Raw genomic sequence first — 72,089 nt, 5'->3', positions numbered from 1 at the left:
AGGATTATTGTATGAACAGGCATATGGCTTGTGGAGTGTTTTCCTTCCTTAAGGAGTGAATGTATGGTGTTTCCCTACCTTAAGGGTTTGATCAATAAAGAGTCATTTCATATTATTTCTGGGTTCATTTGTATTCTCTAACTTGTTGTAAATCTAACCCAGAATATAAGAGAATAACAAATATACCCAATAATAACAAGATCGAAATAGATAGAAATGCTTCTTTATTGATCAAACCCTTAAGGTAGGGCAACACCATACATTCACTCCTTAAGGAAGGAGAACACTCCACAAGCCATATGCTTGTTCATACATCCTTCACTTCATATCCCTCCATGTGGAGTCTCTAGCCTCTATATAGGCCTCATACATACAATACCATGCATCATTACCATGGTTTCCTACTTGTGGTCCCTTACATGACATGGGTTAACCACCTTATTTATTACTATGGCCCATCCCATTATTACATTATTACCTTGGGTACCTCCATTGGTACCCCATATTATCCCCCCTAGGTATATAACACTGTCCTTTCCACCAACGTCTTCTTCATTCTTTCTGCAACTCCATTTTGCTAAGGTGTATATGGAGTAGTCTTCAGTCATGCTTTACCATACTTCTTAGAGAATCCTTAAAATTCCTTACTCTAAAACTCTCCACCATTATCAGTCGTTGGAACCTTTATCTTATTCCATGTCTGGTTTTCTACCAGAGCCTTAAATTATTTAAACATGTCAAAGACTTCAAATTTCTTCTTAAGAAAATATATCCATGTATTCTTCGAGAAGTCATATATAAATGATACATAGTATACAGACTTACCCAGTGATGGAACCTTCACAGGTCCAAACACATCACTGTGCACAAGCTCTAATATATGTTTCACCCTCTTACCACTAGAGGGAAAACTCACCTGATTTTGCTTCCCATATACACAATTTTCACAGAAATCAAAATCCAGAGAGCTATTACTCATACCTTCGACCATACCTTTACCATGATGTATTCGAAGGCCCTTCTCTCCAATATGTCCAAGCCTTTGATGTCGTAGCATGGTCTTCTCTCCAGAGACCACCATATTTTCTGCTCCACTATTAGGAACCACAGAACTGTTGCACCCATCAACCGAAGTGCTACCTTGCAGCTTGTACAGAGTTCCAATTCAAACTCCCCACATCAATAATAATGCCCCCTGAACCATCTTGCAGGTATCCTTCTCGAACACTATTTTCACACCTGCATCATCTAGCTTGCTTATAGAAATCAGATTTCTAGCTAATGTAGTAATATGAAAAACACCGAGAAGTGTTCTAACCCTTCCACCTTGCAACTTCAACTTTACTTTTCCATGACCAACGATTCTAACCTTCCCGTCATCCCCCAAGAAGACATCACCACAATCATATTTCTCATACTCACAAAACCACTTTCTATGGGGAGTGAAGTGAAAGGATGCACTTGAGTCAATCGACCATGCTTCATGATTTAGAAGTGTACTTAAAGAAGCCAGGTACACATCCCCACCTTAACCTGAGGTGGTTTTCACCTCTGCAGAAGGAGCATCACCATATCCCTTTCCTTTATTAGGAGCTTTATATTTACACTCCCTCTTGTAGTGCCCTTCCTTTCAGCATTTATAGCACACTACCTTTACAATTTTTCTTGGAGATTTAGATCTCCCACTCGATGCCTTATTTTTGTTTTTGTTTTGGGACCATCCTCATACAGACAAGGCATCACCATTTTGGCTCTCCATATTTTTCTGTCTCATCTCCTCCGTCACCAAGGATGAGACTATTTCATCAAATTGCAAGGCAATTATATTGCTAGCTATTGCGATAACCAGACTATCCCATGAATCAGGTAGAGAACACAACAAACCGATGCACTTACATTCATCTGAAATTTTAATATCAACAAATAATGATTGACTTACCATAGTATTAAATGCGTTCAAATGTGCTATCACTGAGTCTCCATCTTTCATCCTCAGGTTATATAGCTTTTTCAGTAGGAATAATTTATTCACTAGAGGCTGAGAGTGGTACAAAGTCCCTAACTTGTCCCACAAAGCCTTAGCCATAGCTTTCCCTGATACATTCAGCAATACTGAACTTGAGACACACAATCCTATTGTGCTCTTTGTATTCTGATCTAACTTCTTCCATTCTTCATCAGACATTTTCATTGGTTTAAGAACTAGATCTAACACAATCCACTGATATTTATCCACCAATAGATCCTCCATCTTGAGATTCCACAACTCATAACTCTGACCATTAAATTTCTCGATCTCTATCTTTCCACTGCTCCCCATCTTCTTTCACCACCAGAATTGATCCCTCAAATCTCCCACTGAATAGGGTCTACCATAGGCCCAAGTGAAACCCCTCAACAAAAAAGGCACCCCCTTGAAGCCAAACAACTCTAATACCAAATGTATGTTTTAACCTCGTACAAAAATTAATCTCATACGAATTCTAAAACACAGAAAATAAACAATGTGAGAGCGTAACACATAAAACATATATACACAAAGATTTTTCCCTAGATCTGAAAATCGGGAATACTGACTTGATTTCCCATTATGTTCCTTGCAATGTTACAATACATATTTATGCATGCCAAAGCATCCAATACCATGGACCAAAAACCATCACGTCCAAAACCATGGACCGAAAACAATCGCATCCAAAAGCATGTGCAAAAAATCATGCACAAAACCATAATTAGGTCCACCAAACCTAATATAGGTAGGTCTGGACCCCGTAGAGTGGGGTTACTTGCACCCCTCAAACCCCTATGACCCCCCCCCACTATGCATCGGCACAACGAGGGGGGGCTTCGCCCCCCTTCTAACCCCCCAGTTAACTACATGGGCTAGTCATGGAAAGAATATAACACAACCCAACACGTGCATCTAATAAATATTGTAATACAAACCAATATCGTAATGCAATATAATCATATGCATTAACAAAGATTATATATACAACAATTGCAGAATATTTTTTTCTATGGATACCTCCATTTTAATACAAACTCTATCCACCTTGCGCGCACAGCTACAAGGGTCTGCGCACTAAGCTGTAAACTTCTACCATAGGCCTCTACGCACTCAGCTGCATGGCCTCTACCTATCCTAAGACCTGACAACACCTAGACTTCTCCACTCTACTTCACTACTCCCTACTTAGTGCTTACTTAGCTCATTTTTGTACAATCCCATGGTCCGTGGACCATCGGTAGATCTTTATAGTTGACCTCACACTTTAAAAAATAAGGGCGGACAATCCTTTATGAATCTTGACACCCTTATGCTCCGTGACCATAAAACGCGGAGACTTTACAACTTTATTACAAAATTTTCCCAAAGCATGGGTTTTTATCCGCAAAAATGCTCTTGGGGGAACCCATTGGCAACATAATCCCAATTTATCGCCTATGAAAACATAGAAGATGGTACAATTGTTGAGAAAGTATAAAGAATGTCTTACATGGGACTAGAAGGAAATAAAGGGTATTCCCTCTTGTCTATGCACTCACCATATCTATTTGAAGGAAGTTTCTGAGCAGGTTCAACAACTTCAATGAAGAATGAACCCTGCCTTGAAAGATGTTGTTGAGGAAGAACCTCAGAAAATATTGAATGCCAATTTCATCTACCAAATTTTTGATAGTCAATGGGTATCTCCACTTGTTTTAGTGCCTAAAATAATGGAAAGTGGAAAATCTATGTTGACTATAACATGCTTACTAAATCCACTCAGAGGGATCATTTTCCATTACTTTTCATCGATCAAGTCATTGGTGGAATGTGTTGTAAAAATGAATTATCATTTCTTGATAGGTTTAGTTGCTATAATAAAATTAAAATTACTACTAAAGATAAAGACAAGACTACCTTCACATGTCCATGGGGTACATTTTCCTATGGAGTCCTCCCATCTAAACTCTATAATGCACCAACAATCTTCCAATGTATCATGTTAGGAATGGTTTTTTATTAGGTTAACGATTGTGTAGAGATATCTATAGATGATTTCATGCCTTATGATGATGAGTTTGATGAATATTTAAATAACCTTGAAAATGTATTTATGTTTTTTATACAAACCCATCTCTCTTTGAGCATTGAAAAATCTTATATGATGATCAACAAGGGAATTGTACTAGGACACTCTCTCTCTATTGAAATTATATAGGTCGATCAACTAAGCTTAACATTATCCTTTCAAAAAGAATTATCATGAACATTTTTTGTACATGTAACCATTTATTTGATTGTTAGAGCCATGGGAAAATTAGTAGTCCAACATGATACAAACTAGATTGATTTATTCATGGATTACCCAAGATATTACATGATATTTTAAATTGAAAGATGGCTACTATATTTTAATATGTTGCAAGGTTTTAATAAGGAAAGTTATTTATATTTTGAGAAAAATTGGAATTCACAGGGCTTGGTGCTAAGGGGAGTACAAATATTTACTGTAAAGGATGCTATTGCCAAAGTAACAACCCTACCTCAGACAAGTTTGTGATAGTTTAGTAGGAAAAATTTAGTTCAAGTGACCAAAGCTACATTTTTAGATGAAGGTGAGGAGATAAGTTACAAAGGGAGAGGAGTGGATAAAACTTCCCTTTCACACCCCTAGGAATATTTAGCTTACCCTTATTTAAAAGTTTCTAAATTGTGAAGGATGCTTTGGAATTGTTCTAAATTATCATTTCGAGTTGTTGGAACACCTACATAACAGGAAATCCCTAATATTTTATGAAAATAATTGCAATCCATGGTTGATGTTTTTTAATATGCCAAATATCCAAAAGAAAAGTGTGACAAATTATGTGTTGATTAGTTGATTATTGTTGATTCACTGTATCAACAAGGGAGTGCAATGGAAAGGTTGTCAATAGGATTGAGAGTACTAGTCTAGCTTTGGAGGAGGTATAAGAGAGTGAGCTTGAGGACCAATATGAAGGTAATGAAATATAGAAGGTAGAGATGAGTAGAGTGAGCTTTTCCTCTGTTGAAACTAATACCTCAGGAGGATGTCCCTACAAAAAATTCTTTCATTGATGCACCAACTTATCAATTCTACACTAAAAGAGAAATGCATGATGAAACACTAGTGGATGTTGTTAGTGGTTAGTTTTGAGGTTCTAAATATGGAGCATACCCTACAGAGGAATAAAAACCCCTTAAAAATAAGCTGAATAAAGGCGAATGAAGAAATATGTTGGGAGAAAATTCCCAAGAAAAAGTGTTAAAATTGTTGTTACGTCATCATCTGTTGCATCACTTGGTATCTTCGATATTATAAAATAATTAAAATGGTCAGAGGATTAGGGAAGCCAGGAGAATGATGATGAATTTTGGAAAAGATAAGAGGATAACTCCCCACCTGGTAAGTTTGAATTTGATCAGCTATCTCAACAAACAAATTATTTAAGAAAATATAATGAAAATGTTATGAAACTAGCTCACAAAAATATAGAAAAGATATATGAATGCCTTAGAAATAAGCCTCTTCGAGGGGGAAACCTTCTTTACATTACACATATGAACAATTCGTGGATGATACAAATGACTATAATCTCCTTTCTATATATAGGAGTCTAAGGGGTAATAATATAATGAGAGCCGACATAACAATAATAATATAAGGACGGAATAATAACAATACTGGGCTTCTATGGGGCACAATAATAATAATATGGGGACTACATGGGTACAAAAATATAATAATGGGGTTGTACTAATAACAATAAGTGGTTACACTAGTAGTATAGTGAGCTAACATTCCCCTCTACTTCAAAACTTGTTGTCCTCAACACTTGAGTAGTTCTTGATGCTTCTGTATAAAATTCTTGTCCTCCCAAGTGGAATATTCAACGAGTAAGTTCTTTCACTTCATGAGATACTCTGAAATTGATCCATTTTGTCGCTGTCGATTTTGTTTCTATGACTACTCCAGGTTCCAATATGATTTTTCCTTCCTCTTCAAGTTTTGGAAATATTGTTTGAATTGGGATATTCTACAAATTTTGAATGAGTGGCCACACTTCTTTGTCCTTCTTCCATTCATCCCTTGCTTCGTTTATCCAATCTAGTTGGCTAATAGAAACAATAGAAAATAATGCTTCCACATCCTCATCCTTTCTTGAGAGTGCATTTGCAACAAAAAAATTCTTCCCTTTTCTGTATGTGATATCAAAGTCATAAGCCAACATATTTGTGAACAATTTTTTATGTTCTTATAAAGATAATATTTGTTCCAAAAAGTATTTAAGACTATCATGATCTAGTTTTACCTTGAAGTGTCTTCCCATTGGGTAAGGTCCCCATTTCTTAAGTGCATGTAATATTGCCAACATTTCCTTCTCATAAATAGCTTGCTTGAGATGTAGCCATAAAAATACAAAATCACCTACATAAAAAAACGTTCACTGTGATGTCGATCTACCTGTTGTTTCATTCAATTCTACACCAAAGTGGCATTATCCTTTAAAAGTTAGAGAACGTTTTGTTGTTGCGCGATGTGATATTTCACTGCTTGAAGATTTTTCTTCTTGATATTTCCTTCTATCTTGAGAGTTTGAGGAGTCGTAATTTCTTCCAATGCTTTGCAAGATATGGTCGGATCCATTTCTTGATGCTCAATGTGATATCTCACTTCTTGAACATTTTTCTTCTTGATATGTCCTTCTATCTTGATAGTTTGAGGACTGGTAATTCTAACCAATGCATTACAAGATATGGTTGGATTCATTTCTTCTTTCTCAATGTGATCTTTCACTTCTTGAACCTTCTTCTTCCTGATATGTCCTTCTATCTTGAGAGTTTGAGGAGTGGTAATTCGTGCCAATGCTTTACAAGATATTGTCAGATTCATTTCTTCTCTCTCTAGGATTAGGTCTTGGCATATATCCTCTTCTTTTCATGTTTCTTGATCCTTTTCTTCCTCGTCTTCATAATCTATTTAAAATAATTTCTTCTCAACACACTTATGAAGTTTAGTGCATTTGATATCACAATTGTAACAAAGCCCTTTTTATCTCTTTTCTTCCAATTGTTGTTGTGTAAAACTTGTAGGTTGTGTAAGGGTAGGAGAAGAAACACTTCCATAATTATAGTCATGAGTGGTGGGATTCCTTGTTTCCATAATTTTGCTTTCAATTTTTCTTGCCCACCTGAATGCCTTCTCCAATGGATCAGGTTCCCAAATATGAACCTTATGTTGAATGTTATCCTTTAAAGTACCTATGAAGACATCAATCCTTTGCTTCTCTAGAATATCATTTACCCTTATATTAAATTTTTGAAAGTCCTCAATGTGCTCTGCCATTGAACACTTTTGTTTGAGATGTATCAACTCGCTAAAGGAAGTGTTTGTCTTTGTATTCTCATAATGTGCTATCATTTCCTCCATGAAAATTGACCACGTAACAAGTGGTTTATGAGAACAAAGCCCTTTATACGATAAAAATTGATCTGGTTCTAAATATGAAGATGCATTACGTACCTTTTGTAACAGTTGCACCTCATATAGATCAAAATATTGCTCGATCTGTAGTATCCAACTTACCGGATCCTTGCCATCAAACTTCATCATATCTCCTTTTCTTGATTTTAGGAGCTCGATATTGAAATTACTATAACTCTGTAGTTTTAGCTCTTCCAGTTCTAAAATTGCAACCTGTGGTAGCCCTCTATGTCCTCTTTTCAATGCCACCAGTCTGATCAAAATTGGATTGTCCAACAAATAGTTATGCACAATCTCCCACGATGACTTGATTACATACCTTTTCTAGAAGAGAAAACTTGTATGAAGTGCCACGTCTCACTGTTTTGACCTTTGGATCTGAAAACTATGTAAAAGAAACTACAATCTGTCCTCTTTATGTAACTTCTTACGAAATTTCAATATGATGCATAGAGAAATAGTAATGATGATTTTCCCAAGGTGACATGTTCAAAATGTAATTGAGGGGTCTGCAAAAACCCTAACTTCGTCAGACTATATCTCAAAAAATATAGAAAGAAAGGATCTAAAATTTAGACCCAAGGTTTAGTGCAAGTTCATCTCAAACGGTTTCTCTTTGTCGCTTTTGAAATGTCATAGAAAAAAATTATAGCAAAAATGCCACGATGACCTATTTGGAGCAGTGAAACCCTAGAATCCAAAGCTCTGATACCAAATGTTTTGAAACCAGCTCACAAAAAGATAGAAAAGATAGATGAACACCTTATAAATAAGCCTCTTCGAGGGGGCAACCTCCTTTACATTACACAAATGAACAATTCTTGGATCATACAATTGACAAGATCTCCTTTCTATATATAGGAGTATAAGGGGTCATAATATAATCAGAGCCAACATAACAATAATAATGTGAGGGCACAATAATAACAATATGGGGACTACATGGTTACAACAATATAATAAGGGGGTTGTACTAATAACAATAAGGGGTTACACTAGTAGTATAGGTGCCTAACAGAAAACTTATGAAATAAACATTCTATGTTTAAGGAGATAATTCAACTTAAGAAACAATTAGGCTTGGAAACCCTAGTGGGGGTAGAGGAAATGCTAGATACATTGTATAAGACTAGTTTATTTTGGAAACCATTATGAAAAGTCATGCAAAGGAATAAATTCATAATCTAATGAATGCTTCAGTGGGAGTACAAATAGAAGTTGAAGTGGAGAGTGTGAAAATTTCATGTCACACCAGAAGATTCTGCAAAAGATGTTACATAAACACAAGAACCAATAGCTTAATTAGAGTAGTCTGAGGAGTTTTGATTGCATGACAAGAACTTGCTAAAAATACTACTATGACAGAAGAACTAGTAGTTGAAGGACACTTTCCCAAGGGGAATAAAATTTATGATACACAAGAACCTATCAATTATACTATTGCTAGACAAGAACTTGTAGTTAACGTAGTACATATCAAATAGAAAGGATAAGAATTCAAAGAGAAATAAAATTTGTAGGAATACATTGAATCCATCAATTTAACAGCAGTGGAGAGAGTAATAGTAGTGGAGACAATAACAACATTAGAGTCAGCACAACCTAAGCTTGCAAGGCATAGGAATTCTAATTTTTCACTACCAAAAACTTCTCCATTTCATTTTCCTCGAACATGAAAATGGAAGAATAATGCTGCTGAATACCCATCTCTTCCCCAGTCATGAAATACCATGTGAGGAACTTCGTGTTGTGTGTGGAGCATGATTGTTCAGAGGTCTTTGTTTCAACCGGATGTATACCCCAGGAAGTTTGTACACCCCTCCACGCGGGGGGGTGCAGGGGGGACTTGTCCCCGCCGGGGGGGGGTCTGGGGGGGCCGATCCCCCCCGGCTAGGGGGTCTAAGGGCCAGCGCCCCCGAAGCTAAAAACAAATGCAAAATTTCCTTGTAAAAGTATAGTAATTTCTAGTCAATCTGGGCCGTTCATTAGGTGGATGATCTGACGGTAGAACTTATGTTTAGTTTATGGTTTTTTGCCCTAGAAGGCAACCCCTCTCTTTGTATGAGGGCATTGTATTGGAGGCTAAGATATAGATGTGTTTTCTGTGAGCGAGAAAACAGAGAGGTGAGACTGTGAGAGAAAACAGAGGATATTACAGTGGATTTGTTGTAGGTTGTGTCTATTCATTTTGCTGGATAATAGAATGGAAGGACTAGCTGTTCGGGGTGGACGTAGCCCAAACTGGGTGAACCACGTATATTTGTGTCTCTCTTGTTTTGTGTGTTTATATTTATGCAATATTCTATGTGTTCCATTGCTCCGTAAAATATAATTTCCTAACACTTCACCCAAATTACAACTTCATCCCCGAGAGTTATCGGGGCTCCCAGCAGAGGTATTTGTTCAATTCCAGCCACTGGAGGTTCTACAAAATGTCTGATATTTGTGTATGAAGGAACAAAAGACTTCGTTGGATGGTTTATTATCATGTCCCCATTCTTATTTTTATGTATTGTATAACCATGATGGGTTTCCAAGGTATTCGATGGTGAGCTCATAGGGGCAGGACTATGTCATTAGGGGTCTAAAAGGAGTTTTGAGGGATTTTTATGGGATCCAATGTAATTCACATCGCATTCACCACCATCTACACAATTTTCTTGTCATTCCATTGCGTTCTGACAACTTTAAAAAAAGACTTATTAATGGTTCTGAATTAATTAATTATGCTTGAAGTGGCATTACAATAGGAATATTTGATGGAATATGTGAGTGTAATAGCTCGTTGGAATGAGAATGAGAAGTTCTATAGGATTGGATGCTTACAAGTGATTTTTAGTAGTCGAAGAGAGTATGGTGGGTGGTTGAAAATTTTCTAGATTAAAAGTGACTTTAATTAGTCACTTAATTAAATTAAAATAGGGGAAAATAACTAATTGAAGGAAAAATGGTGAAAAGTGACTTAATGAAATATAATAAAATTAAAGTCACATAGATGGATTCAAAAAGGAGTGTCTAGAATAGTAATAAAATAATCAAAATAAGATTCTTCTAGAGACTTGGAGATCCATCTATGGAGACTTTAAAAGGAGGAGGAGGATATCATTTGGGACATGCTTGAGTTGTGATATTTTCTTATGGAGAGGTTTGGAGAACTGGGAGTTCCCAACTTTAGTAGCAGCCATAGAATAAAAACCCTTTGGCTTCCATTTATTTTGATTTGGACAAAAACACAACCCACCATTGGGAATATTTCACTCGGAAACCTCATGGAGCTTCAAGAATGTTATTGGAGATCACATCTATAGCATATCTGAAGATTCGTGTGAGGATCATGCAAATTCTCAATTCGGGAATTAGTTCAGTTCTAATTCGAGAGGCGAGATCCAGATCACAACAATTGAGGAGTTGCAATAGAGATTAATTTCTCGGTTTTATACTAGTAATATATTTTGGGGGATTCTCATGATATTTTTCGGAAAATTTAACCTCATAATTTTTTGAAGAGTGCAAAAATTGTATTTGGGACAATATACTTGTATCCGAGTTGGTTTTTCTTGTCAGCCTAGAGGATTTCAATTTAAATTATAGATTGTTCAGTGGTTTATTTTGGTGTCCAATTCTATTTTCTAGAGTTCATTATTCTGTAGGTTAATTTTTAATTAACCATTGTTACAACAATTTGTTGGAGAAGGATATTCTTATAAATTTGGAGCCTATTTTTTTCCCAATTGTGGTTTAAAATCAAGGTTGATATATTGCCATATGGTTCTTGGAAAATAAGTTTGTGGATTAAAATTTTCAATATATTTGATAGACATTAATTATTGCAGTCACTGGAGAGAGAGCATTTTGGGAGAGATAAGAAAAAAATAGCAAGTTGATTTGTTGGGCCAAAATCCATTTGTTTACAAGGCCAAACATGAATTTGTCTATTGTGTTGAGATTATCTATTGGGGTCAAGTTTAATCATCAATACTCGAAGGCCAAATTAATTATTCCCAGAAGGAGGCTTAGATTATCATCACAAACGATTAATTAGAGATGATTTATTTATTATTGGGGTTAGAATTTTATGTATTGTTGATCCACTAGTTGCTAGCTAATCTTCAGGAGAATATCAAGGTTCTTGATTTGATATATTGCTTGTATTTCTTTTTATTCGACTAATATTTCCATTGAATTTTATAATCTTCCTCTCAAAGTGTTCAAATATATGTTTCCTCATAAATTTCTTGGAAAAATGCATCAAAGTAAATTTTAAATTAGAACTCGGAAACTCGCACTAAATGGGGGCTTTATGGAGCAATTGGAATCTTCCCAAGATTTTTCTGGGTTTTATGAGGAGAGTTCATGGTTAAAATTTTAGAATTTTTTGGGCATTATTAGGGATGGAAAATAAAATAAAATAAAAATTAAATTAGAACTCAGAAACTCCCACCAAATGGGGGATTTCTGGAGCAGCTGGAATCTTCCCAAGATTTTTCTGGGTTTTATGAGGAGAGTTCATGGTTAAAATTTTAGAATTTTCTGGGCATTATTAGGGATGAAAAAAAATTCCTTCAGCAGTGATTTTATGAGTAAACTAGGTAATTCAGACCTCTTAGTGGGATTTATCTTAGCTTGGAGACAAGTCTAACCATTTATATGTTTTTATGGGTTTGGTGTCAGAATCCTCAAATTAAATTCTCATAATTTTTGGGGTAGTATTGAGGGTAGAAACACCATTTCATATTTAATGAAAACATAGTAGTCTATGGGCAATGTGAATTAATCATTTAGGCTACTTTTCTAGGCTAAAATTCTTTTGTGGGCCAAATTTACTTCTTGTGCTGAATTTCTGTTGCAGGGCCGAAATTATTCTTAGAGCCCAATTTATTTTCTGGAGCAAAATTTATTTACTGGAGCCTAATTTATTTTCTATACTCAGGTTTATCTATTAGGGTAGAGTATTGTTGTGAGCAATGTGAGGTTACATGTGTTGGTTGAATGATTATATTGGTATGTGCATTATATAGTTATAGTCCAGGTATGTCGATTATTGATATCAGGCAAAGTTGAGTAGAGGTTGATTGAGATTATGTACAACATGATCACTCTTGCTGCAAAATGAAGAGGTTTGATGACACTTCTAAAAATCTGAGAAAAAACTTTAATGAGTTCGAAATAAGCCGGTACCAATAAGAATTGGAGAAATCACTTCTAATTTATGTTCGGGGCTAAAATGCTTCCTTGGACTAAAGAGAAAACAAAAGAGCCTTTCCAAAGGAGGTGAATTCTATCATATAATTGGAGCAAATATGGGATTTACACAATGAGAGGGAGGTAGTGAATTGGCTTTTTTCACTTGAATCTGATATAAAGAACCTAAAGATGACCACAAGAACTTTCCTTAATCTCGAGAAGCTAGATTCACACATTTATAAAGCAATCCAATCAGATTTGAGGGTCCTAAATAGGGCATTGTTGGGTGTGGGATCCCCCCAAGGCATGTTTTACGACTTAAACCCCAAATTTTGACTAAGTCCACTGTAAAGACTCCAAGATTTCTGGTTGTGGAGCGTGAAGTCATAATAGAGTCAGGGAGTTATTTGCCCTTATTTTTGTAATGTAATGTCAGTTTGAAAGATCTTCCCATGATCCGCAGATCATGGTATTGTACAAATAGAGCGAGGCTCTAGGTGTAAAGAGAGATCATCGGAGGACGGGTCAATGAATCTAAGGAAACAATGAAGCATTGAGTCCAAGTATATGTCATGTCTTTGGGTTGTAGACAAGGATAAGGCACTGAAGTTGAGTGCGCATAGGCCTAGTAGTCCTCAGCTGAGTGTGCAGACCCCTGCAACTAAGTGCACAGAGTAGGTTGAGTCTATAACCAATTGAAAGCATTAATAAAGAAGGATTTTTACCATATTTCTATGTATCTTTTCCTGTTTTATGCATTGAAGTATATTGGGTATGAATTGCAAGTTTACTGTATATTTACTACACAAACTTATATGAATGTGCTAAACAAGTAAATATAATATAAGGCACTTGTGTACATGAAGATAACCAACTATCATAAGAAGATAGGTAAGATCCACGGTGTGACTTGGGGAAATAGTGCAGATCGCTCCTCCAATGGCGCGAAAGCCCCACAGCCCCTGGTTTGGTCTGTGCGAGGGCGACTATAACAAGGGTGTGAAGGACTCAAAGGATAGGAGAGTGCGTGAAGCACCCAACATGAAGGTGTTGACTGTTGGACTAAATCTACCCCTCAAGCATCTCAAGGGTGTGGAAACCTAGTTCTAGCATCCTGCCATACTACTTCGGGTGAGACTCAGTCCGTGCTCCTCAGACTGTTGCTGAAAGGACCAATAGTACAGGGATTTTTTTGGCTATCTAACTCCAAACATGGGTCAGGCCCCAACAAGATAACAAATGGTTTTGTTGCTGGGACCATAATCTACATAGATATTTCTGATGTCGTATCACTGGAATCCAACTAAATAAAAAATTGAAGATTGGTTGAATAGGAAGATTCACGAGTTCGTGGCGTAGGAGAATATGAATCCATGACTATCAAAGGAAAAGTGGTTAGACTACTACCTGTACACAGAAATCCATAAAATTTTCTTCGTATCTTTCCCTACTGAGTTGTACAAGTGAATCGTGAAGCTAGCAGATAGCCAAGGAAGGTGGAGACTCAATAATCCAATTGTGTGGACTCCAGAATTGGTGCACATATTGCAAGCATCAGAGTATGAGATTGCACATGTTTTTGATCATTGGCTTGATTGGATTATAGGAGGATTCATTACTGAGTACATGGTAGATAGTTAGCTATAGTGAGGTAGAATGATGGTTTCTGAAAGGATCGTGAGGTAAGTATATTAAGTATCTGAACACTTGGATTGAAATGGTACTGTGTGAAAGTAGATTATGCGAATACATTGATGTTCGTGGCTATGCGCAGTGGAACAATTTAGAGAAATGAAGGAAATGCAAAACTAGAAACTACCTCCTCGATTTCACCTCCATGAGGGAGCGAGGAAGAACTCACCAAGGTCTCACCAAGAAGTGTGATAAAATTGATAAGACTGAGGATTTTGCACACACCACCCTCAACCACACCACCGCTAGTGTCGCTGCGTTCACCCCCATCTTCATGCATACCACCTCCGCCACCATCGTGAGTTGATATGGAAAGTGCAATAAAGTTTCCAGTATTCAAGGGAATAGGAAATGAAGATCTAGACTAGTTTTGGTTTATGATAAGGGATATATGGGAAGCACAGGGAGTTAAAGACAATAATATAAAGAAAGCAACGCTAGTTAGTGCTCTGCGGGATCACGCGCTGACCTGGTATATTAAGTCTTGTAATGACAATCTGAATGTGGGGGTCACGGATATCCAAACTGTGGTGAACAAAGAATTTCAGGAGATCACAATACTACCAGCCAAGACTCCTTGGGAGATAGATCAGAGACTGAAATGCATAACTTGCAAAGCCAATATGATCTTGACGGATGGACATCACAAATGGTTTATAACATTGTTAACACCGCATTTGAGGAACACGTTGTCACAACAGAGGTTAATGACTTAGGTAGAGACCTTGGAGATCACGATGACACTACATGAGACCTTGATACAAGATTCGAACCTAGGAGTTTAGCAAATCCACACATAGTTGAAAAACGTATGCCTTGAGATGCAGAGTCTGAAGCAAGATAGGACAACTCACCTGGATCTTTGGTGATGGGGTAATGGAATTTAAGTTGGTTGATTTTTAACATCATATAACGTGCCTATTAAAGAAAATTTTCTCCATTATTTCACATCGTCATTTTTTGAGGTTTGCATTATTTTCCAACGCAACAAAAAAGGGTATTAAAGAAAATTGTTTCCATTATTTCTCATCGCTTTCTGATGTTTGCATTCATTTCTGACTCAATTAAAAATGTGATCAAGAATTTTGCGGTGAGTAACAATTCCATAACCATAGTCGTAATGGTTTTGAAAAATAATATGTTGATTATAATGGTTGAGTTCCACTTCATTTTTATAGAAAACGTTTATCATATTAAGTAGTTTAGAATAGTTTAGATTTATCTTAATTCTAAATATACTAAATTTTTAAAAGGATCAAAATATTTTGTCTTTCATTGGTTGGTAGATACTTAAAATAGGTTTGAGCTAGTATATATGAGAATGCTATTGGAAAAACGATAAGTTGCCAAAACCTAAAGCCTAAAAATTCACAATGATAAATTGACTATTCTATTTCAATTTTACTTTTTTATTTTATTTTCTTCTTTATATAATTTGGCCAATTCAAAATGTTTACCTAAGAAGATAGGATAAGACATTACATACACACACACACACACACACACACACACACATATATATATATATATATATATCTATGTATATGTATATATATATATATATATATATATATATATATATATATATATATATATATATATATATATATATATATATACTTATTTTATCTATTTATAAGCTTCTTCGAATAGTTTTTATTAGTATAAAAAATTATTATATTGAACACAAAGAGTTTTCGATATCACAAAAGACAATCGTGGGAGGCAAGAGCTTCTTCTAGGTGTATCAAAGAACCTATCAATAAAACTAGTTTAATTTTGATACAAACACCACTCATACATGAAACACACAAAAGACAAACTATATGAGCCCAATTAAATCATGGCTATCACGAACACATTTGTAAAATTACTAGGAAAGGTAGCATTAGTTGAGCCATAGTCAAAAAACAAAAAAATATTCGTTCAACATGGAACCAAAATTATATGTGTTGACCATTAAGATGCCTAAGGGAACACTAATCATCACCACAATTTCACATCAACTTCCACCTAAAAAAGAGAGTGCTAAAAAGGTGGTTGTCACTTCAATCCGAGAATATGATAAGAGATAGGGTGAGCAATTCCCCGAAGGAGAAGAAGAAACATGAGGAGACACAACTAGTAAGGGAGAATTGATGACAAAAAGAGTTTCATTGAGTTCCTTTAAGTCAATATCAAGGTGAGAAGCACATATTTCTCAATCCTTGTAAGACAAGATACAATATCATACAAGCTATAGAAGGTATTTCCAGGAATCTACTTGATATCCTCCTACCTTACAAAAAATTTATAGTTTTTGACCCACTTATCTCTGAGGACCATTCGTAGAAAAATTTCCATCTATTGTTGTACTGCAAAAGAATGGACAAAACAAAGCTTGTGCTTTCTAAATTTTCCTCTGTCCAGTAGCCATTTTAGGGAGACACCTTCCACTTATGAATCTAAGAAATATTCTCAATGACCAAAATCCTTTGATTCAAGTGGAAAAATTTCCTTTCTAACCTTAAGAGGGACCGAATCAAAGTAATTAGCTAAAAAATCCCAACCAAACAACTAACATGGGGAGAAGAACCACTTGCACCACGTCTACTATTCGACATTCTCTGCTGAGGAGACATCAAGATCAATGGAAGCAAGTATTACTGACATCACAAATGAACTCTAAACCCTTGTGAACCAAAATTATAGTAAACTATCAAAACTGAAGGAAGCAAATTTATCCAGAGAATATTACCCCAAAAGTTATAAAGTATTAAAGGTTATGTGAATGAATAAAGACAAACTGAAGTCCTATTAACCAAATGGCGTGTGATGAGGAGTAATACCTGGGTAATAAAATTATAGGAATCCCCCTAGAAGAGAAAGGATACCAAAAGTTTGAGAATGAGGAGACTTGCAAAGAGTGAACAAGAAGGGATGTCGCCTATATAATAAGAAATTGTGAATACAAGCCACCGAATAAATCCCCACCGTGAAGACACAAAATAAGGAAAAGGTCGAAGAGATATATCGACAGAGGAAATTGACAACGAAATTAGCAATTTTAAAATGAAATAGAAAATGTTCATGGCTACTCAACTCCACAACAAAGAATGAAGCTACTGAGGCAAAACCATGCTAGAGAGAATTTGAAAATAACTTAACACCTTTAAAACCGTATGGAAAGTGTACATGCATACCAAACCCTAGAAACCATAATCAGAGAACTAAAGAAAATCCATGCTAGAGCAGAGCCCTGAGGTGACAACATCACGAGGACTGTCACCAACTCAAAGGCATGACACTCTTTTATGTAATGAAGGAGTAATAAAAAATACATTGACCCTCTCTTGTTATCACAACACTGCATAGACCAAGCGAATTAAATATTACTGTAGAAACATTATTCAAGGTATCCATAAAATGATGAAGGAAATGAAGGTAGTCATCCTCAAAAAAAAAATTATATCTAATATGCTGACCAAGAGCATGTGAGGAATAAGGAATACTCTACACCAACCTAAGTATATTTGCAAAGTCGACACCTTGATAGAGCACCCACACACATATAATGTAAGAATGACGTCTTAGCACCATATTTTAAATAACATTTGCCACTACATGTGAGGTCGAGACATGGACAAGTGTCATTTCTAGCACATTGTTTGAAACCCACAATCCTCCCACGGTACAAGCGCTAATAAATGAGCTCACAATATTGCTTATTAGGATCCTTCACTATAGTAACCAATCTTCCCACAAAAAACCAATCCATATTAGTTACTAACGTTATCTTATATCTCTCCCATATGGCTACCCCCAATGAGCATTCATCATGAAAGGACTGGGCTAGGTTATCCCTCTCATGGAAAGAAACATAAACACAACATGATGGAAAGAAGTTGACAGATGTATGGTTTGACACATACTCCAACCTCCACCATCCCTACCTCCACTCGTACCCTCTACATGCTAAACACAATTTTAGGTACCATTGCAAACCTCATTAATAACACCCCTATCAGGGAGAGAACAATATAAATATGAATATGAGAAGCAAAGAAATGTGCTCAATTATAATTATTATTTATTTTACTTAGTTAATTTTTCAATATTTAATTAATTATATTTATACTAATTAAACCCTAATAATGTAAAATTAAATGAGTAGTTAGTAATTAGAAAACCTTACAAGTATAAACAATAAATTAACAACTAATAAATGAATAATTCTATTAACAATAATTGTTAATGGTAGAGATTATTTAATATTCATTTATAATGATGATAATTCTACTTCAAATTATATGGTTAATATATTATAATTAATTAGATGTGCTAAAATCATTATTATATTTAATAATAATAATAATAATAATAATAAATAATCTCTACCATTGAATAAGTGAGAATAAGTAATATTAATATATTGTATAGCATAAATTGTGTATTAATAAATTTGACAAAGTTAATATATTATTATAAGTGTATTATAGGATATAATAATAATGATATTCAATTTTTTATAATTTTTATTAATGTTATAACTAGTGTTTTAATAATATTATTTTAATAATCTTATTATATTTTTTATTTTGAATAATGTAGCAAAGGGGAGGGAGGGAATAATGAAGAGAAAAGGAAAGGGATGGTTTATTTAGAGGACAAGGTAAGAGAAGTGTTAAATGAAGTAGAAATTAATATTTGTTAAGAAGGTTAATGAGGGGAATCCAACTGTTTTTAATCTCTATGATGTTGTCTTCGTATAAATTGTTAATGTTTTTTATAATCTTGAAAGCTTCTCTAAAACATCTTTTTAAATAATGGTTTTCTCTAGCAAAAATTTCAATGTTCTCAAATTTTATAAGGTTCTTGGCTCTAACAGAGTGCTCAATAAGGGAAAAAGAGTGAACAAATTCATGTATAATATCAACAGTGTGTTCTTTCATCCTTGTTTTAAAATAGTTTTAGAAGATCTTCCATTTAACCTAACGTAGAATTTGTCACATGATAAAGTTATTTTATAAATACCTTGTTGTTGATGTGGGTCATTGTTATCTTTGATGAACCTTATCTCTTAACTTATAATCTTTATAGTTTTGAAAGCGATGGGTAAATTCATTTTCCTTAGAATTTTGGTGATTTTATTAGTCACAACTTTGATGTATGGAAGAAAAAGTATTTTTCATGGACGTTGGTGTCCTTGTGGGTGGAGCCTTATTTTCTCGATTTTTTAAAAATATTTTATGACTTCTTTCTATTTGTAGTCAATTCTTTTGAAATCCTTAATAATATGGTTGTTCTGTTGGTCCACGTGCTCATTACCGTAAATTCATAGGTATCCTATGGCTAAATTGGTAAGAGCAGTAGTTATTTGAATAGGAATGATGGTGGCAGTTTGCATGAACATAATTGTTGGTGTGAGTCTTCTTTCTGTTAAGCTAGTGTCCTAAACTTAAATCAACTCTTTTTGTGACCAACACATAAAGGAAAGGAATCCTATCTTTCTATTAAATATCCATCATTAACTTGATATCCTTAGATTTGGTGTTAAGGTGGTTGAAAAACCTTTCAAGTTCAGTATCAACATGAGACCACTTGACATAGGTGTCATCAACGTGTCTTTTCCACCAACCTGTTTTTAATGAGTGAGGCTCAATGTATTTATTCTTGAAAATTTTCCATGAAGAGGTTTGCCACAATGGGAGAAAGGGTGCAACCCATTCCTACCCCTATAATTTTTTCATAATACTTTCATTGGAAGATGAAAAAATTTGGTCGTAGGAAAACTTCATCTATTACAGTAGCTTGGGGATCAATGACTTCATTGATTACTTTTATGGATTCAAAATGTTTACATAACAAGATATGAAAGGTCGTTACAACATCTCTTCTATATGACCCTAGAAAGCGCATTGGAGAGTGCAGTCCAGTAAATTATGATAGTCATGGAAGAGGATATCAAAAAATGTTGGATATGGTACTCATATAACGATAATATCTCTTTATACATTAAGAGTATAATAAAAAAATTGGATGAAATTTTAAAGGAAATCGTATTGTTATCATTTTTACCCCTCCTAATACTCTTATGAAAATTATCAATCTAGAGAAATATCTAAGTGATCCAAGAATGTGAAAACGGTATATATTACATTCTATGTTTGTGTCATATGGTGTATATTGGCTAAGAAAATATATGAATGAATGTTATATTTAAAGAACATAACATTGAATTAATATTGAACCTAACCCAAGAATTTACCTTGCGATAACATTCATCACTAATAACCATCAAACCTTCCTAGAAAATGGTAAGGATGTTAACAATAATGAACATGAAAGTGATGGAGTACCTAGAAATAAAATTATACCTAAATGATATTAATAGGGACAAGGGATCTAAAATGAATGGAATCTTGAAACAATTTGTCTATGTGGTTACTAAATATTGAGTGTATGGATATTTATGTATGTAAATTGTGGGTTGATCCATTAATATAATTTTTTTAAATATATATTGACAATGTTTATAGGTCATTTATTGATTCTGTCACTAGAATTATATCGTTGAATCTGTTAATAGGTGATTAGGAATAGACTTGTCTCACAAGTCCACTTGAGGAACATACATGTTTTTAAGATGCAAAGACTCAACTACCCCAAATTTCCAATCAATATCCCAGTTAGGGTAACAAGTAGGAATGCATTGGTAATGAATTAGTGTTCTCAAGAACATGTACATGTTCCTAGTGACTAATTTTTCTAATAAACATACTACCATTTTTTCTTCATTTTGGACAACTTAGAGCGAAACATTGCCTCCCTGGTCTACATCTAGTTCCAAGTCATGGCATTTGATCTTATTTATATTCTATAAGGATTTGAATGGAATCTATATTTTTTAATTGTCTTTATTAATATGTTTGTTTAAATTTAGAAAATAACATAAATAATTTCCTAACCTCAAGGAATTTATTTAAATCCAAGAAACTTTGTTACCTTAGAGCATAATGAGAACTCAAGTCACCATCATCTAATCCCAGCTCAAAAAATTAAAGCCTAACCTACAACAAATAAATATTAATCTTGAAATTGATGTGTGGTTGACTACTTTGAGGGCACTCATACATGATCTTAAAAACAATAAAAATACTAACCTAGAACAAAGGAATCTCAATCTTGAATCTGACACATGCTTGATTACTTATAGTGCACTCATACATGATCTTCAAAACAGTAGAGATCCATAATGATTGTCTCTAATAAGAGACACTAAATTCAATCTTATTATCCATTTCTAGTTCTCAAGGGCTAATAGCTAATATTTTTTATTAGAGGGATGGGCTATATGAAAACTATAAAATTAGTTTAAATAAACAACAAAGTAGACACTCTAGCATTTCCAAACAAGATTTTATATCATTTTTGTTGGCACAAGAAACAACCAACATATGGTAGTCAACAAAAACCACATTTGTGTGGATTAGTTGACCTACCAACTATTTTGAGGCTATCAGATGAATAGGTGGTTCATGTTTCCTGGTAATCGTCCATGTAATTGGATACAGATGCACCCATATATTTATTAAAGAAATTATGGAAAGATTTAATTAATTCATGTCAACTACTTTGACATGGGATAAGTCTAAGTGGTGGAGTGTGGATTCACACATGATAGATAGAATGATAGGTGCAATAAGGAACTATAACCTTGTTCACTTGGAAAAATACCTAACCTCCTACTGAACATCTAATAGTAGTATATAGCATTATTGAAACCAAAACCACAATAGCCACCTTGAGTCACACCATTTTTTAGTATGGCATCTTGGTGACGCCATCCTTAGGGTCATGTTTGACAACAAATGCTGTGCTAGTGATTGGACCATTATATAAAGTAACTTGGTTCAAGGGTGATGTGATGGATGGAGGTTGATATCGATAAAGTTACATAAAAGGTGAATTTTTGATGAGGTATGAAATGATATGTTGTACCACCATTCAATCCAAAGTTTCTATTTTACCCATTGTGCATATTTATTAGGTACAAAGAAATGTAGACATTCTTCTAAAATTTTATTGATAATCTTAATTTTCTCATCGGATTGAGGTTGATAAGATGAGGCATGAGCCAATTGAGTAGCCAATAAAAAAATAATTAAATAAAAAAGTTTCTAAATTAAATTGTATCTCTATCAGTTATAATAAACATTAGTATTCCAAGTAGTTTTTAGATAGTTTCAATGAATGTTTCTACCACGATGAATTTTTTGAAAGGATGATAAAGAGATCAAAAATGGGCATGCATTATTATTCATTATACCACTACCATAATGAAACTCTTTCCTTTGGGAAAACTTGTAATAAATTTTGGACATTAGATAAACTAATACTCCTCGTGTGTTTCCTGACATGGACTAATCGCTTCTCGTGGATCCTTATCTTTGGTGATGTGATGGTTGAATAACACCTGCAAGTTTTGTTCTAACAACAATCATGATTCCCAATAAGTGGTATTAGAGTGTAGGTCACAAGGTCAATACACACCTGACTCACATTGGTGGGGAGATTGTTGGACATTAGATAAAACATCACTCCCAGTGTGTTTCGTGACATGAACTATCTGCCTCTCGTGGATCCTTATCTCTAGTGATGTGATTGTTGACAAACACTTGTTGGCTTTCGTCTAATGAAAATCATGATTCGAAACAACAAAATCCATTCAAACTTCCTCCCAACACTAGATTGTGCAACTAGCTTTGAGAAACTTATGAAACTATTCACATGTGCACCTATCTTAAGAATATCAAATGGAGAGAAGGAATATGTAGTTTAAATCGGTGAATGTAAGGAAAGTCTCAAAGGAGTTATAATGAAAAAAATACATGTTATTTAATATGAATCAAGAAATATAAATGAACATGAGAAAAATTATGTTAACACATGATTTACAACTTGCAACAATAGTGCACACTTTAGAAATTTGGAGGCATTATTTACTGGGGAAAAAAATTGTGTTGATGACAAACCATGAGGGATTGAGATATTTATTTGAGTACCCTATGTTAAATTCCAAAAAATCTAGATGGTTTGCTTTGGTCAATGAATTTCACTTTGGGATAAAACACATCAAGGGAAAATAAAATAAGGTGGAAAATTAGTTTGAATCTATAAGAGGCCCACTATGAAACCTTTAGAACTTCCACAGTTGAAAACACTAAAAGTATAAAACAGAAATTGCTTGATGATGAGCACTAATAACATGTGAATAAATGTTGGAAGAGTGAAATAGAATGATTTTTTAGCAAGAAATAGAACTCACTGATGATGGTACACTACTATTCAAAAATTAAAGGTATGTGCCTAGTGTAGCTGATTGCAAGAGCCTCATCATGGATGAGTTTGATAAAAACACTTACTCGAGTAATCTTGGTTATCAGAAGATGATAGCAATGATAACAAAAATTTATTGTTGGTGAGGATTGAAGAAGGAAGGTGCTAAATATATTTCCAATTGACTAGAGTTCCAAAATGTACAAGTAGAAAGTAGGAATCCATTATGATTATCGTAACCAATCTCAATTTCCTGAGTGAAAGGGGGAATTGATACATTTTGACTTCAATATGGGATTTATAAAGGCATCTAAACAAATTGATGCCATTATGGTGGTAGTGGAAAAGTTGAGTAAGACAAATCACTCTATGGGATTTCCAAAGGTATCTAAACAAAATGATGCCATTATGGTGGTAGTGGAAAATTTGAGTAAGACAAATCAGTTCGTCATTGTTAAGTCCACCCATAAATCTATTGATAATAATAGCCCAAATTTTTGTGAATTAAATATGAAAATTACATGGTTTTCCTAGGAATATTGTAACATATGAGAATGCTCAATTAACTTATAACTTTTGGAAGGTGTTTTTTAAATTTTTTGGAGCCTAGTTAGAGTTTAACACAATCGACCTTACACAAAACATGGCTATGTAGAAATAATGAACATAACTTTAGAGGATATGTTCAGAATGTATGTCATGCATCTACCAAAGTTGGAAGAATTCCTACAATTGTTGGAGTTCGCATACAAAAATGGATATTACGAATCACTAGCGATGAGTGATTTTCAGGAATTATATGGATGGAAATACAACACTCCTATAAAATGGGATGACACAATTTATAGAGTATTTCTTTGACTTGATATACTAAACGAAACAAAGGAGGAAGGGGAAAGATCAAACATAAATTAAAGGTAGCATAGGATAGGAAATATTTATGTAGACCAATAGAGGAATCATAAGGAATTGCAAGTAGGAGATCATGTGTAGCTTTTCATTAGACCAAGGAATAAGTCACTGAAACATGGGTCCTATGACAATTTGGAGCCCAATTTTTGTGGACACTTTAAAATTTCAGAAAGTGTGGGGCTATTGGTATATAGATTGGTTGTGCCACCCATAGTCAATTCACATAATTTTTTCCATGTTTCTTTGCTTAATAATTTTTTAGATGATGATCATCACGTTCTTGGTTGATCTGTGATATAAGTGGAATTTGAGGGAGATTTCCAACTACAATAATTATTTGTCTTGGACCAGAGCATGATACATTCCATAATAGATTAACATAGTAAGTAAATGTGCAATGGAAGCATTTTGGACCTGAATAAATCTCCTAGGAATTGGTCAAACAAATGAAGGTGTTACCACCATTTTTGTTTCATGAATCAATAGATGTATGAGCTTTTATATACAACTCAGCTTTTGTTATTTTATTGCTAGCTACAAAAAAATAGAGGATAGTGTTATTTTAATGGTTGGATTTTGTAACACCCATTGTACTAGTCTTGAATTTTATAACGATAAATGATGACTTTTATTTTAAAATACTTATATATTGGTTGGCATAAGGTGTGAACAAGCATATCCATGATCCATGGGAGAGATGCAAGTGGCATTGGATGGCATAGTTGAGTGCCCGCCATCAAACAATTATCAATTACATGATGGGGTAGAGGATATTCCCACATTCCTCCTTACTTCCATAACATGAAGGGACGTGAAGTGAAAATTTCCATGGGGGAATGGAAAATATACCAGAGGAAAGGAAAAGAATGATAAGAAAAACTAAGAACTAATACAATAGGAAATTGGAAAGTGAGAGTGAGACATTTTTGTAGAGATAAACAAGAGTGGAGCATAAAAGAATGGTTGATACACACTCGACAAATCCTAGTTATATTAATGATATGTAACTCCAAGTATTAATCAATTAGATCTTTTAGATTGTGTGTGTCCAAGATTGAAAGATCAGTGGGAGGTTGAGATGAAGAATTGGGTGACGTCTTCTTTCTTAAAATGGTTGATAAAACCCTAAGTAATTGTTAAGGAAGTTGATAAATCACTTAGTGTTTTCCAAATAAGTTGATAAACCACTAGGTACAGTGGTTATCCATTGGGGATATTGGTTAAAAGGGATTATAAACTACTAAGTTCTTGCTAAGAAAACTAATAAACCACTTGAGGGCTACAAAATAAGTCAATAAATCACCCCAAAAATGTGCTACAAGCTCCTATAGTCCTTTCCTTGAAAACACAATTGTTAAGTTACCTATAAAGAAAACCCATACTCCTAGAAAACTAATAAATACCCTAGTTGAACCTAGTTGGAATGCCTAAGAAATCCCTTGATTGTGGGCCTTGCTTAGGGGTGGATAAATGTAAAATTAAAATGATGCATTTGATCTATGTTTGGGTGGAGAGTTGAAGTCCCACATTTAGTTTCCAACCATCTGTATCCATTCAGACAAGTTTCATTAGTCCTTACATATATTTGAATGTGAATGATTAGTCTTTATTGGTTTTTTATTGGTTAATATTGTCTCTACATTAATTCCTGAATGGTAATTGAAATGTATTATTTTCTCTTGATGGGAAACTTGATATGTATGCTCTTTTGACTAAATTGGAAAACTAATAATATGTAGATGACACAATTTTTTCTTGATTTCATAATCAAATGTGACTGCTTGCATGATCACATGCACATGACTTCCAATTCTAGAACTCTAATAGATGGCATGCTTATGAAATGAAAGGCTCACTATCTTGTTTAATAATGTAATGTATTTTGTTATGCAAAGTATGGATTATGCCCTAGTGTAATGTGTAATATAGCAATATGTAAATGTTTAATAAGATGTTGTTGAAACGTATAGAGTAGTAATCTATTAGTGTTTAACTCGCAACCAATGTTTAATGGTAGACACTATTTTTGAGCTCTTAATGTCATTGTAGTCATGCATATATTGTTTGTAATGCATCTTGTTCTTAAATGAGTTTTCATTTTAATTGTGGGTATGTGTGAGGTGTTCTTATCACCTAAAAGATGATCACCTAGTCATTTCTAACTAGGTCGATAGAAATACACCATGTAGGATTAATTTTGCCATAGTAAAATCACTTTTACCATGTGATATTTTTCAATAAACCTTTTTTATTAAATTATTTCTGATTAAAATTAAAAACCTCGTGAAAATAATTGAATAAATAAATTTATTTAATTTTCTCTAGGAATCATTATTAAATCATTTTTTGATAATTATTCTTTGTCACAATTGACTAAATCATCTAGGAATAATTAAATAAATCAATATTTATTTATTATTCCTTAATTCTTTTTTTGGAACAAATGTTAAATCATTATTTAATAATTATTTCAATTTCGCACCATTCTTAATCCTTGTGAAAAAATTAATAAACCATTTTATTTGTTAATTATTTCTAAATAAAGTTATTTGACCATTTTGAATATCCTTTCCGTCTCCAAAAAATATAATAAAGTATTCATAATGGTTAGATCTTGAATTGGTCAATATTATTTTATTATTTTCCATTTTTGATATCATCCCAATACTTTGTTATAAAGAAGAGGGGTTTTCATTCATTATTCACCATGATCATTATCATCATCACCATTGTCATCTTCTCGTATCTAAGCTCCCATCTCACAACTCTTATTTATAGTCATTTTTTTGTATTGATTGCCTATATTTTATATACTTGGAACTATATCTAGTACTTCTTGAGTGATATCTCATTATCAATTTGCTTAGAAAAGGCGGTTTTCCTCTTAATTCCACCTCCATTAATTTTGTTCTCTAAATAGTTATCCATGTTACCTTGTTTTTATTGTTTAGATGTTTTGATTTCCATTACCACTAACAACCCTAATGTCATTAGATCATTTTTCTCTTAACATGGAGACATCATCAATGTGACCACTTTTTTCCAGTCCAAGGTATTTGGTGGTGTATATGTGTCAAACATGGCATATTAATATTATCACAACACAGATTGTTTCATTCAAACACGTGCCTAAGATTTTTCAATCTCAAGGTATATTGAAATATTTTGAGGTACATGAAGCACTAGTTTTTTACCATATTAATTGGGCCATGTGACATTCCAATGGTTTTTTTAGCCCCACATAAATGAATGACATGGATATATATTCTATCTAATGGCCCCTATAGGTTCATCAAACCCTAGCATCTCGTTTTTGTTTGGCATGTTTCCCATTTGTTATTTTTTTCCCTGGCTTTTCCATGTACTCATTGGACACACCAGCTAGTGTTAAGCGTGACCAAAATGGACAACTAGTGTAACTTAACCATTTTCTATGTCCCATATGAACCATTCTCTTGAGGTAACTTCTATTGGCACACCTATTTATACCTTTATTCCAATTTATCGATCTAGCTTAATTATTTTCTTGTGTTGTTTTTGGCTATGCTGGTAAACAATTAACATACTAATAATCCTCCTATTTTTGTCACTCGTCTTGATACTTGTTGCTTACATAACACAAATTCTAAAAAGCACCAAGATTCTATGACATCTTGATATCGTTCAAGGTATTTTTGTTTTGGCTTGAGAACAACAAAATCACCCAGTGACCCACAATTTCTAGATTCAATGACCATGACCAGGTAAGGATTTGAGCGTTTTTTTTTAACTGTGTCACCTATGCATGCAATATAAATTTTAGATTTTTGTTTCATTACATAGCTTACTTCATAATTTCTATGGTCAAATTTGTATTGTTTCTCCCCTTCTCTGTTAATCACGACTACTCGTGCTTACTCTTTAAATTTTTTTCTTTCAGTGCTTGCAGATTGTCAAAACATTTCATCGATTTCTGGAATTTTATTTCTATGGTTAAATATTTTCTTTTCTTACCCATCATTTTAATGACTTTGTTTGACACTAGCAATCACCTTTGCGCATGTTTCTTTGAAAGGTTGTGACTATGAGAGGCATACCAAAAGTGTGCACCTTCTTCTATGGTATGTCAATCATAAACATGTAAGGTTTTAGTGTATACCCTTGTTTTATTTTGTTCTTATTTTCTATCCTAAACTAGTTATATAGAATTAGAGATTTAATTATGAGATTTAATCTCTAAACATTTTTTCAGATGCATACATCCCATTAAGATAGTCTCCTTCATGTTGAGCTAAGAAGATGTTGTCACCATTACAGAGAGTCTCTATGGGTTTCAGTTTTGTACTCCTATCTTCCCTGAGGTTTAAAATGCTACAGTGAACCTTCACCTTGATAAGTGGTGATGTTAGAGTACCCATCACTCTAATGCATGCCTTTTATATGTAGTATACATATAAGAACTTACTGGGTTATAAACGTGTTGGTATTCAATTACTCTTTAGATATTGTTTACTATTACATCATATTTATCTTGGCTTCTTATATTGTTTCTAGGCTCAAACGAGGGCATTCCTCATGACCCCGGGCATAACCTTGTTTGTTGTATTATACAACATGGTTCTCATGAAATGAATCTTATGTTATCCAGAATAGGAACGATTTTCTCCTTTATTATTTGTTAGTAACCACGAATTGTATTAATGAACTATGTTCTATTTATAGCAACGAATGAACTATTTGTTCATGTTGGTGTTCTTGGATACAAATAGTTAATTCACCTCCTCTTGGAAATCTTTGTCTCTATTATTCTTTTTCCTTTAAGCGAGTGGGTGAGAGTCATATTAAAACATGACCAACATCTTAATCTCAGAAGTAAATAGTAAGTAATTAAAAATAAACCTAAGTATTAATCTAAGAGTTTCATGGTGTTTCATTTCTAGCCTAAGACTTGGTTACTAGAGATTAAATCTATAGGAAAGTAAGTGTTGATGATCTTTTAATTTCCAACACTTTATTGGCAACATGACTCTGAAATTTATACTACAAAATTCCACTAATTATTTTGTCGTTAATTCCTTTTAATTCCTTATCTATTCCCAATCGTGTCTGGCTTCTTCCTGAACAACTATAAAATAACTAGATTTCAAACTTATAATAATAATAGATTAAGTATATAATTTGTAAGTAAAAAAAATGCAATTATATAGGTGTAAATTACTATGCTTAATGTGCTAGATATGTCCATAATTCCTCCATTTTTCTATTTTAGCATACATAATCAAAACAATTATAATATCAAACTTTTTCCACTGAATTACAATTGAACCCACTGATTATAGCTACATGCATTATACTAGCAAGGTTCTTATTCATATAACTAAATTTTAATATACAAAGGTACATGATTTTCAGAACAACAATAAATTCAGCCTCTAAGTTGATTCACATTTCGATACACAGATTCACATTTTCATATTATGAAACACCCGCATCTCTAGGATAACTAACATTTCATAGAACTAAGTTTATGCGATTGATAATTCTTGAATACAGTACCTACACAATACTACTTCTCATAAGAGAATAAACTAATAACTAATAATAATAGATTCACCAATAGGGGTACTTGGAAATTTCACACCTTTTTCCACCCAACGTAGAACTGTATTCCTCCAGTTCACCTCCGATCTGATAAGTCCTTGCCAAGGTATAAATCCATTCTATCAATCCCTTCAATAGGTATTTAAAACATTTATTTCATTATTAATTTCGTTCAGTGACATCTCATTTTTTTGGTCTTTTTTATTCAATTCCCTAGCCATAAAAGCCCACCTTTGTCTCCCGCAGTGCTTTATGCCTATCCAAGCTTGCCATCTTTCCTAAGGTAATAAATTTAATGGATTTTCTCTCCTATCCATTAAAACTTTTCTAGAATAATATCTAGAATCCTTATCATGAAATAATTATCCTAATATCATTTACCAATCAGATTTTTGTTTTTCTTTCAGTTAGTCCTTACAATCTCCTAGGCTGAAAAGTAAATCAGTGAGGGTAACCTTGAACCACTTTGGCTCAGCAGCTAGCCCTACTGAGCATGAGAGAGATCTTTCCAAGTCTCTTCTCAACGATATGACTTTAAATCAAATGAATTTCGGGCTAGATATGTGTATCTATTTGTTTGTTTGTTAAAATTTGAGCTTTATTGTTTGCTAAACTTAGGGTTTGTAGCCACAAATAGGTATACGTTCTAGGAGTATAGGAACAAATATGAGAAGGAGCTAGATATCAGAATCCATGGTGTATTTTGAATATTGTTAGTGTAGTATAAAGGACAAAGTGTAGAATAAACTAATGAGTAGAAGTAAACATGATTTCATTAGCAATGGGATTGTATAAATAGAGCTAATTTCTAAGAAGTAGAGATAACCAATCAATGATGAAGATTTGAGTCATATAGTTGGAGTTGAAGTCTAGTTTGGGTAATAGCGTAGGAAGAAGCGCTAAACCTGAGAGCGCAGAGGCCTAGAAATCCATAGCTAAGTGTGTAGACCCCTGCAACTAAGTGCATAGTGCGAGCTGAGTCTGTAATCATATGAAATTATAAATAAAGAGAAGTATCCTATAATTTCTGCATCTTTATTTCCAGATTATGCATATGTTATATTGTGTATGAATTTCAATTCTAATGGTATATGATGCACAAGTATATGTAAATGTGTTGTTGAAGTGAACACGAGTAAGAACATCCGTCTACATGCAGCTTACTAAGATTTGTTAATAATACAACTAAGATACTTAGCTCAATTTAGGAGATATTGCAGTTCGCTGACCTAGCAGCATGAAAGGACTTCACCCCATGGTTAGGGCTATGCGAATGCTGATTGTAATATTTCAGGAAGGTACTAAAGGATAGATCACATGGATAAGCAACCAATTTGAAGGCACATATAGTTGGAATATACTAAAATCACAACCATCTCAAGGGTGTGAAAACTTGGTCCAAGCATCCCCTTGTACTAATTCGGGTGAGACTTCAGTCCGTGCTCGGCTGGTTGATGCCGAAAGGGACAGTAGTGTAGGGATTTGTTTGGCTAACTAACTTTGAACCTAGGTTAGGCTCCCTCAAGCCAACAAATGGTTTCGTTTCAAGGATCAGAATCTGCATAGAGATGTGTGATGTTGTATCACTAGAATCCAAATAAGAAAGAAATCGAAGGCTGGTTGGACAGAAGGATTCACGAGTTTGTGACACAAGAAAATAGAATCCCGTGACTCTAAAAAGAACAGTGGCTCAACCAATACTTGTATACAGAGATCCATAAAATCTTTTTTGTGTCCTTCCCTACTGAGTTATATGAGTGGACCGCGAAGCTAGAAGATAACCAAGGAAGGTGGAAACTTGATGGTCCTATTGTGTGGACCCCAAAGATAGTGCGAAGGTTGGAAGCATCGAAGGATAAGATCGCATGCACCATTGATCATTGACTCAATCGAATTATAGGAGGATTTGTTACTGAGTTCGCGGTTGACAACTCAGTCAGCTATATTAAAGCACAACAACGTTACTTCAATGGACCACGAGGTAAGTACATAAAGTCTTTGAATACTTGGATTAATATGTTGTTGTGTGAAAAGCGGGTTATGCATCTACCTTGATGTTCGGGTCTACTCGAAGCAGAATAATTTATAGAAACGAAGGAAATAAGGGTCTAGAGCATAGCCCCTTGATTTCACCTCCACGAGGAGATGAAGAAGGGATCACAAAGGTCTCTTTGTGAAATGCTATTTAGTCGATAAGACAAGGATTTCCATGAATTCCAACTCTACCCACACCATAACCGGTTTGACCACCATCACCTCCAACTTCACCCATAACACTTCCACCTCCACCGCGATTTAGTATGGTGAACACAATGAAGTTTCCTTTGTTCAAAGTCTTGGTAAATGAACACTCAGACCAAATTCGGTTCATTGTGAGGGTTGTATGGAAAGTTCAAGGGGTTACAGATGACCATATAAAGAAGGAAACATTGTCAAGTTCTTTGTGATATTGCACATGAACCTGGTATATTAAGTCTTCTAACAATAACCCAAATGCTAGAGTAGAGGACATCTATGCATCACTAAATAGGGAATTTAGCAGGCCTAAATCTGAAGCATAGTCGACTGTTGGATTCGAAGAGGTCAAAATGCTACCATGCGAGATGCCTATGGAACTAGATCAAAGGCTCAAATGTATGATTCATTAAGCCAACATGAATTTGACCGATGGACAACATCGTAAGTGGTTTGTGGCTTCGCTACTACCACACTTAAGAAGTGCGTTGTTGCAAAACAAGAACAACGTAGGTAGAGGCCTTGGAGATTTCCATGGGACTACATGAGACCCTGATGCTAGATCCTAATCTATGATTTCAGTAGATCCATGTGCAACTGAAGAATCAGAGCCTTGAGATGCAAATCTTGAAGCAGGATAGGGTGTTTCGGCCAAAGGCATGCAAAGAAGTATGGTATTTGAAATCTAAGAGTCAAGGTCATGACAAATACCACTACCGAGTATTTACAAATTAGCTTGTAGAAGGATGACTGATGCCTTTAAGGCAAAAATCTCATTCAAGACCTAGCACGACACCTACTTTGTGGTGCGCTATCTATCAAATTCTAGAAAGCATGCCACAGATAATTGCCACTTGTTACAGAAGTATACACAAACTCTGCAACAATTGTTCTGTAGCTTTTATAGATCAGTGGGACATGATGAGCATACTTGCAAGAGCTATGAATTGATAATGGATAGAACACCCGCCTAGAGAGTTAAGGCCAAAGTGAGGCCCCTTGACCAAAATGTAGGGATGGCGTGGAATGGCTTTCAGGGGCGCGGAAGAGGCTGAGGTAGAGGTCATAGACATTTGATTTGCTACAATTACAGAGGGCTAGGACATTATACCTGTGATTGCACTAAGCAAACATGCCCATCGTGCAAGTATTACACGATGTTTGATCATGAAATATAAGATTGTCCTATGTTGATAGCCAGGATATGTGACAAAGGAGCACTACTTCGTCCCCCTACTCACAACCTATAGATGATGAGTTCTGAGCTGCGTGAGGAATATTGTCCTATGTTGATAGCTAGGATATGTGACAAAGGAGCGCTACCTCATCCCCCTACTCACAACCTGCAGATGATGAGTTCTGAGCCGCGTGAGGAAAATCTCAACATAAACATAGTGATCTGAAGTGGAATCGTGATGGATAATGACAAGGGGAAACAACCAGAAGACAATACCTAGGTTTACAAAGCCCAGATGAAAAACGTTGAGTTTCATTTGGAGAACGCTCAGGAAATATTCATGGAAGCTAAGAAGAGCTTCGCTGAGGCCTTCACTTTAGGAAGCAAATATAAGACTGCACTAGAGATGGACCCCTCTATGGTCACTACTTTCCTGGAAACCTATATGAAGTTACTGCACGACAGTAAGGCTATCAAACGGTTATAGGAACTTATCTGTTATCTCAAAATCAGGCCCTGGAGGCTGCTGGTCAGGTTGATTCTAAGTAACTATTTCAAACCTACTTTAGGCTGAGGCTTAGCCTCCTCAACCTAAGAGGGCTCTCTCTAGATGGGTTAATGATTTTGATTAAGATAAGATGGCTAACTCTTGTGAAACAACTGTAACAAATATGAATGTTGGAAACATATTAAACAGCTATCCATTGGGCCTATGGAGTCAACAACACCTCAACATAACAAAGATCTTGACCTTACATGGAAGTCAGGGCATTCAGCATTTGAATGTTCAGAACATACACTCATATAGAACCAGACAGTTTATAGATGCATACAGGAAATCAGAGCACATTCAGTGAATTCTGAGTGATTATACATCCATACCACTGTAAACAAAACTAAGGAAAGGACAACATCACACATTCTGAATATAAGAAATCCTTCATGAATCACGAGAAGTAAAATCAAAATTATATTACTGAAATGAGTCTTTACATAAGCCAAATACAAGCTGTGTCATAAAATTTTCCAACCTTGATTACATTGTTGTTTCAGCTATATATAGAGTTTTTATTCTAACTAATCGAGATTCCTCCTCCAACATGAGGGGAATTTGAAAACTACTTCTAATGACACCTATCAACCATTCAACTAACTAATAAATACAACAAAGTGCTGACTGGAGTTCTTTTTAGAGTTCTAGATCCACTATGACTCTAACTCCATATTACATGCATGATGGCTTCTCCTCATTCTTTGACACCTGGTCCTCTTTCAGTTTGGCTGAGCTGGATGTTTAATGCTCCATGTTGACCCTGAATGCTAAATCCTTTTAACTGCTCAGAAATATTAGGAGACTACCCTTGCTTCTCGGCTTCAGTTTTCCCCATTATATTCGAATGCACAGAAGCATGTCTTTTAGCCTTTAATTACCCAAAATGTGGAAAACTTCCACGTTCTTGATGCGTGGTAAGCTTTGTCCATGAACATGTGTGCAAGCCATAGTTTCTTGCAGGCAACCCATTTGATATATCCTGAATGGTGATAAAGGGGCTTTACACCAAAAATTTAAAATTGGATTTGACTCTTCAACCTTTTTAAACACCCACTTGTCTTTACCTGATTGACTGTTGACAACTCCAGATGATGTCTTGCATACCCTTTAGACGTTTTCCTTTCAAAATTCCCACTCATGATTCAAACTGCTTGAATTGCGCAAAGATCATCACCTACAGCAGTTTCGTAGCGCGCTACGAAACTACTGAATTATTTAAAACAACTTGCTTTTTGACCCGAGACCTTTATTAACCGAGTATTTGATTGCCAAAACTCCCTTAAACTTTCCACATGTCGAACAGGGATTTATATTTTCTCAGGAAGATTAAATCAAGTGAATTTGTCAAAATTTTAAAACAAAATCTTACTTGACATGGAAATTCATTTAGCAGGTAGCTGACTTAGCTGTGCCTTCAGATCTTCAATTTGTTTCCTCATAGCCCTATTCCCAGCTCTCAGTTGCATATTGATCCTTCTGATATACTTGGCTTCTTTGATTACTCGTACTGTCCATGTATGAAACTGTGAATGACCATCTACCACTGAATTCAACTGAGCTTCTACAGCTACATTCCCTTCCCATAGGGTTTTATAATATTTTGCATGTATGGCTGCATGTTTTCTAGCGGCTTTCCTCAATTTAGCAATTTCATACTTAGGTGATTCCAATTGTCTCTGTATGGCTGCTATATTATCTTCTTGAGATGCAATGAATGTTTTGCCCGTATCTTTTTCTATCTCTTCCCCTGTTTCCTCTGTTCTTGGCAGTGCTTCCTGTACCTGTTGAAATCTCCTTGTCATAGGTCTTCTTGGTTTAAAAACGAACTCTTCAGCTGGCTCATCAAATCTAAGCCTTTTTGAGGCCTTGGATTTCTTGGTGCTTTCCTGTTCTGATTGCATCAATTCGATTTGAACTGGTAGAGACTGCTCAATTTCAATAGCCTGCAATAAATCATTTAAACTTGCCTTGGACATTGGACTTTCTTCAACTGCTATAGCTTTACCTTTTTCCTTATTTATTTGACTTCTTGTTCGTACCCTTGAAACTGCTTCAGATGTGCTTGTTTCAGGTATATTCTTTTTACCCTGAGCCTTTTCCTTAGTTGCTTGTTGAGCTTGATCTTGGATGATGAGTGCCTTCAGTGGCTTCACTGGTTTTCTTACTTGTGATCTTACTTGTGGCTTTGTAATTCTTTTAGCTCTTGCTTCTGTTTGAAGCTCAGCTATTGTAAAATCCCTGGCAGGCTGGGGAGTGATGCCAGTCTGGCTTTTGAAACCAGCCATAAAAATGAATGAATTCCAATCCCTGTCTATCTTTTGAAGTGCATCTAAAACTAGTAATTTGATCAAACCATGATGAAACAAAGAGGTTTCAGAGTCCTCTTTCCTCAGCTGTACCTTATCACACATCTTACTCAAACTACGGAAAAGATAAAACGGTAAGTCTATGGAGACCTTCCCAGTGAAATGCAAGAGTAGTTTGAAATGGTAAGAATAAACCTTGTTATACCTTCCTTCACAAGTCAAATATTTTTGTATGCAGGTGAGTAAGAGAGCATAATGTTCTTTGACATAATTCCTGGGCACTCCCCTACTTAAATCTTCATTTACATAATCATCCTTCAAAAACTCCTTGCAAAGATTCATGTCAAATTTGATATTTTTGAACCATTCCTCTTGTCCTCTTGGGATCTCTGTCACAACAGATATCACTTCTGGAGAAACCTGCACTTCTAACATAGCTACCTTTGAATTCAAACCCGTGAAGTTAAGTGCAAATTCCTTAGTTACCTGTGCATGTCCTCCTTGTAACTTTTTGCAAAAGTTCCAGCACCCGGCCGTTTTAAACGCTTTCTTCACCTCTTCATTTCTCAGCGTTATATCCAGGCCTTCAGGTTCAGTCCTTAGAGGTTTACCGCATCTGTGCTCTTTTTTCTCCATGGGTTCTTCCAAATCTTCACACACAAAGACTACCAGCTCCGGTTGGAATTGTGATTCAGCTTCTTTTTTGAATTCAGCCTCGCTTGATTATCAACCTCGCTTGAATATTAAACATTCGCTTGAATTTTAAACTCTTCCATTTAAAACCTTTCAAGATACAATCTTGTAGATTTGTCATTCATGCAGGACTTACGGCCATCATTATGGTTTATGCACGGTAAAATTTCTTGGGAATAATAACTTGTGCATATCAATAGATCTAGTGGTGGTGATAGTGGCAATGAGTGGTAAAGAGAGGTGCATGAGCTGACATGAGAGGACATGGCCTATGAATCACCTAACGGATTTGATATTTCGGGAAAGATTCACTGTGAAAAGTACGAATCCATGATTTCGCATCGCGGTCAGTTTAAATTTTGATGATGCGCTGCGAAACTGGCTAATCATGAAGCGTTGTGAAACTACCTAGTTATGATTGCGCTGCGAAACTCCCTAGTTATGATTGCGCTGCGAAACTGGCGAATTGGAATAGCGCTGCGAAATCACGAAAAGGCACGGTGACTCACATAAGACAAGAGGTGGCTATAGAACAATGATGGGTAGAGGGGAACCAATAGGAGTTGAGAACAACTTGAGTTAAAAACTCTTTTAAAAACTCCAAAACCTACGGGAAGAAAATTAAAAATAAAAATTTGAAATTAAACTAACACAGACCTTTGTCATCGAGCTAGGATAGAAAATTACATGTATCAATTTTTAGTTCTAAGTGATAACATTATCAATAGATGTCATAGGACCATACCAAGAGAACCGTGCATATTCCAAAAGATCGAAAAGCATAAGAAAAGGACAGGGCGTGAAATGAGACTCACCACACAGATCGAAGAATATGAAATGGATTAAGTCATTCTGGATTTGGGATCGTATGCGAATGTTTTACTGAAATAGACATCAGAGCAAATGGGGAGACCTGCACTGCAATGGTCTTTGATTTAGCTGAGGATGACGAATCAGCATAAAATCATACCCATGGGGTGACTACAAGGAGTAACCGTGGATATTGACGGAGAAAGTGCGTTGGTAGATTTTGAAGTAATAGAGATTGTTGATGACAATAATCTGTACCTTGCGCTCTTTGGAATTGACTGGGCTATTGATATGAATGGGGTAATCAATCTGAAGAAACAGAAGATGATATTTGAGAATAAATCACTGCACGTAGTAATACCCCTGAATCCCACTAAAGGAGTGTGCTATACTGAACCACTCTGTGACTATGAAAGTGATGATGATCTGGACTATATCTATAAGATAACAGTGTGAGACCAAGACTGGGTGAATCCAATTGTGGATGGGTAGATTACATGGGAGGGTGAGAGTTCCTACACTTCGGATTCTGACGAAGAAATAGAACACTCGCAGAATCGATTACACGAGGTAACTATGCTGAATTGCAACATGATGACCTAGTCGCTGCGCTATGTGTCATCAGAAGAAAGAAATATCCCTACTTATGATGGTCTAAATGAGGTAGATATCATTTCAAATGAATTTGAAAGAGAGGTTCTGAAAAATCAAAGCTTCCAGGCCTTGGGCTAGGTATTGCATGCTACACCTGCAAGATGGGGGGTACGATCAAAGGAAGCTTTGATGATTTTAACAAATGTAGGAGAATCATGTGAGCACAATTTGGGAAGCCTAAGATGATGTCGACAAACAATTACGATGAGTAGGATGATCTGTGTGAACATGTGGCCAAACAGATGCAGGCCTATGGAGAAAAGCCGTAACCTGACAAGGTGAACATGTACTCCGCGCTGATGTACTTCGTCAATAAGCCTCTGTTGGGGGTTGCATCTGTAGATGGATTTTATTGTCCCGAGAATACAATTTTGAAGTTGTTGTAAAGCCTACATGATTGAACTTGGGACTTGACCACTTGTCGCGCATCGAGACAGGGGAGGAACCTACTAGTTTGGAGGAAGGATTACCCGACATGCCACTCTTTATTGTGTGCATCAGGGATAGAAACTTCGAGGATATAATATACTTTCGAACAACTGGAACTATGCCGAAAGGTACTCTATCTAGCATAAGAAGGAATTAGTGGTGCGTGCAGCACAATTCTCTGTCATTGCTGAGAATCTATACAAGATGGGGAATGGCAAGATACTATGAAGGTATGTACCTAAGTTTGAATTAAGTAGCATGCTTGAAGACGCTCATGGGGGTGCTGTGGGAGGACATTATGCAGGGAGAGCAACCGCGTAGGAGGTTCTATCCGTAGTGTTGTGGTGGCCAACCCTTCATTAGGATTCAGAAGCATATTGCAAGGTGTGTGATATATGTCAAAGAAAAGGCATGCCATCGTGGAGGGATAAAAGGCCTTTGAATCCACAAGTAGTGTTGCAACCCTTCAAAAAATGGGGAATAGATTTTGTAGGACTTATGCATCCCCAAGGAAAGACAGGCACGAGGTACATTATGACTACGATAGAGTACTTGACTCATTATGCAGAAGCTTAAATGGTGAAGGATTGCACTAGCGCAACTGCCGCGAAGTTTCTATTTGAACATGTACTAACACGATTTGGTTGTCCAAAGATCTTGATTAGCGATTGTGATATGCACTTCCTAAATGAGACGACCAACACACTAACTGAGGAATTTCAGATGTATCACCAGAAGATCACACCTTATCACCCACAGGCTAACGGAACAGTGGAGGCGTTCAACAAAGTGCTTGAAAATTCACTGACCAAGGCATGTAATGCATAACGAAGTGATTGGGAGCTACGCATAGCTATAGTGTTATCAGCTTATCAGATGACATGCAAGAAGCTAATAGGACATACACCTTTTAGCTTGTCTATGGAGTGGAAGCCATAAGGCCTATGGAATACGTGATGCCTAGTCTACACATTGTAGCGCTCACAGGTATGATGGATCATGAAGTGCTAGAAGAGATACTCACATAGCTGGACGAGCTCGAAGAAGAAGGATTTTTGGCAGGATTTCACTAGCAGGTCCAAAAGCAATGTGGAAAGGCATGAATGATCGACACATTACACTGCGCACCTTTAAGGTGAATGACTTGGTGCTGCTGTATGATAGTAAGTTTGATCAATTTCCAAGGAAACTCAGGATGCACTATTTAGGGCCATATGTTATTAAGGATATTACCGATGGAGGTTTAGTATAGTTGGTTAAGTTAAATGGAGAACCTTTCTTAGGAAAGGTGAATGGTAGTTGCTTGTAGCCATACATCGGCAATTCAAAGATGTGACTATATGGAAGTAGCATAGTCTTAGTGCTCTAGGTAGCTGAAAGGAGGCGCGAGACTATAAACTACACTACCTAGAAGCTACACAATGTTAGGACTACATGAAGCAACAAAGTGTCACAGGGTCTGCAATAGTGAAAAGACAACTGTGTCAGCACATGGGTCTGCTGGAAAGTGACCATTAAAGTCAGTATTTATGATTTGATGGTTGGTTTCAGGCCAAATGTAGCGAGCAACAGGCATTTAAGGTGAATTTTATGGGTTATATTCTTGAAAATATGTCACCAACCTAGCATTAATGGATCGGACATGGGGGGAACGGTCAAATTCAAATTCAAAAGGCCCTATAAATTACAAGTAGTTGTCCAGTGAGAAACATTTGGCATTTTGAACATTCAGTTGTTATATTATCACGTGTGTATGGACCTTTCAAATTTTGACACTTTGAGAGTAAGTTTGGTGTTTAAAACATTACTGAAGGAGACACAAGACCCACTAACTAGAGTGATGTCAACACCCGAGGAAGCCACATAGGAAATTGTACAAGTGGAAGCCCCAGAGAGTGCCAGAGTGACAGTTGATGTCCCTAAATCACCTAGAACACAGAGACCTAAGAAGGATAAGCAGGTCATGATCTCAGTGCGTGTCTTGCCCATAAATCCACAGAGGACCAAGCTCACCTTGTAGGAAAAGGAAAAGACCATTAATTTGGAGGTTGATGAGGAGGAGTATGAAGAAATCCCAGTGGATGAGGAGGATGTAGAGATGGAAGTTGAAACCCAGGGTGTGGACCCTATTACCCAGTTACCTGAATATTTTCCTTCGTGCAACGGTAAAAATAAGGTGCAAAAGGACATAGATGAGAGCAAGAGGTCTCTACAAACTCTGTTGCTCCCAAATAATATTGTTTTTGAGGGATCACACTTGGGGTGGGTTCCTATGTTGAAGTTTGAAGATTGGGACCTCATAGACCATGATAAGCTTTCGCATTTAGCAACTAACAAGATAATGCACCAGAGGATTCAAGCGGCTGATGGAACAATTCAATTGGAGTCATGGACATGGCTCAATGGCGTAGACAAAGCCAGATTGCTTAACTTGCTCTAGGTGCCACATTACCACTGCGCCCTAGTGACCATCTTCGTCATCGGGTAGCTACTCTGCCTAGTGCATGATGGGTGTTTGTGGCTGGAGGAGCCCATCCCCATCACAGACTATCTGATTCATTGGATCACATGGCCGCCTTACTCAAGGGAGGATCCAGTCAACATTTTAGAGGGAAAAGGTAGTGATTTGGCCCTCGCAGAAGTGATGAAGAAGAAGTTCAAGCTAGAAAAGAAGAAGCAAGGATGTGCCATCTCCAGCATTAATAACCTTGTAGTAAATATCCCAAGACAAATATTAGAAGGGAAGGTGATGCAAAATTGTCGTGGAGATGAGGTGCCTACACCATTGATTGCACTAGAAGCACAATGTGCGAAAGGAGTCTAGTTCAACTAGGTGAACTATCTATGCGGTGAGTTCCTTGTGAACTGTCATGAGGCATAGGAGAAGGGAAAAACATTTCACTATGCATGGCTCCTTCTTTCCATAATACTGGTGGCATGGGAGCTACCTGAGGATATCCAATTCCCTTCAGTCGCACTAGACGTTCCAGAGGCAGCGAAGTACACTTCACTTTGGGCAACCAAGGACATGAAATGAATAAAAGAAAGCAATATTTTTTGGGTGGTAATGGAGATGAATATCTGGATGGGAATCAATCGCAAGCTGCGGTTGTCACCTACAGTACACGCTAGTCTATAGAGCTTTGCAAAGTTCAAAGAATATTTCCACCATGTCTTTATCAGGGCACGGAAGGACACTAAAAGGACATGGAACAACTTACCATACCTATTGACTGGCGATGTCAAATTTGCAATCCTTGAGTCGTGGCCACTGGAGTGGCGTGCCCCAGCTAGCTCTGTGGTGGAAACAGACAAGTTCACTGTGCTGCACAAGAAGGAAGAGACAAAGCTTCAGATGGCACAACTAGCAAATAAGTGCAGGAAACAAGAAGCAGAGGCTAAGGCCTAGGCAGCGTGCGACACTGCAAAATTTGCTGAACAATAACATAAAAGAGGAGAAGGAGGGCGTAGGGGATAGAAGTCACCTTAACCTGAGACTAAACTAGAGAAAGAAATAGAACAAGGTGGCACGGAACCATAGACAATGTCCACCCAACCCAAGCATCTGCGACCACGACAGAAGTAAGTACCCCAAAAGAAAACAATGGCATCCAAGACATCCTTCGACCCAATCACCCTCACTTAGGGGGATCTACATGACATTGGAGAAAAGGTGTGGGATGTCACCATGGACTCCCTCCAACAATATGAATAACAACAGTGGCTATTATTGAGGGCTCTTCAAACAAAACTACACGAGTTGCAGGTTCGCACTCCAGAGGCTGGCACAGTGTCCACCAGCCTTCTGATTGGCATTTCAGCTACTAAGGAGATGTTGCACACAAGAGTGACCAACACAATAGTGCTACTAGAGGGAGTACTTACTATAGAGATGGAGGCTGACACGGCCATTATCAGCAGTTTGAAAGGGGTCAGATTAAATATGGCTGCGCTCCGTCAGGAGACACTCTATCTCTTGCAGGATGGATTTACCGAGGAACTTCAGGACAAGGAGAGTCGCTCTCTATAGGTAATGAGCAATCAATGCATCAACATTGACCAGTTGGGCCTGCAGCGTAATGAAGCAGTAGAGAAGAATAAGCAAATAATGTAGGTTGTGGAGGAAGCCTGCTTAATGGCCTTGGAGTTGGCCATTCAGGGAGAGGAACTGGTTAAGGCACGCATCCGCAAATTGGCCACAGGGGTGCATAACGCTTGAGCAGAGATGGCCAAGGTTCAGCTACAGTTGAACCTACAGATCGTAGAACTATAGTTGAGGGCTCAACCTCCAACTCCTTCAGATATCAGGGAACAACGTACCACCTTTATTAGAACAACAATAGTGGTGGTTCACAATCCAGTGGCAGACTACATGCAACTTTTAAAACAGTCATTCGAGGTCCTGACCACCATACAGGAGGACCCGAATGTAGAACACCTAGAGAAAGAGGCGTGTGAGCTCCAATAGAAGTATGACAAGGTAAAAGAGACAACACAAATGGTTGCCTTTACACAGAGGCTTACATAGATGTAGGAGGAAAAAATGATCAAAGAATAGGTGGATGTCACTCGGCATAAAGAAGCAGTCTTAAACATGCGCCTATAGCCATGGATAGACAAGGCATGTACAATTACATACTCCATTGAAGGAAATCTCGTGAAATTGCAAGAAGCTCAGAAAAATATCTAGAGTAGTAGTTTAGCAACAACAATCATCGAACAGCGTGTGGAAGAAGTCCAGCAGGCAGGCGCTCAATGTGCTATCGAAGTTGTGGTGATCCAAATAGAGCTGGGAGGTCTTCGTGCTCAGATCTCCACAACTATATAGTGACTCGAGGGTGAGTCACGATGTTTGTGTTAGGGGCATGGTGGGCACAGGACCCCCCAAGGGAAGTTTTGGGGCTTAAAGCCCATATTTTGCTCCAATTTTGTAATACAGATGTAAATGCTCTTCATTTTGTGGTCACAGAGTGCGTAGATTTTAAAGAGTCATTGGGTTGTTTGCCCTTATTTGATAATGTAATGTCGGTTGTAAAAGATCTACCTATGCTCTGCAGACCATGGGATTTTATAAGTAAAGCTAAGCTCTAAGAAGTAGAGATAACTAATCAATGATGAAGAATTGAGTCATATCTTTGGAGTAGAAGTCTAGTTTGGGTCATAACATAGGAAGAGGCTCTACCACTGAGTGCGCAGAGGCATAGAAGTCTGCAGCTAAGTGCGCAGGGTGAGTCGAGCTTGTAATCATCTCGAATTATCAATAAAGAGAAGTATTCTATAATTTCTATGTCTTTATTTCTTGATTATGCATCTATTATATTGGGTATGAATTTCAGTTATAATGCTTATATGATGCATGAATATATGTAAATGTGTTGGTTTAGTGAACGCAGGTAAGAACATCCATCTATGCGAACTAACTAAGATCTATTAATAAGATAAGTAATATACTTAGTCCCATTTAGGAAATATCACAGTTCAATGTCGTAGCAGTGCGAAAGGAATTCAAAAACTGGTTAGGGATGCGTGGCAGCCGATTGTAACATTTGGCGAAGGTAATAAAGGATAGAGTAGAGGGATAATCAATCTATGTAAAGGGAGGTATAGTTGGAATAAATCGACATGACAACCATGTCAAGGGTGTGGAAACTTGGTTCCATCATCCCCCCATACTACTTCAGGTGAGACTTCAATTCATGCTCCGTGGGCTGATGCTAAAAGTGCCAATATCATAGGGATTTGTTTGGCTAACTAATACTGAGCTTGGGTCATGTCCCCTCAAGCCAACAGAGGGCCAAGAGGCTAATGCAGAGGCATCAGTAGTTGCATAGAGGCTAGCTGAGTTGATGTGGTGCCAAGAGGCAGTGCTGGGTATTTTCGTGAGGCAGACTAAGTGCTGTTGAGTTGAAAGGGTGACAAAGTCCCTAGTAGAGTGACACAGAGTAGTGGAGAATCTTGGAGTAGCTTTCACTATCCAGCTAAGGAGTTGTTGTAGTTTCTGTTGGATCAATCATCTGGTGACTGATTAGCTGAAATATCTATCTCCAGGGAGAGGTACTTCTGCCGAGGAAATTCTGTGTTGGGTGCGCCATTTCTGTCACCTTAGTTGTATTCGAAAACCGCATAATAATAAAAACCTCATATCTGTTCCACCAGTTTTTCGGAATTTTTTTTTTCCATGGTCTATTGTCCAAAAATAACATTGTCCCTTGTGTGTTTTTTTCAGTTATTGCAGTTTTTTATTTGTATATGAGTTAAGGCTACATTTCTTTTTATTTCAATATTTATATTTATAAATAACTTGTTAATGGAATGAAAAAGTAGGATACATTAAACTAGATAATGCAGTAGGGATTTCTAACGTGTCAGATTTAGAAATTTCAACATAGTATCAGAGCATTACAAGTCACAGGATGACTGAAGGGACCAACTAAATTAGAAATTTACAATAGTAGTAGCTGTCATGAGAGATAATGTTGTGCTAGATAAGAAACATGAGAGAAGAAGTGATGTAGAGGGCCTGCATCATCATTTCGAGCCAGGGAGAAGGTCAACGGAAAGTAAGATAGGGGAGAATAATACCTACGTAGTACTCAATCATCTTTCTCAGCTAGGAAGGATCAACCCTGTGGCTAGGAAGTGTAGATTTAGCCATTTTCAGGATATCATAGAGATCGAAAGGCTCAGTTTCTTTAGTTGTTGGGGCTTGGGGTGTTGTGGGGAGATTGTGATCACGCAGTTGGTTGAGTGTTGTTTTTTGAGTGTAGAACAGTACCTAAGGATATGAAACCAAGGTAGAGCAAGTCACTACCTTGATGGTTTTGTAGCCATGAAATCCAAATCGAAGTTACAGTTTTAAATAGGATTGGAGAGGAGCAATTCGACAGCTGGCTGGAGGATTTCTGTGAAGGAAATCAAGCCTTAGAGGGAGTCTATAGGAGCTTGTTCCTTAGAGTATTTCTAGTGCCAAAGAAATCCAAATCCAATTTTTTCTAGGGTAGCAATGAAAGTGGGAGAAGAGAACTAGTTCTACATTCATTCGATAGAGATGGAAACCACATTTCCAGGAGGGAGGTGGGATGATCTAGAGTTGTAGTTCGAGAGAACTACATAATGGGGCAACATCCTTGATGTACCAATAAGTATTCGATCATATCGGGCTGCAGGATCCATTAACAACAATAGCAGGATCACAAGGGTCGAGAGGAGCAAAGTGTAGTGGAGCAACACGAAAGTGCTTTGGTGTAGAAATATGAGGCAACGCAGTAGAGGTTGGAGCAGTGTAAGAGGCACTAAGGTCTATGAAGAAATGTAGTGGCAACAAAGGGAGCACAGGATAACAACAAAATAATATTCAGTTTCACAAGGCTTCCAAAGTGATTGGATGTCAATATTTGTGAGAAGTCAGTTACCTACTTCTCCGTAACTAAGTTGTAGTGCAACAATTAATAGTGTGAGTGCTAGGGGCAACATGGGTAGCATCTTAAGAGGGAGTTGCAATACAAATGTACTAATGGTAGTGGTATTGTTATGGACAGTTGTACAGGAAGAAACGGTGTAGATTATGTGAGATAGCAGGCCAAGCATCAGCACATATATCGATGTAGAGGATGAGTGTGATGTTTCCATGGTGAAGTATTAGTAGAGCACATTCCTCACTAAGAGGGAGTGTTTATTTGTCATAGCATAGAATGTGCTCTAGCCATGAAAATTGGTGGAGAGGCTAAGGCACATAAGATCTTGTAGAGTCTGAATATTGTCCTACGATGACATCCTTTTTGCCTAATGATCCTCTCTTTTCATATATATTTAACACCTTAATAAAGCCATATCTACCAGGTTTTGATGAATGTATGCAATAATATGTCTTCTTGTTCATATTTGAACTTATACCCTATTTTTTTATTAAAGTTGTAATTAGCTACCGAAGTAGTCTGTTTCCGCAGCAAATCTAGGTTTTTGCAATTGTCTCCGTTGTTTGCAAGGTTCTAGAGTTCTAGGTTAGCAACAAAGGGTGTGGGTGGATAGAAGATGGCTCCCTCGTGGATCCCCTCATAACCCCTTGATACTGTTTGCTAAAAGAAGCGCAAGAGATCATGGTCAAAACTCCAAGTCAACCACCAGATTAAGGAAAAATAGAACCCAAGATCGGTTGCAACCTTATCGTTTTGCTTTTGGAATAGAAAAATGATGGTTTTAGTGATATAACTGTATATAGGATAGAGATATTAGGCTTGAATTAGTCATATTGTTATTGCAAGAGAACTGCTATAAAACTAATGACCGCACTGTGATTTGGGTGCACGCTGAATGATATAGTTTTGAATAGTTTGTGTATTCCATGTGAATAGAATTGGTTTTTGTGTGCAAATTGTTGTGTTGATTGGAAGCTATGAGCTGCTATGTGGAGGGCCCCTACAAATAGTGATAGGTTTTTATCAATTGCAATATGATTTCCTTTAATTCTTCAATTTCTCTATTTTGTATGAAAATGCAACATATTGATTTCGCCATCGAGTTGTTATCTGCATGAGAAAATTATTTTGCTTTATACCTAGTTTAGTCTGTTATTTTATTTGTTTTATACTTGGTACAACATGTTTGTTTCATTTTCTTATTAACTAGCATGATTGAAGTGTGTTCAATTCATAGTATAGATGTTGCTTGGGTTATTTTTTTTTAGCGGATATTGAATAAGTAAAAGAGTGAGAAGTTCTCTACTAAACAATTGAGTTCAGACATTATTTCTTCATAGCTAATAGAATAAGTTTCTGTCTGCACTTAGAGAATTAGAATCTACAGGATAAAGATTTAGGATCAAAAATCCAAAAATAATCTAATACAAGTAGAACCACTCTCACATTATCTATAAACTAATTGGACAGATATTAACTCCTAGGAAACTTAACCAACATCCCTAAGAATTACAACACTAATATAACTGACAAACGCCACCTCCATCTTATGTTTGAATGTTAACAAATACTTAACGACCTAATGAATAACTTATAAGAACAAATTGTGCACTTGTACTTCATCAGTCTACTCTCCCTGTTTAACAATTTATGATTGACAATTTAAGGACATTGAATTAACCAAACACTTTGGTGTCATTACCAGGGAAGTATGCATAGAAATTAAAAAAATAAAATTGAAATATGATATGCGTAGGGATAGAGACTCTAAAGGTAGATTTGTATAAAGAGTAAGAATTTTAATTCCCACAAATCCACTTAATTCACCATGATTTCGAGATTCCACACCACCTACTCAAACCCAAATTCCATTTAAAGGTTGGAAAAGACTTCTTGAAGTCTCAAGATCGAAAATTCAATCCAAAAATTCACCTACTTCTTCTATTGAAGCTGTAATTGAAGTAAATCCTACATCCCCAACTATAGGAGTAATCTTTCTATCCCCCACTAGTGAGAAAATTTTGAGAGATGAATTATAAATTTCTAGTGAAGAAGAGGAATTGGAAACTTATTTTGAGCAACCATTGGTAGAGGAACGAGAAAGATTAGAAGAACACTATATTAACTTCGAATAATCTATCATATCTGAAGAAGGGGAAGGAGAAGTACACAATTTCCATGGCAAAGAAGATAGGATTGGAAAAAGAGGAAGAGGTAGAGGTAGAGGTAGAGGAAGGGGTAGAGGCATAGGGAATTAAGATCATTTGGGATTCCCTATTCTTGATGAAGATACTACCCTGACAATGAAAAATATATCACCCTCAATTCTTCCTAACTTCAATGAGAAAATAAACAAAGATCTCAAGACATTTCTCTTTGCATTTGAAGTATTATGCAGATCATATGACTATCTGCATGATGCTCAAAAGTTAAAATTGTTCCCTGCTACATTAAAATGGTTCATGAGTCTGGGAGTAAGTTCTATAACAACACAGGGAAAAATGAAAGAGGCTTTCTTAGGCAAATATAGAGATTATTGTATGGCTAGTAACCTTAAAGATGAAGTCTACATAATGACACAAAAAGAAGATCAAAATCTTGAAGATTTGGTAGAAAGGTTTGTTTATAATGTTAAGAGAGAAAAAATGGGAAATTTGGATGAAGAAAACTTAAAAGACCTCTTACTGGAAGCCATCAAATATGAATGGATTCATCTCGTTAACCTAACTGGGAAAGGAGATATTTTCCAACTAACATTTGTAGATAAATGTGATCTATGTGTACACATGTCAAGGGGTAAATCACAAGTTGGAAGGATTCCTAGAGACCCTCTCTTGTCAAGAATTAGCAAATCTGCAGTTGGGACAGTTAGCAGGGCAGAAATAGGAAATTTTCTTGACACCTTTAAAACACATATTTTCAGGAGCCTAAGTGAATAGATAGACACCCTTAAAATTCAAAACAAGTAAAATTTGAAAAACGTTGCATTATCTATCTTCTATCCAAATGTCAGAAGAAACATGCTCTAAGAGAGTGTTCCTTAGACTCAAAAGCCATAGAGACATGTGTCATATATGCAACTAATAGTCATACGAAGTAATGTCCATCCTTACCAGTTCTTAAGCCCATATTCAATGATGAAGGAATCTTAGAACTAGTGGAACCTTTCTACCTTATAGCCAAAAGGTCGTGGCAAAACACCCAACCAAACCAATCGCAAGGATTTGGACCACAACAATTTTCCCAATCTTCACAAAATAATTGGAATTCATCTTGGCAGCCTTGGGCTCTGCCACAGTCACAACCTTGGAATCAAGGATGGAAAGATCCTTATGGAGCCTATGCTCAATATCAACTGTAATCACCATATTACCTTCCACCACAATTCTTATCCCATCTAATCAAATTTGTCAAGCTAATCAATTGGCATAAGTTCTAGTTGAGAATCAATACCCACAACTTACCCTACCATTTCCACAAAAACCAAATCAACTACCTACTCAACCACTTCTAAATCCTAATAATGAAATGCCACAACAACCAGTGAACAACATGGAGGGTCATAATCCTCAGACCTATGTAATAACTCCACTAAACCTAAACAATGTGCAATTAACGGTTGGAAGAGTATTACCAAGAAAACCTCCTATTGTCATTCAAGAAACAAGATCCGATCTTCAAAAACAAAAAAATCAATCAGAAGGGGAAACTTCTCTCCCTTAAAAAGAAAAAAAACAAACATAAGAAATTCCAATAAATACTCCTATCATAGAACAACCATCGATATCAGTTAATCCACCTTTCCCAAAAAGGTTGAATATTGATGAAGGAGTAGAAAAACAAATGGTCTTGCCTAATTATAATATGATGGATGAATTAAGAAATGTTTGTATTAAAATTCTCTTATTACAAGGCATAAAATAGATACCAATTTTTGCAAAAACAATTAAGGAATTAAGTAAATAGAGATGAGGGAAAAGAAGAAAATATATAAAAGAATACAATTAGTCGAAAAAATTTCAGACATTATGTTGGTGAAGTGGACAGTTCAAAAATATTTAGATTTAGGAAGCCCCATTGTAAATATTGACATCAATGAAACTCAAATACCAAACACACTAATTAACCTAGGAGCATCCATAAACATAATGAGTAAACAAGTTATGGACACACTTAGGATTCCTAAGCTTTAGTACACAACAACCTTGTTGCAATTAGCATATAGGTTTGCTATTAAACCAGATGGTGTGTTGGAATATGTTTGTGTCTCCTTAGATTCTTGGGAATATCCTATTGATTTCATGGTCTTAACACCCAAGAAAAATTTAGGAGGACATCCATTAATTCTAGGAAGGTCTTGGTTGGCTACAACTAATTCTTTCATTGATTGTATATCAGGAAATATGTTTATCTCAGATGGAAGTTCCACAAAGAATTTTACATTATATCCCCTTGCGAGAACAATAATAGATATAGAAAATGAATAATGGATAGAAGATGAAGAAGATATACAACCTATTTTCATTATTGAACAAGTAAAGGAGGAAGATCAATTTTTAAATTTAGTGGAAAATAATGAATTGTCCTCACATTATGATCGTAATCGAAATTAGTATCTATCATCTAAACAAATATCATTTCTCTTCATGGAAAAATTTGGGAATTCCTCGATAGAAATCTTTCCAAGAAAAACGTTGAATGTTAATGAAAACCTGGAAGAAGTGTAAAAGAATTAATTGATAAAAAATTTACAGAAAAATTATTTTGCTTTTTCATGGTAATACGCTAACATGAGATGGATTGATCCCAAAACTTTCATACATCATATCTACATTGAATAAAATGCAAGACTAGTTATACAACCTCAGCGAACAATGAACCCAAACCTAAAAGAAATTGTTAAAGAGGAATTGTAAAAACTATTAAATGTAAATTTCATCTATCCTAATAGTTAGTGGGTTTCGCCACTAGTAATCATCGCTATGAAGAATGAAAAATGGAGAGTATACATCAATTATATGGAATTAAATAAAGCAACATTAAATGGCCACTTTCTGCTACCTTTCATAGGCCAGGTCTTAGACACATTAGCAGGAAAAAAATATTTTTCCTTCTTGGATGGGTTTAGTGGATATAACCTGATTTAGGTATCCCCTGAAGATCAAGATAAAACCATGTTCACTTGTCCATGGGAACTTATGCTCATCGGGTACTTCCCTTTGGTTTATGTAATTCTCCAGCAACATTCCAAACAGTAGTGCTTGGCATTTTATCTCACCTTATCCATGATTGTGTGGAAGTGTACATGGATGATTTCATAGTCTATGGGGATATTTCAATGAAGCACTAGAAAATTTGCAAAAAGTTTTAATAAGATGTAAAGAAACAAATCTCTTGCCAATCCATGAAAAATGCTTCATGATTTTTAATGAAGGAATTGTTTTAGGTCATCATGTTTCAAGAGATGGAATCAAAGTAGACTCATCTAAAGTTGAAGTTATTTCTAAATTATCAGTGGCAAGTTGTCAAAAGGATGTTAGAAGTTTTCTGTGTTTTATTTGATACCATAGAAGATTTAAAGAAAACTTCACAAAAAATTCATCCCCACTCTTTAGACTATTCACCAAAGACTGTGAATTCAATTGGGATTTTGAATGTCAAGCTGCCTTTGAAACATTGAAAAAGAAAATTTCTGAAGCACCCACCTTAAAAGGACCAAAATGGAAATTTCCTTTCCATATCTCAACAGATGCTTTAGATTCAGCCTTAGGAGCTGTGTTAGGACAAAAACATCTTACTCCTTATGCAATCTATTATACCAATAAAAATTTAACTCCTATAGACTTAAATTATGCTATAACTGAAACGAAGTTCTTAGTTGTAGTTCATGAAATTAACAGATTCAGACATTATATAACTGGATATGAAACCTTTGTTCACACAGAGCATTCTACCATTAGACACTTAATGAATAAAACAGTCACCAATGGAAGAATAACTAGATGGCTCCTAGTTTTACAAGAATTCAACATAACCATTCTAGATAGGCCAAGAAAACATAACACAATTTCTGATTTTCTATCTAGAATACAAAATAAAAACAATGATCAACCCATAGAAGATAAATTTCCTGATGAATATATTTTTGAAGTATCTATTAAATCACCTTGGTATGCATATATAGCTAACTATTTGGCCACACGGAAAATGTCATTTCACTTATCCCCTAGAGAAAAGAGAAGAATAGTACAAAATAACACATCCTATTCATAGATAAATGAGGAATTATATAAGACATCACTAGATCTCATCATCAGAATACGTGTTCAGGAGGAAAAAATACTAGAGATACTAAAAGCTTGTCACAATGAGCCATGTGGAGGACATTTTTCTGACAAGATAACTGCTTACAAAATCTTGATTTTATGATATTATTGCCCTTCCATTCCCAGGGACACGAAGAAATATGTTTAAACATGTGACAGTAGTCAGATAATGGGCAAAACTACTCTTTCAAATGGAATGCCACTACAACCACGGGTACTTATTGAACCATTTGAAAAATGGGCATTGGATTTTGTTGGACCAATCGGCCCACCTTCAAAGCAAAGGAAGTATATTCTCGTATGTACTCATTATGTCGCTACATGGGTAGAAGCTAAAGCACTTCCTTTTGCTACTGAAAATACTATAGTTTCATTTCTTTTTGGGGATATTTTTACTGTTTTGGTGTCCCAAAGGAAATTGTAACAGATCAAGGGACACAATTCACATCCAGACTGGTGCAGAAGCTTGTTGACGAAAACAATATAAAACATTGGAAGTGAACTCCATACCATCCACAAGCCAATGGACAAGTTGATTCGACAAATAAGGTGATCAAGGCTACCCTCACAAAGACTGTACATCTACACAGGAAAGAATGGGTGGAAAATTCTTCCGAAAGCCTTATGGCCTATAGAACTAAATGGAGGAATACCACAGGGCACACTCCCTATGAACTTGTTTATGGGAAGCAAGTCTTACTTCCAATAGAGTTCCAGTTCCAAACATATAAGATAGCAGTCCAGTTAGACCTTGACTTGTCAGAAGCTCAAAAGCAAAGGATGACACAATTAAATGAGCTCGATGAAATTAGACAGGATGCCTTCCAGAGGACTAGCTTAGTGCAACAACAGAGGTCAAGATGGTATGATAAGTACATTAATGAAAGGAAGTTTCATCCGAGAGATTGGGCATTCCTCTTTTATTCAAAATTCAAATTTTTTCAAGGGAAATTTGAAACCCATTGCCTTGGACCTCATGAAGTTGAGAATGTCTTTGACAATGGTGGAGTTAGAACCAGTACTATTGATGAAGAGAAAACTCCTCTATTAGCAAATTGACATCGACTCAATCTTTACCAGAAACCATTAAAAAAAAGAATTTGTTAAAATGTTTCAAGGTAATTTAGAACTAAAGATGGTCAAGAAGAATTCTTATTCTTTTCCACCTTAGAAATTTCCACTCAGTTTGTTCATTTAATATATATAGATATATATAGATGGATAGATATAATATTCAAAAAGAAATTGTATAAACATGAAAACCAACATGTCGTCGGCATGTTTATATAGAAAATTTAAAGTGAAAACCAATTTGTTTCGACTTCAAATTTTATTTTCAAATAAACAAATAAATAAATAAATAAAATTTTATATACTAAAGCCTTCTTTCTCTTATGTTGCAGAATTAGTGACTTTCCGTAGCTTGGACAACTTTTCGTAGCTTGGAAAATTCTCTGCTCCGTGCACAAGTTTATGTAGCTAAAGCAAGTTTCTGCAGCCTAATAATTCTGAAGTCTACAAAGATGCTTCCTAATTTGGCTTAAAGGATAGTTAAGAGCAAGGTACCTGCAGGAGATCAAAGGATAAAAAATAAGGTTGACAAGAGAAGATCAAAGGTACATGCTACTTTAATTAACAATAGGGAAGCATATATAGGATATCTTACTAAGAAGATATAGTACTAAAGTACAATCATTATAACCTAAGGGTAATCGCCGCCTAACAAAATATCAAATGCTACCACCTTAAAAGTCATGTGATGACCTTATGCAAAATCTACCGAAGTAATTACCAAATCATAAGCTTGAATGCTGCTAACGGTAGTATTCATCCCCATAATCTTTATGATAATCCATTCGTTCTTCCCTATTCTTACATTGTTTTGAACCTTCATAACCACTCCATCTTTCCGCTAGCTAGAAAACCTTACCAGCTCCATTCTCCTATCAAGGTAGACAATCTTCGAGGCAAAGCATCCTTCGGAATGGGGATAATTGTTCAAACTGTGCCACAGGGAAGCAATTCCTCGAGGGGTACCCACAAACTAGGTATCTTCTGCAAAGGAGATAATGGTTCCAGTTCATTGAGAAATTTAATGGCTTATACAAGGAGGTAACCAAGACATTTATGTGCTCATTAGATGGAGTGGAAGCTAAAATTGGGGACATTAAGCTCACAGTAACGGAGTCTATGATCACTCGGACTACTGAGCTACCAAGAAATGGAGAAAAATGGTATAAAAATAGAGGGATTGATAGTGAGGACTAGAAGGTCTTCCCCAAGAATTCGAACATGGACACTACGGTCTACAAGAAAGGTATTCCCAACTCTGCTCTTAAAAAGAAATGGAGAAAATTATTACTTGTGCTTTAGAAGTTTACCACTTGTGAGAGTAGGTTTGGGAAAATGTATTTTTATCATGTTAGAATGATGATGCAATTCCTTGAGGATCATCATATGAACCTCCCTTATTTCCTCTTAAATAGCCTCAGGAATATGTCTACAAATGTTGAGAAGAAAATTCAATGCATATAAAACACCATGTATCATCATGGCCTGGTAAAAATATTGGTCAAACATCATCTCCAAAGTATAGGAGATAACTCGGAGAGTTTCCTAGTAAGGAACCACTTTGAATAAAAGTCCTGAGAAAAATCAAGTAGCAACATGACCCTCAGAGGGAGGAAGAGAACCATAGAAATGATAAAGGAACAACCACCTCAAACTCAGACGGATGTATCAGAAGAAGAGCTTCCTATAGTAATGATTTTTTAGAGAATGAAAAGGGGAACCCCTAGAAGAAAGAAAGCCAACCAGAGTAAAGAAGAATAGTCGCAAACTAAGATGACTCCTCTAGAAGAAAAATCAGACTATAAATGGAAGAAAGTGTAGAAAATACAAGCGTCGGGGTTAAGAAGGAGCAGGGGGTTAAGCACGATTCCAAAAACAACCTCAAAAACTACAAGATACATTAATCTTGAGGAAAATGAGCCAAATGAAGAGGAGGCAATAGAGAATACTCCAGCAAAGATTGAGTGAACAGAGAATGATACAATAGAATATTAGCCAATTGAAAGCATTGGAAATTCTCAAAAATGGGCACCAAGATCATCACCACAACCTTATAGCTCACCTCTAAGAAGCCCAATACATAGTCTGGGTATTGACCCGCTCAACAGGAAGTATATGACTATATAGAGTCACTAGAAAGGACAGAGACAACAATAAAGGAATTCGTTCACAGCCCTCGAGAAGGGAGTGACTAGGTAAATGAACAATCAACCTCAAACATCTTAAAGTAGGAGATCATTGAACTTGAAACACTTAAACCCTCTTAAATACTCTCTTACCTATGGAAAAAATACACTTGAAATGCCTCAAAATGCGCTCAGGTTTTTTGAGACCTAAATTTTGAAAACTAGGTATTGTTGGTGAAACGGTCCCATAAGTTGATTCCTCTAGTAGTTTCATATGTTGGCCTTTATCAATACCTCATTAATATGTTCCTTGAGTTATACACTCAACTAATTAGGTGCTAGGATTTTGAAGATATCAACCTCTACTCAGGTAATTTATTAATGAGACTTCCTTTCATTACTAAACCCACAAACCACTAAAAATTCGAAAAGGAAAATACCTCCCAACAAGAACAAGGCATTCCTTAGAAACAACTAACATATCTTAAAATGATACATACTAAAATGGCCTAAACATGTACAAAAAATAACCTCCTAAGGGAACTTAAGAACTTGTGTCCAAAACCCTACACCTATACGTTATTAAATACATGTTACTATGTACAATAAGCTCATTAAGTGGCTTAAGAAACTCGGAAAATAAAAACGAATCTCATATAGTCAATGTGGTAGGATAATTGGTTGGCCTTATGCTTGAAAGGTGTTCATATCTAAATAATTGGATCTTGGAAACTATGTCCTAGATTTCTATATGAGAAAAATTATGATCCAAAACACTATGGTAAACCTAAGGGTATCCACGAATTTCATGACAAAGGATACATTAAAGTTTCATTTTCACCTTACTTTACTAACAATAATTTATCTTTTGCAAATCCAAACTACTCATTTATGGAGAAAGAAATGCCTTGCAATAGTCTATGCCCCTCTCAAGTTCCTCACTATCACTCAATATTCGTTGTTTGTACATATAAATTTTGATACCATTAGATATATAATGAAAAAATATAACAATAATGGTAAAATCATTAGATGGATTGTATTACTATAATAATTTGATGTGAGAATATTCCACACACATGGAAAATTTAAATTGAATGCTTATCTATATATATATATATATATATATATATATATATATATATATATATATATATATATATATATATATATATATATATATATATATATATATATATATATATATATATATATATTAGGCTCTGGTTCACGGACACCCTGGTCAATGAGTGGCACTATGTCCACAGAAAACTCTGGGTTGATTGACCGTGAAGGGAATCTAGCCGCGTGGCCCACTAGCAAGGCTTGACCCTGAGGGCTTCGGGGAGACTAGCGAGCTCCTGATGGTGAGGCACTGTGAGAGAGAGAGATATTAAAAAATAATGCACATTATAAGGTGATAAATTACACCTATTTAAATAAGCATGTATTTGCAATCTGAGGAAAGAGAGAGGTTTCGAAGAAAAGAAAAAGGAAAAAAAGAGCCATAGTCACAAAAAAAAAAAAAAACATTTGGGAGATAATTGTGATTCACTAAGCTACCCTCTTTTGCCTTTATTTTTCTTCACTTTATGCCAATCATTAATGTTTCAAGTGGAGGTTAAAATAGCCATCTAATTATCTTCCATAATCACAGAGAATCTGAATTTTCCACGGAATGAATTACTTTTTTTCCACCTGCCTCTATTTTGGGAGGGCTATTCTCATTTTGCTACATTTGGATTGTAGTTTCTATTGAGTTGTGATTGCTCAATCTTTGAGCCACAATTCCTGAATTAAACTCAAATCTTTCTTCCACTAATATTTCATGTGACTTCTACAGAATACTATTTGTAGCATGAATTTTAGATGTCTTCCTCCTCTATGTTTAAGAGATGTTGTTATGAAAACTGTTATTCCTTTCACTTTTGGGCCTTCTTTTTTTTCTATTTGTAGATATTTCTTTGTGTGAGGACACAATGTTTGTAAATTTCTTATTTGTAAAAACAATTGACATCTATATGTCATGTTTTCAAAATATAACAATTGGGTCCACTCAATGATGTAATGAAGTAAAAGTATGTGATCTAGTAAGTCTTTGCTATGATCTACCTCCACATAGATCCTAGAAAAGGTAAAAATGTCCCCTTGTGCTTTATCCCTATCAAACTTTATGAATTTCCCCAATGTATTTCAAATTCCTTCTAATAGTTTCTGATTCCATAAATGTAAAGGAAGATTATGTATGGGCCCAAACAAGAATTTTAGAAAACACCATGGAATTTATGTCAAAACTCAGAAACCAAGTGGTCATAAAAAGGTCTACATTTCCCTAAAACCATGGACTCCCTTTGATAGTGAAATCCATATCCTTCAATATATGAAATTTCACAATAAGGAATCCATATGAGCATAGATTAATACCATATTTTTTTGTGGAAGTGGTGTAAATACATTAACATAGATCCTTCAAATTAGGCCAAACTCCATTAAATTTGCCTAAAACTACTCGAGAATAAATATCAAAATTGTCAACTTGGGAGGGTTTACCATCGCAATTGGAAAGTGATTCATGTATTACACTATGTAAGGACCAAGAATAAAAGGATTTTGATCAAGGTTGGTTTGCTTCTTTTCCTTTCTTTTTACCACATCTTTAAATGAAACATCTCCCTTTAAACTGTTGGGTCTAGAAAAGCCACTTCACAACCTTAGGCTTAAAGAAATAGATGCATCTCATATGATTCCATTGTCTTGCAATGTGTTTTCATCTTGCAATGCTCTTTGAGCATAAATCAACATTAATTGTTACATTGAAACTCCTAATCTACTTTTAATATTTTTCTTTAGATCTCAAATCGAGTCCATAATTCAAATCTTGATAATGGCTAATTTCCCTTCCAAAGTTCTCACAAAAATCTAGAACATCTTCTTCAAAACCAAATCTCAATGAAGATATTGCAAATCGAGATATGGTTGAGTGTATAAGGTTTGAATATAATCATGAGGTGGAATATCCTTTATGAAATATGTTTTATAATACTAACCAATCCCATATTTGATCATTTCATCCACAAATTTGGTCGTCATGAGATAGATGGGTTCCATTGAACTACATAGTAGATTGTTGGAATATCCTATCTCTAAATTTCCTTATGTTTCCAATCTCTGAGCATTGAAAGGGACAATATTTGAATGATCCATGTCTGCTAATCAACCCCATAGATAAATAGAGACCCAAACATTTGCATTCTACACTATACATTTTGGATGCAACATGAAAACGAGGATCCAACAAAAAAACCTTACTGCAATCTTCATAGGATAGAAAAATCTTGATTGAAAATACAATCATGAAGTGTAATATGCTTTATCATATATGTTTTATAATGCTTACCAATCCTATATTTGATGCCTTCATCCTTAGATTCAGGAATCATGAGATAGCTGGTTCCATTGATCTACATAGACAATTATTAGAACACCGTATCTCTAAATTTCCTTTCGCTACCAGTCTCTGAGCATTGAAAGAGCCAATATGCCAATGAGGCATGTCTTCCAATCGAACCCATAAATAATTAAAGACCCAAACTTCTGCATTCTTGACTATAAATTCTAAATACAACACCAAAACGAGGTTCCAACTAAAAAACCTTGCTACAATCTTCGTAGAATTGCCAAATCATGCTTGAAAATACAATGTGAACTATGAATCTGTAATTATAAGAGCGATTTCATAACCGTAGTTCACCCACAAAAAAATCTATTAATATAATGTCACATACTAAATTCCTATCATTATGTTATTATTATTTTTTTCATGTTATTATTACTTTTTTCTCCTTTGATTTTTCCTCCTTTGAAACAAGCTAGTATATGACTGATATATTTTTCAACTCACATAGAAATAAACTACATGTATTTTCCTTTAAACCTTTTCTTTGGTGTAAGACATACTTGTCTCGATTATAATTTTGATTCACCCATACATATTTGTAATGAAATAACTCTGTACCAAAACCTTTATTTAATGTATAATGGATTTGGAATTTATAGCACACTTCACATTTTTAATGATATTAAATTAGCACCTTATTCATCGAGGTTTACACCCATATCATTCTTATTCCATCGTTCCCATATGATTTACTATGGTTGTTTGAAACATTTATTGGTATTAACGTTGGTAACTGCCCCTACAATTTATGTTGACACATGGGTATTTCACTCTTCCAAAGGGAAAGTCTAATACACACATCATTAAGGTAAGGTTCCGTCCCTATGTGATATTAATAGGATTAATAGTAATACAGTTTGGGTGATTTAAAGTATTTTTTTGCTTGTAATAAAGTTTCGGGACTCGAGTCTTGTGTATTTTCTTCTATGCTTTTCATTCGTCGTTGAACACGTTAGACTCACCGATGTGATTTTCACATGGGTCGCTAGCCTTATGTGATTGAACGGATCAAATCAAGCTCACGAATCAGACGGTAAGGAGATATTACCTGAAAACCTAACGCCCGTTTGTACCTGGCTAGTTCCTCATTTTGTGGGTTGGCTTGTTCATAGAGCATGTTCCTTTGTAGTCTACTATTATGTATTGCCAAAATAATGGCATTTGGAGTTCATCCATGATCGAGGAAGCTCTTCAACCATGAGATAATAACCCTAGAGCCACTGGTGATGTCATATTTAGATTATCGTTTGAAGAGATTTACTATTGTTGACCTTTTTGTTTAGATCACTACTTCGCTTTCAAAATGAATTGGTCATTTATTTTTATTTTTTTACCCTTCAAGCATGGTTACATTCTCCCTGGCGGCGACATAGATCAAGCGATTAGGTCATGGATACGAGGTAACTATTTTGTTCTTCTTGTGGTATTTTCTTCAGAAATTTGTGGATATTCTTTTTGCCGTGATTCTCCATTGATCATATCTTTCAAAAACGTTCAGGGTATCCTATTGTGTCGTTATTCCCATTGTTATCTCCCCGCTATGCTCTCTTTCGGAGCTCAGGTAAGATGAATTTGTTTCCTGGCTCCACTTGTTTGAGTTCCTTTATTTGTGACAAATAAATGTATTTATGGCTTACTTCTTCCCATGTTTCTTTTTCGTAGGTGCCTATGCTATGATTCTTCCAGCTCTCATTCCATAGGACTATTAACTTATTTGTCCACTGACCGATCCCTTCCTTGCCATTGGTTGGTCTCTGCTGGACCTCTGTGTTCCCAAGCGTCACTTTTGATGGTCCTGAATGCAGCTGTATGTCTGATTGGATGTTACTTTTATTTGAAAATCCTCCCCTTATATGAGTGTTCAGTGAATTTGCAGTTATGACTGCTTGAAAATTGACATTAGGACAATGTTCTTATTTACTTTGCTTCCCTAGGGGACACACATGCTACTTACACTCTCATGCCTTATGCATTGTTTTAATATCAATATACAGTGAATGGAATTTTTCTTAATTAATGCACGAATAGTTTATGGGGTTATGTGAGTCGTTATGTTCACTGTAATATCTATGTTTTCCCTCTTCTTTTAGCTACAGGTTATTTCTTTCATTGTTTTATTTAGCGGTTTAGCCTCATATGGCGGTTCCATGTCTCTACACTCCCTCTATATGACTACATGTAGCATTTGTTGTGTCTGTAACGTTTTAACACCGTTAAATTTCTTCTCCTTCATATCACCTGAAAAGTTGTTACATTCTGGATGTGTTGGTTTCCTTTTTTAGGTGTAATACTTTCACAAAAAAGAAGAGGACAATGTGGAGCAAAGGACTCTACATAGTATTCCAAATTAGTTAAATAAGATTACATTGGAAACATTAATAAATCACTGGAGTTAAACTCAATTAAACTAGATTAGGTGAAACTGAATGGAGACAGTAACAAGTGGTTGGAATTAGATTCTCTAACACTCCATCTTAATTACAACAACATAAAAATTCAATTAACATAACTGATGGTCTATGTTTCACCTAGGTTCATAATTTAAAAATTGACCTCAACTTTTCTTCTTCTCTTTTTCCATATCCTATTCTTGCATGCTTCTTGTTGTAGGATTCAAATTTCATTTTTTTCAGTGTGGAGGTCTTCCATAGTTCCAGGTTCTCTGCTACCACATCTTATCTTAAGTAGTGTCCTTTTCACCATCAATTTACTACAATAGAAGATTACAATAAAATAATATTTGTTGGGGACTCCAATAACTGAAAATTTCATTGATTTGTTTTTCATCAATGTTTTTTACAATCATTTATGCACCTTCTATGTAGACTTCATCAACCCATGGTGTTGCAAGCCATGTTTCAAGGAAATTTAAGTCTTCTTCATAATCATTGTGTGTAGACTTCATCAACCCATGGTGTTGCAAGCCATGCTTCAAGGAAATTTAAGTCTTCTTCATAATCATTCTGTGTACGTGCACATTGGAAATCAATATTAAGTTTAAAAACATCTACAAAACCACATTGGTTACATTCTTTCTCTCTGCAATGAGAGCTTCATTCTGTTGTACTTCTTTTTGAGCTGCTTCTCCTGCATTTGACTATGTTTTCTCTTTTTGAGCTTCCTTCTTTGCCTCCTCATCTATTTTTGTAACTAACATGGTTGTGTTCAACTATCTTACCAAATAACATCATGTCTGCAACCATTCATCATTTCCCAACAATTCTTCATCAAAATTTACATCAGAAATATTAATTGATGTATTCACCATAGCATTGACTACTATAATGGTAGTTTCATTGTCCACAACAAGCTTTGTTGCTCGTTTTACAAAATCTTCAGCAAGCTCCCTTGCTTGAATCATATTGTGACCATCAAGGTTTGTTGCTAGAATCACCAAATTTTCATCAATATGTGGCTATGCACAATGGGGTTCATGAGCATATATGCGCTCCTTCTCTCTTGCTTATGGGACTTCTTCATAGACATCATCCTCTACACATTGGGTTTCAACAATCCATTTATGTCATGTAGATCTCTTGGTATAGATCCACCTTCATCTTCAATTTCAATGCTCCCCCTTGTACCAAAACACCTCTCATGAGTATCATGGGCCTCCTTGGTTGTCTTGGCTTCTAAAATCAAGGGAAAAATGTTATCATGGATAGATTATTTTATGTATTTCAATGCTTAGGCATATTTTTGCCTCTTCACTTCCAGATCAAAAAAGATCTTAAATATCTCATGCCATTGTCTTGACTTTCTTAGCCTCTTGTTAATACTCTTCCCAAATTTTTCCCATTATTTCTATAAAATGTGACTCTTTAATAATTTTAACAATAAAGGAAGTTTCACACTAAATTTTTCATTTTTCCATACATGTTAAAATGTTTGTCTTTAGAAGTTTGGCAAATATTTCCTTGAGATGTAATATACACTCAAGGATTTTATCTCTTTCATTAAGTTTCATGGGTCCTTAACATTTGCATGCTTAACAATGGGTAATGACAGTTGCATTCTCATCCCAGGTACTAGCATTTTATAACTATGGCCTAGTAACTTTTGAGAATCTTCCCCACGGTTTAAAATTGTAACTCTTAGGTAACATATTCTCCATAGGATCTTCAATTTCTTTACACGGATTTTCAAATTCAAATCTAAAAGCATCGTATCTCATGTTCAACTAATTTTGGAATTTTATGTCATGAGTTGTTATCCCTTCAGGGGTATATAAATATCTATTTTATTTTCTCTACAAATTCATATACCCATGGGCAATATAACATGGTGGTAAGTGTTCTCAAAGTTCATTTCATCATCCTACCCAAGGCACCAATTTTGGGATTCCACTACCTAACTCAAACTTTTTGTATTACGAATGGTGGCTATGATTATTAGATTTAAAATATTTTGGCCCCTTTTCGATTAATCACTTTATATTCACAATATATATGGGAGTTGAAGATTTAGCGAAATAAATGATTCACGCTTGCCCGGTTTATGACTTAAACTAACAATATCATCATGGACCAGGTTTACAAGAATGAATTGCTCCTCCTCCCTTAATTTGTGTTTCGTTCTCTCAGTTACATTATTGGGCATGTAATCCCCCCACAACAAGTTTTGGGGCTCAAAGGCCATTTTTTGGTCAAATATGTTGTAAGACTCCACGAATTGTGATGGAGTACGAAATGTATGTTGAGTTATAGGGTTGTCCGCCCTGAGTTTTGTAATGTAATGAAATGTTATGTTCGCCTACCCATGGTCTGTGGACCATGGGATTGTATAAATAGAGCGACGCTCTAAGTTGTAAAGATGGTTAGAGCGATAGAAAAGCATGGATGAAGTCTAGAAGATAGTAGATAGAGAATAATTCTAAGTGCCTTGGGTCATAATAGTAGGAAGAGGCTCTGCAACTGAGTGCGCATGAGCCTAGTAGAGTCCGCAGCTGAGTGCGCGGACCCCTACAACTAAGTGGGCAGGGCGAAGTTGAGTGTGCAATGCAAGAAGAAGTATAATAAAGAGAAGATGAATTCTAAATACTGTGTATCTATTTTTGTATGATTTTCTATGCATTTATATTGTTTTATTTATGGTGCACACTTATATAAATACTGAACATTGTTAAGTATAATTGGGCTCATACACATAAGTTAAGTAATTGGGTAATCTCAAGTTAATATTAAGGAACTTGGCTAATAACACACATCGTGCCTCGAACAGGGCTACGCGAAGGCAACATTGCTTGTTGTGAGGTATTGATACCTGTGCATAGAAAGGCGCACACCGAGTCAAACCGCACACCACTCAAAAACCATCAAACATCTCTAGGTGCGTTCTAGCATCCTCCCATACTACTTCGAGTGAGACCTTAGTCCACGCTCCACAGACTGTTGCCGAAAGAGCTAGTAGTACTTGGATGTCTTTGGTTAAATCGTCTCTAAACCTGGGTCAAGCCCTCACAAGCCAGCAAATGGTTCCGTTGTTGGGACCATGATCTGCATAAGGGATGTGTGATGTTGTGTCACTAGAATCAAACAAAGAAAGAAATTGAAGGGTGGTTGGACAAAAATATTGGCGAGTTCGTGATGCAAGAAAATAGGAATCTGCAAGTATCTAAGGAATAGTTGTTGGAGTGCTACTTATATACAAAAATCCACAAAATGTTTTTTACATCCTTTCCTTCTGAGTTGTATGGCTCAACTGTGAAGCTAGCATACAGTCACGGAAGGTGTAAACTTGACGAACTAATCGTGTGGACTCCAAAATTAGTGCGCAGAGTAGAAGCGTCAGAAGATAAGATTGCGCGAGCTATTGACCATTGGCTCGATTGAATTATAGGAGGATTTATCAGTGAGTTCATGGTAGATATGACCGTCTGGTACAATAAGGCAGAGTAACACTTCCTCAAAGGACTCCAAGGTAAGTATATCAAATATTTGAACAATTGGATTAAGATGCTATTGTGTGAAAAGCGGGTTATGCGAATAAATTAATGTTTGGACCTACGCAAAGTGGGAAGACCCACAGAAGCGAAAGTAGTGAAGAGTTAGAAACTAGTCTCTTAATTTGACCCCCACGGAAATGCGATGAAAAGCTCGCGAAAGTTTCTCCGAGAAGCATGGTGAGTCTGATAAGGCAACAATTTCCGCACTTACCATATACACCACCACTACATTACAATATGGCAAGTGCAATCAAACTATCAGTATTCATAGGAGTAGCGAATGAAGATTCAGACCAATTCTAGTATGTGGTAAGGGTGGTATGCAAAGCACAAGGAGTCGCCGATGACAATATCAAGAAGGTTACGCTAGTAAGTGCATTGCAAGATTGTTCATTAACATGGTACATTAAGCATTATAATGACCATCCAATTGTAGGAATCGCAGAAATCCATACTGCACTAAATAGGGAATTTAGCAGACCAAAGTCAAAGACACAATCAATTATTGGGTTTAAGGAGATTACGATGCTCTTGGGCGAGACCCCTAGGATCTAGACCAAATACTGAAGAGTATGATTTGTGAAACCAACATGAGTATGCTGGATGGACAACACTGTGCATGGTTTGTAGCATCACTAACACTGGATTTAAGGACGGTGCTATCACAACAAAAACTTTCCACCAAGGTTGAATCTTTGGAGATGGCAATGAGATTGCATGAGATCGCTATACAAGACCTCGGTCTCGGAGTCCAATAAATCTACGCAAAACTGCAAAATCTATGTTTGGAGATGCAGAGTTTAAATCAAGACATGACACCTCAGCGAGAGGCACGTGAGAAGTTATGGTGCATAAAATGCAAGGGCCAGGGCATGACAAGGATCACGATCGAGTGTTCATGAATTACTTGGTGGGAGGAGGGCTTATGCCATTAACACTTGAGGCAAAATTAGGACCAAGTACGACGCTTTCTCTATTGTGCACGATCTGTCACATAGGAGGAAAAAACACTACAAATAATTTTCATTTATTACAGAAGTATATGCAGATGTCCCAGCAATTGTTTTGTAATTTTTAGAGGTGAGTAGGCCATGATGAGCACAGTTGTAGAAGTTACAAGCTAATGATGGATCAAACCCCTGCTTATAGAGTTCAGATCGAAACGCAAGCCCTTGACCCGAATGCAGGAATGGTGTCCACTGGATTTTAGGGGCGCGGATGAGGTAGAGGTGGAATGGGACCAGGAAGGGGTCATGCACAACTAATTTGTTACAATTTCGGAGGGCCAGGGTGTTATACACATATTTGGGCACTTAAACCCCAAACTTATATGTCGATAAGCTAGGGCTCTTCAACCCCTAGAAGAGTTGTTTTATACCCTAAAATAACATGGTCATATGATTACATCATTCCCCAGACGTTCCACCTAAAAAGCCATCCAAAAATGACCTAAACTGAACCAAGCTAATTGCTCCACTCGCAAGGTGCAATGCATAGCGAGTATTACACTCACGAGCTGTGACGCATACTATTTGGGCCTTCTATAGGGTGCGATGGGTAAGGATGGACAAATTCCTGAGACAATTTTCTAAGTGGTTGCTCATGGAATCTTCTAGAAACGTCTCCTATGACACTTGCCTCTCTGAATTCGCCCAGAGATGAGTAAGAGATCTAAGAAATCTACAAGTGGAAGCAATTGTAACAAGTGGAATGACACTAATCAAAACCCCAGATATGACTCACACATTTGCACACATCTATAAATGGATCCCTCATCTAAGAGATCGAGAGGCTGGAATATTGTGAATTGTAAGGAAGTGCTGATAGTTTGTATTTGAAGAAAAGAGCATTGTATTGTTAGTGTGATCTTGCTATTTCATGAGGTGAAGAGGGATTGATGCTCGGAGGATGATGCTGGATTAGACAACTGGGTTGTAATTCTCCCTTTTATTTAATAAAGTTCTTCAAGTTTTCTTCCATATCATTGTGCAATTGCGAATGTTATCATTTTTGAATGATATTGTATGTTCATTATATATCTGATTCAGTAATTTTTATGTTGTAATAGATCAAGATGATTTGATGGTTCTTTATTACTATGTTTCCATAGGTACTCTCCAAGAGGGATAAGTACGGAGAGGAGTTGCAAGCTCTCTCAAGGGGGAGAGAGATCAAGCAACGGATTAAGCAGAAGCTCCAAGTTAGTCCCCTCATCTTTTTCTTACCTATTGTGCATAGAAGAAATTGTTGAATTACTTTAAATTGTTGTTTCTAGGGTAGCCACCAAACCTAGAGGGATAGTAATCGAAAAGACACTAGTTTTCCCATAAAAAAATTGAAAACTCCATTGGGGATCGAATAGATATTTGTTTGTTATTATTCTTTATTTCATAAACTATAGACAGAGCCTGAAGTAAGCTAGGTAGCCTTCGAATTTCTCTTGCTCTGCAATTTCATAGTAGATGAACGTTGCTTCAATCAATCTCTCGTTTAGTTTATGAATTAAACATTTGACTTACAATAATTCTAGATGCCCTTTTGGTAGCTTAGTAACCTCTCAAGACTTTCCTCTATACTTTTCTCTTTACTATCCATCATAGCTCAGCTTAACTCACTGAAAATAGCTACACATTTGAGCCAAAACCCACTTTAGTTGTGCTCCCTGGCCCATCGCACTGTCTGTCACTGTAGGCCAGTAGGCATCACACCTCCTCAGTTTTTAAAGTGCTATGAATCACTATTTATGTGAAGCCCAGGTGCGATGACTGACTGAACCTATTTCCATTCTAGAAATCGGGGGTTTTTGTCCTTGTTTTCAGTTTTGTTTAGTTGTTTTTGCTGCTTATGAACAGTGCCTCATTACTGAAACCTACTTGCATCACATAGATCCAATTCCATTTGGTTAGGATTAGTAAATGTTTTTATTTATTTTTCCATCATTTACAATCCTTTGTCGAAAATTTGCTTAAATCGATCCATTGGTTTGGTACAGAAAGTGTCGTAACTATCGTTTTGTGTCAAAAAGAGAAGTGTCATGGATTTTTCCTTCCCTGGATAGTCTATTTAACTTTTTGTCATGTATTTGGTTTGGTTTTTTGATATTCGAAGTGTCAAAAGCATTTTTTTAATACAAAATTGAAAAGTGTCGTTCAGTCTTCCTTTCTCTTTTGAAGAAGAAATCGTCGAAAATGTCGCTTTGAGTAAAATATTTCAGATCTTTATTACATTCAGTTTTCCTTTTTGGCATTTTTCACATTAAGGGGAACGAAAACAAATACATGGATGCATTTGCATTTAGTTTTTGTGTGAAAAGTGATTTAGGAAAATGCACTAGTATGTGCTCTTTGCTCTTTGTTTGAAAGAATTGTAATCTTCTTTCCCTAGTAGCTAGGATTTCCATTGCTCAAATAAACAAAGATTGTTTATCATAGTAGATTTCATTTTAGGAATTTCAAATCAAAATCACGCAGTGAACCTTTGAAAGACAAACTTTAAACAAGATCAACTCTAACATATTTCAATGAACCTAACAACGCTTTGGAACTTAATGCAACACATCTAGAGGTCTAGGCTAGAGATGTATTCCATCATCGTAAAAACTAGTAACTATCGTTTTCATCAAAGGTTGGGCGATTCCTCCTCCTTGATATGACAAGTGCTAGCAGAGACTTGTGCTCCCCATACCATCGCGTATATATTAGGAAACCACAATAGGCTTATATCTTTCATCCATAGGAAGTCAAGTCTGCCGCCTTATTGATCGCAATGCACTGAACACAGCATTCGGGAAGATTCACTACCATACATATGTCCTTGGTAATTTCTCCTTAATTTATCACCAAGGTGTATATTGCAGTTTTGAGATTGGTTTGGTAATCCCTCTATATAGATTTTCTAGAGTAATCACTTTCATTCCTTTTGGACACTTTAAAAGAAACAATCCATCTAAGCACTTGTCACTTCAGGATCATTAAAAATCGAAGGCAACTAGAGTCATCCTTATCTTTTTCTCGACTCTTAAAAATTGAAAACAAAAGTTGTGTCAGATCGTCATTAAACTTAATTGAATTCAGAATAACATCCCTATTCCTTAGTTGATCTTAGGTTGAAAAATATGATGACAAATCCAGAGTACACTGATCAAGGAATTCCTTTAGATTGGAATCCTAGTCCTTTTCCTTCTTTCAGAAATATTGGTGCTCCTTATATGGATACATTGTCCCTTCTAGGATTTACCATAGACTTTCCAGCATGGCTATTTTAAACCTCCTTGGTTCAAAATGTCAAGACATCTCTGAAATATAGTACACCTCCAACTGGACAAAATCAACCTCCAGTTGATCCTAAAGTTGAACCTTTGTCTTCTTCCTCGTTTGCTTCTTCCTCCCCTTCTTCCTCTTTGCTTGGTGAAAGTATTAGTACTAGTAACCAGGTGGCTAAGAAGAAGAAGAAAGGGAAGAAGAAGAAGAAGAAGCCAATTCAGCAAGGGGCTAAACAAGAAACCATTGCTCTGAGTGCAAAATGTGATGAAAATTAATCCATTAAGCCTCACAAAGTCAAATATCCATGCATAATTTGTGTGGAAGACCATTTTCATAGAAATTGTCCTTATTTTCCTTGGATCTTGAAAGAATGGTCTTCCCGTTGACACCATCTTGTGTCATCAACCTCTGGAGATCATGTTGATAACACACCATCAACTAGTGATAGTAAATTTCATGGAAAAAAGGGAAAAGTCAAACCTCCAGGTAGGTTATGTGAAGGTATACACCCCTTTGACCTTTGTACCTATCTGGATGAAGCCAAAAGAGTGTTGGATAACCATCCTGCTTCACCACAACGACTTCCATCTGGTTACAGGAAGCTTTCCTTGAATCCTTCAATAGGTAATGAATCGATTGACTTAAATCAACCGCCTGTCAAAATCACTCTCTCTGAAAGTGAATCCTATGAGTCTATGCCTAACCAAAATCAACAGGTCGAGGCAGAAGTTGACCTGATTTCGCCTTCAGCTAATCTTTCCTTTCCCGAAGAGGGTGAAAATGATACCACTCAAGTTCTTTTTGTTTCCTCAGATTCAAATGCACTTGGGGGCAATCCACCTGTTCCATTGAGATAGGAGGAACATCCTCCAGTTATTGTAACTCAAGGGGTTAATTCTCCAATTTCTACGATACCCCCTCCAAGTAGTCTAGTCACTTCCTTTGATTGGAATCGACTGTAGGATCTTGCCTTCCTTATTATGTGCATTTCCAAATCATAGTACAAGTCTGTAATATGGTTGTACATGACTCTATTATAGACAAAGGTGCATGAGTGAGTATCCTTTCCTCAACTTCTTGGAAAGCGCTTGGTTCGCCACCGCTTCTGCCTGCTACACATGATCTTTTTAGCTTTAACAAAGGAACCAATCTACTGTTAGGGATCCTTCCTCAGTTACCTATCACTTTGGGAGAATTTTTTTTTTATATGAACGTGATGGTAGTCCCAAGAGCTTTAGATTCCAATTTACTTCTTGGGTGTAACTATGTTTGTCACATGGGAGCTATTGTTTCAACACTCTTTCGAGTGACTTGTTTCCCGCATGAAGGCATGATTGTCACCGTTGACCGGCTTTCATCTCCTGGTCCAAATATAGCTCATAGTTGACCATCATCCCTAAATGGTCCATTTATGCCAATGGTATCATCCCTGCCGCTAGTTAATTATATGGCAACCTGTTCCATACCCACATCAACTAACGATCAATTTAGTGATGTTGTACATTATGTACAGGGGGCATTGGAACCATATCTGTCCTTCATGACCACTTATGAGTGGTGATCAAGGAGGTGGCAGATATTTTGTTGTCTTGTGTCAACCTCATTAAAAGATCAAACCAAGGTCCCAAGTCCAAAGTCGAGTCTTTGAATAGATCTCATAAAATCCTAGTCGAGTCTTTCACTTGATCTCATAAAAGAACCTTCATTCCATTCACATGATTGCCATGAGTAGTATATTGAATGTAGTGAAGCTTAGGGGGCATGCACCCTTGTCTATTCTGTGGATGAACCTAGTTGAAAAGATAAGTTTCCCTGTAGGTTATGTGATTGGTCTGACACACCACCATTCACCTTTGACTATCTTGGACGAAGCCAAGGAAGTGTTTTGTCTTTTGGGTGAAACCATCCTTCCTAACCATAGTAGTTTCCATGTGGTTACAAGAGACTCTCCTTTTCATCATGCTAGGGGAACGCAAACCATATTTTTTTTTTTTTCAATTTTTAGTTTTATCGTTTCTAGCTTTTTTATTTTGTCTTTTCTAGCTTTTTAGTTTTGTCATTTCTATCTTACGTAAAAAATGAAACTAAAAGCCAAGCATACTTCCCCCATGGTTCACGCTCATTAAAAAATTAACCCACCTTCAGTAAATAACCTTTGTGATTGCCATTCCATCAACCTTTGAGCCTTGGTTGTGTGCCTCTCATCACCTCCATCTCTTGGCCAATCATATGCTTCCACTTGGTTGTTTACCCTTTTTGAGGAACAACGGCGATGAGTGGTCTTATTAGCCAACCTCTTAAAAGAAACCACCATGTTTTGTGAAGTTTCGAGCTTACCTAGAACCGGTTGCTATCCTAAACACCACTCGTTCCTCAAATCGAGTCTCCTTTAAACCCTTTTCAGACTCGTTAAATATGAAAAGATCGTCGAGCACCGACCTTTCCAACA

The sequence above is a fragment of the Pinus tabuliformis genome, chromosome Q (genome assembly GCF_031772625.1).
Source record: "Pinus tabuliformis cultivar Carrire ecotype Pingquan chromosome Q, CPIR1, whole genome shotgun sequence".
Lineage (NCBI taxonomy): Eukaryota > Viridiplantae > Streptophyta > Pinopsida > Pinales > Pinaceae > Pinus > Pinus tabuliformis.
The sequence above is the reverse complement of the archived record's forward strand: the minus strand, read 5'-3'. Positions refer to the sequence as shown.